This window comes from Coregonus lavaretus (assembly GCF_964263955.1).
Source record: "Coregonus lavaretus genome assembly, chromosome: 31".
Taxonomy (NCBI): Eukaryota; Metazoa; Chordata; class Actinopteri; order Salmoniformes; family Salmonidae; genus Coregonus; species Coregonus lavaretus.
This window is the reverse complement of record NC_140018.1, coordinates 6577079-6631345: the sequence shown is the minus strand read 5'-3', so window position 1 is coordinate 6631345 and position 54267 is coordinate 6577079. Positions and strand designations below refer to the sequence as shown.

Here is a 54267-nt window from a genome sequence, read left to right as displayed (position 1 = left end):
AGTTTCTGGATAAGTTGCAAAACAACTAGACACCTGGCAACAGTGGAGCGCCAAGGGGCTGGGACCAGCCTGTGCGCCAACGGATTGGCTGAGTAAGTCTAAACCACGCTCAGTCTCTACTCTGATTGGCCAGCAGGGAGCGGGAACTATCTCTGTCAGAGTATTTTAAGAAGAACTCATAACAATGGCTTAGTTCTCTGTCTGCCCTGCGTGGTATTTCAGTGAGCCCGTATACGAACCATCATACTTATCATACATACATTTTGCATATAATAAATTTAGCTTGGATTAAATATCTCTTGATTTTCTCTTATTCCAATACGAGATTTGAATTACGCAATTTCTAACAGTGAGATCGGTGACACATTGCTCTAGTCTAGTTTGAGATTCAGTTCGCTGACTAAACTAAATCCCATACTCTATCTTGCAGTATCATCGACTAAGCTGAACAAGCTCATGAAGTGGCTAATAACGTGTGAGTTGAGAGAATGAAGCAATGCATGTCAGGAAATGTAGGCCTACTGTTCTATTTCTGCGGTAAAGAAGGAGACGGAGTTGGACGACAAAAGAACGACACAAGCCAACTTTGATTTTAATTCCATGTCTGGCCTTCAATGGTTTGTTTTACCCTGTCATCAGTGGTCAGTCTGGTACAGAACAGGGCTGGCAGCAGTAGTTGCAAGTGCTAGTCCAGGGCCCTATTCATTAGGGCACACTAGCAAACAGCTTTAGTGTTGTTGTTTTTCAACAAAATGGAAACAAGCCTTTCTTATTGGACTAAATCCAGGTTGGGTGGGTGGGGGACAGTCCCAGGAGCACAGTTTCAGAACACTTAAACACCTAGCTAAAGGAATGAGTGGCAACTTTTTCCTGGTCCTCTTTCCTTGCTTGTTGCCACGGGAAAACCTTGTGCAACTGGCCCTGAAGAAAACTGAAAGGGGAGGGATGGAGGTGGGACTTCCAAAGCCCCGTGTGAGACGTCATCCGACCCGACCCCTCCCTCCCTGCCCCAGGAAATGTTAGGAGTCTGTCTGCCAGGTAATTATGCAGGCAACATCTGGAGCTCAAACTGAAGCTACTGGCATGTAGGAGTGCACCTTATTGCAAATCGATTGACCCAGAGTCAGTCATAAAACAGGTTTAGTTGAGTTTGAGCACATACCCAGACTGTTGTCGTCTCAAAGTCCTGATCTCAGATCAGTTTTGCTTTTCACCTGTGAAAGGTTCCGGGTTAAGATTGGCGCAGGCTAGAGCTGATCCCAGATCTGCGTTTTAGGGAGAGTTTTACGTAGAGCAGTCAATGCCACATAGAGCTACCGCTTTCAAGGAGCGGGACACTAATCCGGACACTTACAAGAAATCCCACTACGACCTCCAACGAGCCATCAACAAGGCAAAGCCTCAATACAGGACTAAAATCGAATCCTACTACACCGGCTCTGATGCTCGGATGTGGCAGAGCTTGCAAACGATCATGGATTACAAAGGGAAACAAAGCCGCGAGCTGCCCAGTGATGCGAGCCTACCAGACGAGCAAAATGCCTTCTATGCTCGCTTCGAGGAAAGCAACACTGAACCATGCATGAGAGCACCAGCTGTTCCGGACGACTGTTTGATCTCGCTTGCATAGCCGATGTAAGACCTTTAAACAGATTAACATTCACAAGGCTGCGGGGGCAGATGGATTTCCAGGACAAGTACACAGAGCATGCGCTGATCAGCTGGCAAGTGTCTTCACTGACATTTTCAACCTCTCCATGATCCAGTATATAATACCTGCATGTTTCAAGCAGACCACCATAGTCCCTGTGCCCAAGAATGCCAAGGAATCTCGTCGAAATCACTATAGCTCCGTAGCACTCGGCTGTAGTGGAGCGGGTTGAGAGCTTCAAGTTCCTCGGCATCCACATCACTAAGGAATTAACATGGTCCACACACACCAACACAGTCGTGATGGCACAACGCAAGGCGCTACAGCGGGAAGTGCGTACGTCCCAGTACATCACTGGGGCCGAACTCCCTGACATCCAGGACCTCAATACCAGGCGGTGTCAGAGGAAGGCCCTAAATCAGGGTTCTTCAATTCCGGTCCTGGAGGTCCGAAACACCTCTGTTTTTCATCCTCTCCTTCTAATCAGGGGCTAATTCAGACCTGGGACACCAGGTGAGTGCAATTAACTACCAGGTAGAAATAAAAAACAGAAGTGTTTCGGCCCTCCAGGACCGGAATTGAAGAACCCTGCCCTAAATATTGTCAAAGACTCCAGCCACCCAAGTCATAGACTGTTCACTCTGGTACTGCACGACAAGCGGTACTGATGCACCAAGTCTGGAATCAACAGGACCCTGAACAGCTTCTACCCCCTAACCTTAAGACTGCTAAATAGTTAACCAAATAGCTACCTGGACTATCTGCACTGACCATTTGCATAAACTCTTTTTACTCATCACATACGCTGCTGCTACTGCTTATTATCTGTCCTGTTGCCAAGTCACTTCACCCCTACATATATGTACATACAGTGGGGAAAAAAAGTAATTAGTCAGCCACCAATTGTGCAAGTTCTCCCACTTAAAAAGATGAGAGAGGCCTGTAATTTTCATCATAGGTACACGTCAACTATGACAGACAAAATGAGAATTTTTTTCTCCAGAAAATCACATTGTAGGATTTTTAATGAATTTATTTGCAAATTATGGTGGAAAATAAGTATTTGGTCAATAACAAAAGTTTCTCAATACTTTGTTATATACCCTTTGTTGGCAACGACACAGGTCAAACGTTTTCTGTAAGTCTTCACAAGGTTTTCACACACTGTTGCTGGTATTTTGGCCCAGTCCTCCATGCAGATCTCCTCTAGAGCAGTGATGTTTTGGGGCTGTCGCTGGGCAACACAGAGTTTCAACTCCCTCCAAAGATTTTCTATGGGGTTGAGATCTGGAGACTGGCTAGGCCACTCCAGGACCTTGAAATGCTTCTTACGAAGCCACTCCTTCGTTGCCCGGGCGGTGTGTTTGGGATCATTGTCATGCTGAAAGACCCAGCCACATTTCATCTTCAATGCCCTTGCTGATGGAAGGAGGTTTTCACTCAAAATCTCACGATACATGGCCCCATTCATTCTTTCCTTTACACGGATCAGTCGTCCTGGTCCCTTTGCAGAAAAACAGCCCCAAAGCATGATGTTTCCACCCCCATGCTTCACAGTAGGTATGGTGTTCTTTGGATGCAACTCAGCATTCTTTGTCCTCCAAACACGACGAGTTGAGTTTTTACCAAAAAGTTCTATTTTGGTTTCATCTGACCATATGACATTCTCCCAATCCTCTTCTGGATCATCCAAATGCACTCTAGCAAACTTCAGACGGGCCTGGACATGTACTGGCTTAAGTAGGGGGACACGTCTGCACTGCAGGATTTGAGTCCCTGGCGGCGTAGTGTGTTACTGATGGTAGGCTTTGTTACTTTGGTCCCAGCTCTCTGCAGGTCATTCACTAGGTACCCCCATGTGATTCTGGGATTTTTGCTCACCATTCTTGTGATCATTTTGACCCCACGGGGTGAGATCTTGCGTGGAGCCCCAGATCGAGGGAGATTATCAGTGGTCTTGTATGTCTTCCATTTCCTAATAATTGCTCCCACAGTTGATTTATTCAAACCAAGCTGCTTACCTATTGCAGATTCAGTCTTCCCAGCCTGGTGCAGGTCTACAATTTTGTTTCTGGTGTCCTTTGACAGCTCTTTGGTCTTGGCCATAGTGGAGTTTGGAGTGTGACTGTTTGAGGTTGTGGACAGGTGTCTTTTATACTGATAACAAGTTCAAACAGGTGCCATTAATACAGGTAACGAGTGGAGGACAGAGGAGCCTCTTAAAGAAGAAGTTACAGGTCTGTGAGAGCCAGAAATCTTGCTTGTTTGTAGGTGACCAAATACTTATTTTCCACCATAATTTGCAAATAAATTCGTTAAAAATCCTACAATGTGATTTTCTGGATTTATTTTTCCTCAATTTGTCTGTCATAGTTAACGTGTACCTATGATTAAAATTACAGGCCTCTCTCATCTTTTTAAGTGGGAGAACTTGCACAATTTGTGGCTGACTAAATACTTTTTTCCCCCACTGTATCTACCTCAATTACCTCATACCCCTGCACATCGACTCGGTACTGGTACCCTGTGTATATACAGTTGAAGTCGGAATTTACATACACTTAGGTTGGAGTCATTAAACCTCATTTTTCAACCACTCCACAAATTTCTTGTTAACAAACTATAGTTTTGGCAAGTCAGTTAGGACATCTACTTTGTGCATGACACAAGTAATTTTTCCAACAATTGTTTACAGACAGATTATTTCACTTATAATTCACTGTATCACAATTCCAGTGGGTCAGAAGTTTACATACACTAAGTTGACTGTGCCTTTAAACAGCTTGGAAAATTCCTATAAAATGATGTCAGCTTCTGATTGGCTAATTTACATCATTTGAGTCAATTGGAGGTGTACCTGTGGATGTATTTCAAGGCCTACCTTCAAACTCAGTGCCTCTTTGCTTGATATCATGGGAAAATCAAAAGAAATCAGCCAAGACCTCAGAAAAACAATTGTAGACCTCCACAAGTCCGGTTCATCCTTGGGAGCAATTTCCAAATGCCTGAAAGTACCATGTTCATCTGTACAAACAATAGTACGCAAGTATAAACACCATGGGACCACACAGCAGTCATACCGCTCAGGAAGGAGACGTGTTCTGTCTCCCAGAGATTAACGTACATTGGTGCGAAAAGTGCAAATCAATCCCAGAACAACAGCAAAGGACCTTGTGAAGATGCTGAAGGAAACAGGTACAAAAGTATCTACAGTGGGGTAAAAAAGTATTTAGTCAGCCACCAATTGTGCAAGTTCTCCCACTTAAAAAGATGAGAGAGGCCTGTAATTTTCATCATAGGTACACGTCAACTATGACAGACTAATTGAGAAAAAAAATTCCAGAAAATCACATTGTAGGATTTGTAATGAATTTATTTGCAAATTATGGTGGAAAATAAGTATTTGGTCACCTACAAACAAGCAAGATTTCTGGCTCTCACTGACCTGTAACTTCTTCTTTAAGAGGCTCCTATGTCCTCCACTCGTTACCTGTATTAATGGCACCTGTTTGAACTTGTTATCAGTATAAAAGACACCTGTCCACAACCTCAAACAGTCACACTCCAAACTCCACTATGGCCAAGACCAAAGAGCTGTCAAAGGACACCAGAAACAAAATTGTAGACCTGCACCAGGCTGGGAAGACTGAATCTGCAATAGGTAAGCAGCTTGGTTTGAAGAAATCAACTGTGGGAGCAATTATTAGGAAATGGAAGACATACAAGACCACTGATAATCTCCCTCGATCTGGGGCTCCACGCAAGATCTCACCCCGTGGGGTCAAAATGATCACAAGAACGGTGAGCAAAAATCCCAGAACCACACGGGGGGACTTAGTGAATGACCTGCAGAGAGCTGGGACCAAAGTAACAAAGCCTACCATCAGTAACACACTACGCCGCCAGGGACTCAAATCCTGCAGTGCGAGACGTGTCCCCCTGCTTAAGCCAGTACATGTCCAGGCCCGTCTGAAGTTTGCTAGAGTGCATTTGGATGATCCAGAAGAGGATTGGGAGAATGTCATATGGTCAGATGAAACCAAAATAGAACTTTTTGGTAAAAACTCAACTCGTCGTGTTTGGAGGACAAAGAATGCTGAGTTGCATCCAAAGAACACCATACCTACTGTGAAGCATGGGGGTGGAAACATCATGCTTTGGGGCTGTTTTCCTGCAAAGGGACCAGGACGACTGATCCGTGTAAAGGAAAGAATGAATGGGGCCATGTATCGTGAGATTTTGAGTGAAAACCTCCTTCCATCAGCAAGGGCATTGAAGATGAAAGGTCTTTCAGCATGACAATGATCCCAAACACACCGCCCGGGCAACGAAGGAGTGGCTTCGTAAGAAGCATTTCAAGGTCCTGGAGTGGCCTAGCCAGTCTCCAGATCTCAACCCCATAGAAAATCTTTGGAGGGAGTTGAAAGTCCGTGTTGCCCAGCGACAGCCCCAAAACATCACTAGTCTAGAGGAGATCTGCATGGAGGAATGGGCCAAAATACCAGCAACAGTGTGTGAAAACCTTGTGAAGACTTACAGAAAACGTTTGACCTGTGTCATTGCCAACAAAGGGTATATAACAAAGTATTGAGAAACTTTTGTTATTGACCAAATACTTATTTTCCACCATGATTTGCAAATAAATACATTAAAAATCCTACAATGTGATTTTCTGGAATTTTTTTTCTCATTTTGTCTGGCATAGTTGACGTGTACCTATGATGAAAATTACAGGCCTCTCTCAATTTTTTAAGTGGGAGAACTTGCACAATTGGTGGCTGACTAAATACTTTTTTTCCCCACTGTATATCCACAGTAAAACGAGTCCTATATCGACATAACCTGAAAGGCCGCTCAGCAAGGAAGAAGACACTGCTCCAAAACCGCCATAAAAAATCCAGACTACGGTTTGCAACTGCACATGGGGACAAAGATCGTACTTTTTGGAGAAATGTCCTCTGGTCTGATGAAACAAAAATATAACTGTTTGGCCATAATGACCATCGTTATGTTTGGAGGAAAAAGGGGGTTGCTTGCAAGCCGAAGAACACCATCCCAACCGTGAAGCACGGGGGTGGCAGCATCATCCAAATGGACAATGACCCCAAGCATGCTTCCAAAGTTGTGGCAAAATGGCTTAAGGACAACAAAGTCAAGGTATTGGAGTGGCCATCACAAAGCCCTGACCTCAATCCTATTGAAAAAGTGTGTGCGAGCAAGGAGGCCTACAAACCTGACTCAGTTACACCAGCTCTGTCAGGAGGAATGGGCCAAAATTCACCCAACATATTATATGAAGCTTGTGGAAGGCTACCCGAAACGTTTGACCCAAGTTAAACAATTTAAAGGCAATGCTACCAAATACTAATTGAGTGTATGTAAACTTCTAACCCATTGGGAATGTGATGAAATAAATAAAAGCTGAAAGAAATCATTCTCTCTACGTTTATTTTGACATTTCACATTCTTAAAATAAAGTGGTGATCCTAACTGACCTAAGACAGGGAATTTTTACTAGGATTAAATGTCAGGAATTGTGAAAAACTGAGTTGAAATGTATTTGGCTAAGGTGTATGTAAACTTCCGACTTATCATTGTTCTATTTTTCTCTCTGCATTGTTGGGAAGGGTAAGTAAGCATTTCACTGTCAGTCTACACCAGTTGTTTACCAAGCATGTGACAAATAACATTTGATGAGGCCCACTGATGCATAGTCAGTCAGGGGAGCAGGTTCCATTGTCTGAGAGCTAATGACCAAGATCACATTCCATTTTATTGCAGTCATTTCTATTCACAAACCCTTTTAGAAGCAAGCCTTAGTAGATCCATTTAATATATTCAATTAAATAAATATACAGAAACTATGGGGCCGATAATGTTGAGTTCTATAAAAGCAGCCTCCCAGAGTAAGACCGATGATATTTTCTGATCAACAGTGTTGTCTCCTGAATCATCTCAAATAAAGGATATATTGTTACAGTTTAGATCATCCAGTCAAATCAATGGAATGAAGCCAGAAAAGGTCAAAGTATGTTAATTAATAAGGGCTGGTGCTGCCATTTTAATAGGTGAGGGACAACTTTTGGGGGGATGGGGGTGGAAGAGTACCGTCTAAAAGGGGGGGGGGCAGACTGCATCCCTTTAATAAGCATTCACATTGTGCACTTTACAAAACATTGTGCTGTTTTTCAGCATATAACATCGTACCTATTTGGCAAAGAAAACATTCATCGAGCATCAAATCGTTACGAAATGAGGGAACGACATGGACACGCTGTACAGAGAAGAAGCTCCTTTTGAAGGTTTGTACTGAATGGAACTGTGACCTTTGACATGATTGGACCATGATGAGGGACAGAAACACCAAAACGTCTTCAGTGTCAAAATAAGCTTATTTTTTCACTTCCTTGTACAATTGCCCAATTCACATCATTTATCGAACGCTCCGGCGGGAAGTTTCCACTAGGTACAGATCTGGCATCAGCTTCCCCTCCCCAATCCTAACATTAACCATTAGCGGGAGAAGTTCAAAACGGACCCAAGATCAGCATCTAGGGGCAACGTCACCCTACTCCATAACTGAACACTTAATTAGGACTACTCAGTCATTTAACAATAACCATTGGTAGCCCAATACCACTAACATCCAAAAAGTCACAAAAAAGCCAAGGTCTGACTTTACGCCATTGTAGTCTGCTGTAGGCTTAACGAATGTGTTAGGTAAATGGCATTCCAATTAATACATTTTCCTATGAATATTTTAAATATTTTTCTGGTAAACTTGTAGAGCTTGTGGCATAATGGTCCTGTAGTCTCCATCTGTAGTCATTGAAAGGCAGAATGACAGGGTTAGCTCTAGGGTTTAGGTCTGCCCATAGAAATATAATCTACTGTGAAATTGACATGGTCTGAGGGGCTTTGCCCGTTCTAGTGATTATATTTCTATGGGTATGCCAATGAGGAGGTTCTGGTGACGACTGATCATCCCACTTCAAGATTTACACTATTAAACACCACGTACATAAAAAAAAATGTTTTTACTTCTGCAACCATCAGTGCTTCTCTCACGGTTTCAATAACAAGAGTAGAGTAAATACATGTAAAATGAGTTTTTAAAAAAATGTGTAAAACAACAAAACAAAAGTATTTGTGCGATGACAAACGGTATACCTTTGCCCCTTTGTTTCTCTCCCAAAAGGTGAACTTCAGGAGCTCAGGGCTGGCCCACATGACCGTCCACTGTCTCTCCTTCTCTCCCTGTGTCAGCTTAAAACCAGTCTGTTTACAATGCCAGTTTGAGTTTGGCTCGCAAGCTAAGTCAAGTTAAGTCGCTGTCCTTGGGTAGGCAGTGTTACCTGCAGGCCCATAAAAAATGGTGCAAAATGAAATCTGTAGTAGCTGCTGATGGAACACACATGAACGACATGAGGAAGAAAAAAGGGAGTTCAGCCTATTCACTGGAGAGGCTTCTTATTGTACATCCTAGATCCATTCCCCAAACCTCCCTCCATCTCAAAACCAGTCCTATCTTCCTCATTTCTTCCGTCCTGCCCGAGTTCCTCCCTCTCTCGCTCCGTTCTGCCCAACGCTCTTAGCTGGGCCTAGCCCTGGGCTAGATGAACTTGAAGCACTTAGTCTTGTCATGGGGTAGGCGCGTCTTGAAGAGCACAGAGTCCACGCGGAACTGCGTGTAGAGTAAGGGCATGTAGCCGTACACCTTGACAAAGAAGTTGATGCACTTGTGGCGCTCGTGGAAGTGCGAGTCGTCGTGCGACAGGGCCTGCGGGCAGCCGGGGCAGCGGAAGGTCCAACGAGACGTCACCTGAGATGGGGAGAGAGAGGGAATGTGTGTCTGTGTGTGTGAGACAAGGTGTGAGTCTGTATACATATCTAATTACAATGCTACAACCATTTTAATTGCTTTGTCGATACTGTGAACATGCGGTCGTAACATATGGTCGTACACAGAGTATACCAAATATTAGGAACACCCTCCTAATATTGTGTTGCACATAAAGCTTATCCAGAATTGTGTGGGTAGCCTAGCAGTTAAGAGCGTTGGTTAGAATCCCAGAGTCGACTAGGTGAAAAATCTGTCAATGTGCCCTTGAGAGAGGCACTTCAAATCTAATTGAAAGTCGCTCTGGATAAGAGTGTCTGCAAAATGACAAATGTCAAATGTAATTGTCCGCGACACATAAAAGAGGGCATGAGGCTTACTGCATCTCTTAAGGCCGATTTTCCAGAAAAATTAAAGTCACTTAGTTACAGGAGTTTACTTCCACTACATGCACTATTCACCAGCCTTATTCCTACCAGGGAATTCCTGTCAAGACACACACTCCATCAAAGCAGGTCCTTAATTCCCAAACGAATTCTAAGAAACACCTCCGAATCAAGCCTCTGTATATCAAACGGGCTAAAACCGAGGGTCCCAACAACTTCCCCTGGCTTGGTTGGTATAATTACTCCGCTAGCCATAAATCTGTAAATACTAGTCATACATGTCTTGCAAATAGATTTAGAGGGAAACGCAAGCTTAGGGCAACAATTCAATCTCGCTGTATTCTGATTATAATTCACGACAGTATATTGAACATGTCAGGTTGAGTAATGGTCGGGCTAAGTGAGCAGAAATATAAATAGGCAGTGCCCGGGGTGTGTGTGTTTTTGAGAGTACCTGTGTGTGTTCCGTATGTGTTTGTTCAAAATGTGTACGTTCGGTGTGTGTGTGTGTGCGTGGCCCACTGACCTTGATAGGGGGCTTGCGCGTGATGTGCGACACCAGGAAGTTCATGGCGATGTCCTCACAGTTGATGTACTCATCCACCATGTCGCGGATGGCCTGGGGCATCACGTACGAGTACAGGTACGCATAGTACTGCAGCAGAGACACAACATGAAGCAGAGGATCAACCAGGGTCATGTTCATTAGGGCACACAACGTTTTGAAACATTGGATGAGTAATCCCTCCCTGTTTCAGTCCGTTTTCCTATGTTTGGTGCCTACCGAACACGGTCCAGGTGCATTGAGAAGAGGGGGTCAGAGAAAACGAAGTGAAGAGGAAGGTGATGTATCTTCTAGAAGACAGGCGAGTTGGCAGCAAACAGAGTTATGTGTAGCATAGAGGTCAGGGGTCACAGGGTTGAATGGTGTCATGACAGTGAGGGAAGGAGAGGGGGAGGGGCTGTACCTTGTGAAAGAAGGCGGCGCCCGTCAGTACCATCGACAGTTCACAGGAGTAGTTAGAGTTATAGAGCCACGACTGGTGGTTGACGTCCCAGGCATGGAACCTCCCAGGGAAGCCCACAATGCGGTCCCTGGCCTCCCTCCATACTCTGATAAACACGAGACAGAGAGAAACAAGAGTTACTAACCATACTATAAAACCCACAACCAGACTGAGAGGCAAGAGTTACTAACCATACTCTGATAGACAGTTATACAGTTTGATTCAATGATGGAAAGGAAAAGTCAGCATTATACAGGGCAGAATGAGTGGAGGAGAATTCCACCACAATGTGACCACAATATATATACACATATTGTATTGTACATGAAGGCCTATAATGAAAATAATTTAGCTGACAACAAGGAGAAGAGCTGTATAGAGGTATGTGTTGTGCATTCATTTCTCTCCCACACACTCCACCCGCCCTCATCTCTGAGGGGGTGTCCTCTCTGCATGCACACACCTCTTCTGGAGTTATCTACATTTCTACTTCTGGTAGTGTGAACACAGGAATTCTCCAAAAGCGCACACACATCAAGTATAAACTTCTATCAAACATCAGACCTTTTCCTTGGCGATCTAGCACATTCCCATTACATGCATGCTATATCAATCCACTGATATATACATGCATGCTATATCAGTGGAGCTGTTGTTCTAGGTGAGGAGAAACATTACAGGATAGTTCCAGGAGAGTTATAGGTGAGGAGAAACATTCCAGGAGAGTTCTAGGTGAGGAGAAACATTCCAGGATAGGTGCAAGGGAGTTCTAGGTGAGGAGAAATATTCCAGGATAGGTGCAAGGGAGTTCTAGGTGAGAATAAACATGACAGGATTGTTCCAGGGGAGTTCTAGGTTAGGTGAAACATTCCAGGATAGTTCCAGGAGAGTTCTAGGAGAGGAGAAACATTCCAGGATAGTTCCAGGAGAGTTCTAGGTGAGGAGAAACATTCCAGGAGAGTTCTAGGTGAGGAGAAACATTCCAGGATAGTTCCAGGAGAGTTCTAGGTGAGGAGAAACATTCCAGGAGAGGAGAAACACTCCAGGATAGTTCAGGATAATTCATGACAAATGACACCATTCATACAGTGCAGCATTCTGCCTGCCCGTACATGCTGCAGTGGCTAACCTTTAGATGATACACAGAGTGCTGTACACAGAATCACAAACCACCACTTAGGCTTTAAACTGTAATTAAAGCTACAGTCTGGGATTTAAAGCTCTTCGATGGTCAATTAAATTATTGATATTTACCCATTTATTCTTGAAGAATGTAACTTATAAATGCCTCATGGACTTAGCATAACAGTCTGTCTTTACCATAACCCAAAATATAGGCTAAGGTTTTATTTCTCCATTGTTTACAAACAGCAAGAATGTAAACAATGTATAGCTTCAAAATATGGTTAAGATTTTGTAAAAATATGTTCAGTCATTGCATCTAGAGAGCCGTCTATGGATTTGAGAGGGGCTACATTTCCCTAGCTCGGCCATTTTGTTATTTATTTTTATCCCAGAATATAGCTTTACATATGGCACTTACAGTGCATTCAGAAAGTATTTAGACAACTTGACCTTTTCCACATTTTGTTACGTTACAGCCTTATTCTAAAATTGTTTAAATTAATTGGTTTTACTCATCTACACACAATACCCCATAATGACAAAGCGAAAACAGGTTTTTAGAACATTTTACAAATGTATTAAAAATAAACAGAAATACCTTATTTACATAAGCATTCAGACTCTTTGCTATGAGACTCAAAATTGAGCTCAGGTGCATCCTGTTTCCATTGATCATCCTTGAGATGTTTCTACAACTTGATTGGAATCCACCTGTGGTAAATTCAATTGATTGGACATGATTTGGAAAGGCACACACGTCTATATAAAGGTCCCATAGTTGACAGTGCATGTCAGAGCAAAAAACAAGCCATGAGGTTGAAGGAACTGTCTGTAGAGCTCAGAGACAGGATTGTGTCGAGGCACAGATCTGGGGAAGCGTACCAAAAAAATTCTGCAGCATTGAAGGTCCACAAGAACACAGTGGCCTCCATCATTCTTAAATAGAAGAAGTTTGGAACCACCAAGACTCTTCCTAGAGCTGGCCGCCCGGCCAAACTTCGCAATCGGGGGAGAAGGGCCTTGGTCACGGAGCGAAGAACCCAATGGTCACTCTGACAGAGCTCCAGAGTTCCTCTGTGGAGATGAGAGAAACTTCCAGAAGGACAACCATCTCTGTAGCAATCCACCAATCAGGCCTTTATGGTAGAGTGGCCAGACGGCAGCCACTCCTCAGTAAAAGGCACATGACAGCCCGCTTGGAGTTTGCCAAAAGGCACCTAAAGGACTCTCAGACCAAGAGAAACAAGATTCTCTGGTCTGATGAAGGAAACGTCTGGAGGAAACCTGGCACCATCCCTACGGTGAAGCATGGTGGTGGCAGCATCATGCTGTGGGGATGTTTTTCAGCGGCAGGGAGACTAGTCAGGGTCGAGGGAAAGATGAACGGAACAAAGTATAGAGAGATCCTTGATGAAAACCCGCTCCAGAGCGCTCAGGACCTCAGACAACGACCCAAAGCACACAGCCGATACAACGCAGGAGTGGCTTCGGGACATTTTTACATTTTATCATTTAGCAGACGCTCTTATCCAGAGCGACTTACAGTTAGTGCATACATTTTCATACTGAATGTCCTTGAGTGGCCCAGCCAGAGCCAGGACTTGAACCCTATCAAACATTTCTGGAGAGACCTGAAAATAGCTGTGCTGTGACGCTCCCCATCCATCCTGACAGAGCTTGAGAGGATCTGCAGAGAAGAATGGGAGAAATTCCCCAAATACATTTACATTTTAGTCATTTAGCAGACGCTCTTATCCAGAGCGACTTACAGTTAAGTGAGTGCATACATTATTATTATTTTTATTTATTTTTTCATACTGGCCCCCTGTGGGAATCGAACCCACAACCCTGGCGTTGCAAACGAGCTACATCCCTGCCGGCCATTCCCTCCCCTACCCTGGACGACGCTGGGCCACTTGTGCAAATACAGGTGTGCCAAGCTTGTAGCGTCATACCCAAGAAGACTCAAGGCTGTAATCGCTGCCAAAGGTGCTTCAACAAAGTACTGAGTAAAGAGTCTGAATACGTAGGTAAATGTAATATTTCAGTTTTTATTTTGTATACATTTTCTTAAAAAAAATAAAAAAAATCTGTCATTATGGGGTATTATGTGTAGATTGATGAGAGAAAAAAACTATTTAATCCATTTTAGAATAAGGCTGTAACGTAACAAAATGTGGAAAAGGTCAAGGGGTCTGAATACTTTCCGAATGCACTGTATATATTCAAGGTGAGGCAAGTCTAGCTTGGGTGGTGATTGAAAAGTCAACATGGTCAATTTTTCTCTTGTTGATCTGTCAGGGTCAGTTAGATCTGTGTTTGTTTTGTGTGGTATATTCTGTGCTACTGTGCTGCAAATGCTTTTCAATGTCAGTGTGGGTTGACTGTAAGTCGCTTTGGATAAAAGCGTCTGCTAAATGGCATATTATTATTATTATTATTATTATTGGTATTTGGTATTTTATTAGGATCCCCATTAGCTGTTGCGATAACAGCAGCTACTCTTCCTGGGGTCCACACAAAACATGAAACATTAAATAATACAGAACATTAATAGATAAGAACAGCTCAAGGACAGAACTACATCAATTTAAAACGTCACACACAACCTACATATCAGTACATACACACAATATCTACTGTAGGTCAAATAGGGGAGAGGCGTTCTGCAGTGAGGTCGGTGTTGCTTTATCTGTTTTATGAAACCAGGTTTGCTGTTCACTTGAGCAATCTTTGATGGAAGGGAGTTCCACGCAATCCTGGCTCAACATAATACTGCATGTTTTCTTGAATTTTGGGACTGTGAAAAGACCCCTGGTGGCATGTCTGGTGGGGTAAGTGTGTGTGTCAGTGCTGTATGTAAGTATGCAAACAATTTTGAATTTAACACAATGTTTCTTATAAAAACAAGAAGTGATGCAGTCAGTCTCTCCTCTACATTTAGCCAAGAGAGACTGGCACGCATAGTATTGATATTAGCCCTCTGAATTGATATTAGCCCTCTGAACGTTAGATATTTTTAAAATATTTTGGAATAAGTGTCGAATCACACGTTTGTCATTATGTGTAGACAGATAATCTGTCTGCCGAGTTCCAAAGAAAAACGGATCTCTGAAAATCAATTAAACACAAAACAAAAGGCTTTGGATCCAATGGCTGGTCCCGACCCAGACTCCCCACTCACTGACCTGAACCCAAACATGATCTCGTCGTGGCGGAGGTGGGCGTCATCGTCGATGGACAAGATGGCCTCCGTCTCCACGACATCCCAGGGCAGGAACCGGTTGTTGAGGCTGTTCTTCTCCGTGCGCACCACCTGCAGGACAGGATAAATGTTAAAGGGATAGTGCAACATCTTGGCAATGCCCTTCTGTCTACTTCCCCAGAGTCAGATGAAGTCATTGATACCATTTCTATGTCTCTGCGTGCAGTTTGAAGGAAGTTTAAGGTATTTTCTGGAGCCATTGCTAACTAGTGTTAGTGCAAAGACTGGAAGTCCACAGGAATCTTCACTGAAAAACTTTTAGTATTTTGTTCATTAGTTCACTGGTAATACAATCCCAATAAATGTGTGCATGTCAGCAATCAAGTTTTCAAAATAGAGAACTTTCAGTACAGAGCAAAAACGGTGTGTTGTGCATCATTTGAGTGAACTATGTGGAATTTCATTAAAGTAGGCCTACAGCACAGGGTAGACCATGGGCCAAACGACACAGCCCCTCTTTCTCAACAACATTCTTAGACTAACCCCTCTTTAAAAACATGAAAGTATGGAATGATCTATTAGCAATCAATAGTTAAGAGGATTTTAAAATGTGTCAACCAATTAGGCTATTCATTCAAGAAGATCATTAAACTACCCTCCCGTCATATCCCCCTGCAGAGAGGGAATCTGTAATTTGGGGTTCTTGAATATTCTGTTTCACTTCTCATCTACTATAAAATATAAAAGCCAGACCTTTTCTGTGGACTTCACATTTTCTATTTCCGTTCATTTCAGCAGGTGTAATTTGACTGGCTGGCCTGCAGAGTTGTAAGGAAAGCTTCAAAGCGAAGCAGGGAGAGCAGATGAAATGAGCTCCAGGAGCTAGCCTGATGTACTAAAGTGCGCTCTAAGACAACACAGCCTCAGACTGCTGCACCACATCACAGGTTGAGGTTACACTGTTTGCATTTCAGAGTGGGCGGGGCCTTTCAGATATTCTCTCTCATTCAATAATATTGTTCATTCTGAGTACTATGCAGGAGGGGCATGTTTGGTATTCAGGGGCTGTGAAAGGTACTCACCACAATGGGCAGTTTGGTATTCAGCGACGGGGGAAGGTACTCACCACGATGGGCAGGCCGATGTCTGGCCACAGCAGGTCGTCTGAAGGAGGCTTGGGGGAGTTCCACACCACCACCACCTTGTTGAGGTAGGGCAGCCCGTTGAGCCTCTCCAGGGAGTTCATCAGCACCTCCTCCCTCTCGTAGGTCAGCATGACCACGGTGAACTGCTCCCGGGGCACGTTCCCTCCCAGCGCTGCTTGAAACTCCTTCCCCGAGCCCCCCGTGCCACCGCTGATGGGGCGGAAGCCCGTACCCGAGCCCAGGAACTTGGCCTCAGAGGGCAGCACGGGGTCCAGCGGCGTGTGAGGGAAAAGGTGGAAAGGCCCCGGGGCTCGGTTCCAGGTCTGGTAGGTGTCGGACGCTGTGTAGGTGAAGTTGCGAAGGAAGCGTGGCGAGGCGTAGGGTGGCTCCGTCTCCACTGGACCCAGGTCCAGGTCGCCGTTGTCGGCCAGGTTGGCGTCCGTGCCCGCCATCTTGCCCACCTTGTGGGGGATCTCCTGGGCGGGCTCCTCGCGGATGGGCGTGGGGGGTACCTGGATGCGGGTCCGGACGCTAGCCAGGATAGTTCCCAGGACGTTCTCTGAGGTAGAGAAGTAGGTTTCCCACAGGAAGCGGCCCTGCCGCCGCATGGCCAGCAGGTCATTGTCTGATAGGCTGCGTAGCAGGAAGTGCAGCTCGGTGATACGGGGCTTAGGCACCATAATGGCCGCCTCGCTCCATTGGATCAGCTGATGGTAGGGCAGCCTGGCGTGGTCCCCCAGTACCACAGGGATGGCCCCCACCTCCAGGGCCTCAAACAGCCTCATGCCGTTGCCCGCTGAGGCCATTATTTGACCGTCCCCGGGAGAGATGACCAGGGCAAAGGTGGAGGCCTTGAGGACCTCCAGCCGCTCCTCCCTCTCCCCACACATGGCCCACTCTGTGGGCAGGCTGGGCCGCGGGCTCTTACAGGTGAACTCCACCAGCACCTGGTCCAGGTTGCTGTCCTGCACTGCCTTAAGCGTGCCGATGATGCGATCATCGTAGTCGGCTGGCGGGTCTCCCTCCATCTCCTCCTCAAAGGACTGGGGTGGCTCCTTCTGCAGGCTGCTCCTCAGAGACTCCACCCTCTCGCCCTGGAAGGTGAACAGATACTTCCTCTTGACAGGCACCTGGGGTGGCACCTCTAGGAAATTGGGCTCAGAGAGGGCGTGTACCAGCGGGGACACCACCAGGTCGAAGCCCTCGCGGTACTGCTGCTCAAGAAAGGTGGACTGGGCCACCGCCGCCCGGCCCGTGCTCACATTGTACAGGAAGTTCTGCGTCATGGACTTCCTGGAAAGGTGGACCAGGAGGTGGTTGTGTCCGTCAGACCTCCAGTAGGGCAGAGCCTTCAGCTGCTTCTCCAGCGCTGAGGGGGCCGGGAGGGGGGAGGAGGGAGACTCCAGCAGCTCCCCCACCAGCACCACATACAGACAGGCGATCCTGGGGTTATCCGTCACGTAGATGCTGCTCTTCACTGAGGTGGCGAAGGCCTGCCTGACCAGCGGGTCCAGGGACTCACCCCAGGGGTATGAGGCCGTGTCATAGACGTACACGGGGAAGCCCGAGGTCAACGGGCAGCGGGCGTAGTCGAAGCAGGAGCGCAGGCGGCAGACGTGGGCAGACTTGGGTGGGGGTAGCCCCGGGTCGTCCTTGTCGGGTAATAACCTCACGGGAAGCGAGAGCTTGGGCTGGTTCTGGGCCATCAGCTCCTTGTATGAGTGCTCCGTCTGGCTGATGACGTTCTTCAACTGCAGCAGGTCCTGCTTGGCGCTGTCGATGCTCCGCTTGCACGCCTCGATGCGCAGGTTGAGCCGGACGATCTCCCCGTTCAGCTCCTGCCGCTTGGCCTCCAGCTGTAGCAGCTCCTCGCTGACCGACTCGCGGATGCGGCACAGGTCTTGCACGTGCTTGGCTTCGCACAGCTCACCGCCGGGCCGCGGCCCGAAGATGCGCTTGTCGGGGCCGCCCGCCTCGTCGATGGTGGTGAGGTAGTAGTGGGCGATGAGCGGGAAGAAGACCAGGATGAAGAAGAGCATGAAGCTGAGCCAGGTGAGGCGTACGCGCCGCAGCACCCACGGCTGGCCACCAGCCCCCACCCCGCCACCGTTACGCTGCATCATGGGTTAGGGTCACTGGGCTCAGAGCCGCACTGGATAGTCTACTAGTCTACAGGTGCAACCTCGTCAACATGGTGAAAGTGTGGCCGCTAAACCATCAGTTGTTCATTGACTTGTTTTGACCTTATAAAATGTGGATCTACTTGATCTTGGTTTTCCTTTTGGTATCAGATGTAGGGGGACCTCACCTTTATCCTGCAGGTGTGCCATAGTTCAGACAAGTCCATGCCATTATTCCTTTTGTATGATGTAGTTGTATTCCTGACCTATGTAAGCACAGTGTCGGGGGAGGGGAGCCCCTTCTGGGAAACGCTGTGGACGAGAGCATGGCTGGTCAAAGTGCTGCAGAGTGGCATCATGGGTCGGCTGGTCAAAGTGCTGCAGAGTGGCATCATGGGTCGGCTGGTCAAAGTGCTGCAGAGTGGCATCATGGGTCGGCTGGTCAAAGTGCTGCAGAGTGGCATCATGGGTCGGCTGGTCAAAGTGCTCCAGAGTGGCATCTTCGGTCGGCCGCTCCTGCCCTGGTTGTGCCCATTATCTGGGTCCGAGTGGGTCTGCCGAAGAGCGAAAGGCCTCCAAATGTCAAAACCTAAAACAGATACAGAGAAACTATGTCAAAATGAGAATATGTAAGGTCCCTAAAGGCCCGCACATACTGTACGATTTCTCAGACAATTTCTAAGTTGTTGGCAAATTCTTCGGATGTAAACTATTGTCGGACGTATTCACTCGTTCAGTGTGACGGGGTCTAGCTCTGCTGATTAAGTACCACTATGTGCTTAACCCTAATTTCTCCTGTAAGTCGCTCTGGATAAGAGCGTCTGCTAAATGACTAAAATGTAAAATGTAAAATGTAATGTGAGGTTGTAGGCTCCAACAGTGTCAGTAATGTTGAACCTTTATCTGTAATGTGGCTAGTGTTATGAGCCGATCCCGGTGACTGACCAATAGGAACACGACCGGCACTGAGTGAGTATGCACACAATATGATTATTGTGAATGGTGCGATTAATATAATAGTTTGATTTAAACGCTTTACAAGAAGAACGATTTCCTTAATAAATCTTGATTACATGGATAAATCGTCAATCCAAATAAACATTCTACCACAGTGACCACATTAATTCTGGTAAGCCTATTTGATTATGAGTTCAGACATATAAAGTTTGTATGTGAAAACAATTTCTAAGATGCATACTTTCAGTTTTTCCAAACTCACTTCATTCTTGCATAAGCATAGAGGGAGGCTTGCGCTGCTGGTACATGCGCAGATCAAACACACCTCTGCAGTTGACGTAGCCTACCAATCGCAGAATGTGACGACAGAACGGAAGCAAATCATACAATCTGGCCAGGTTGATAACAAGATTTTAATTTGGTAACATCGCACAGTGTGACGTAATAATCGTAAAAAACTGAATCCGACGTACAGTGTGGGAAGGCCTTTAGCTGGCATTCTTAGAATATCAGATGAATAAACTCACGGAAAGTCTAGACTTCATGTCATAGTCCAAATAGGCATCAAACCAGAATATTACACTCACTGATGATATCACTAGGATAAATAACATTCTGAACAATGCAAGCGTGTGCTTTTGTGTGTGTGTTAATTTAAAAAGTGCCCTGCTTACTGCATAATTTTAACACGAATACAAACATGACTCATCATGACAACACATAGCCTCGTTTTTCATTTCTCTCCACAGGCCTGATACAGAGATCAGTAACTTATCTGAAAAGCAGCACTGGGTGTACTGTATCAAAACTGCTGACACAAGGTAAGGTTCTAGCAAGGTAAGGTTCTACATCGTTATTAGGAACAAGGGCTTTCTCCTCCTCACTGGCTTTCACATCACAGGCTACATCACTTACCAGACAGGTCTTCCTCCTGAACAGCTCTAAAGAGAGGCTGCAGAATCACAATAACGGACTATGTTTCTCTGTGTTGGGGAAACAGCAACAAAGGTTTGGCTTTGCTATCAGCAGATAGATCATAGTGCTGATAAGAGAGACAGACTGATTCAGCGTAAAGGGCAGTCGTGGATGGGAGGAGACCTAAAATAACATTTTGGGTATTAGTCCTCAGACAACAGCCCTAATGCATCATTGAGGAATGACGATAGCCTACTCTCTGGCAGACCAAAAGAAAAAAAAATGCATGGAACACAAACTAATCAATGCTGGTTCCAGTCTCTGAGAAGGCCACAGCACACAATCTACTGGACAGAACTAGACTATTTTTCTGAATGTCATAGTGTAGTATCTTCACTGCTACACCTGCAGATGTTGGTGGCTAGGCCTTCAGCCAAACAAGCATTTTCAAATAGGCCTAAACACTAAACCCACAACACTGTGTGCCCTGATAGGGTTAACATTACAGAATGGAAATCAGATTGAGAGTTCACACTGACATATAATATCACAAAAGACGAAGTGTGATCGAGTACGTGTTCACCTTGGCAACAGAAAAGGTTCAGTTGTTGATGAGCCAGAAACTCCCAGTCCTGACAAATAGGCTGCACCAGTCATTGGGCTAGTCTGCAGAAGTGTCACTTTCACTACCAAGTCCTAGCAGGACACAAACAGATCTTGATGCCAAATAAAAGCCATCTTTCCCTGGGTTCGGTGCCAGGAAAAACAGGAACTCCTCCCCGCTGACTCCATCTGACTGGGTTTCTGACACAAACACACACAGTACGTACAGATAACTGAAAGCCTTGTGGCGATTTGGAGGATGAGTGGGCATATGCATTTTTCTCCCCTAATGGAGCATCTTACAATATGGCCTTGTGCACCTGCTCTCCTGCTGGGAGGTTGGGCGATGGAGACAAAGCGTACTGTGCACTTTGTGTAACATAGCCCATTACACACACACACACACACACACACACACACACACACCGGTAATACTCACTGCATCAGACCACACAGGTCTGCTCCTATTTTCCACACTGTAGTAGCCATCAGGGGCTAGCCTTGTCAACACAGTACGTGTCATTACAGCAAGTCAGCAGCACAGCTCCCAGCAGGTCAGCTGACTGACACGCTCCAAGGAGCCCGTGTCACATGATTTAATCTCTGCCTCCGGACCCTTGACCCCCCCCAGATGCCTGGCGTTGGGCCTGAGGTACCACTGGGAGACTAAAGCGGTCTACAGACAATACGCAAACATGGCTGACGGAGCGTAGTGCAGTGTTGCAATGTCTTGTTTCATCATAAAAGGGGCGGCCTCTTGTAATACCCTCAGTCATTCAACAGTTTTGTTCTACCTGGAAATTGAGACCTGACGTATCATTCCCTCCGAAGACTAAGGGGCAGTATTGAGTGAGTTTTGCAACGGAAGTCCTGCCCGTGTCTACATCACATCTTTTCCGGTATCCCTTCAGGTATAAACACAGACGAGATGGATGTTCTGCTACTTCGTATCTACTACTTTCAAGCTTCCTTTCTTGTGCTTTTTATTTTGAGATTTGCTAAGCTCAATTATCTCTATGTCCAGTTTTGAGGAGCATCTGTGCGAGCTGGTGAGATAATACAAGAACCTTAACAACCCTTCAATGCGGTTGTATTCAGACAAGCAAACAAAAGACAACAGCTGGAGGGAGATATCACGAAATTTGAACACCGATACTGATAAAGAAACATGGGAAAAGATTTGGGACTGGTATGTTCGCAATCTGATAGGGTGAAGGAGACGAGGAGGGGAGCTGGTGTGTGTCCCACCGATTGTCAGACAACTGGATTGGCTTCGTGTTCACGTGAAACATCGTCAGACAGACACCAATATGCCAGATACGGTATGTATTTGTCATGCAGCCGAGTCCTTTTGTACAGTGTGTGTGCTTGTGATCTTAGGTTTGGTAGACCTAGTTAGAACATGTGAAATCAGCTCTATTCTGAATGGGAGAAATTGTGAGTGGGAAATATTCAGTGCCTGTGTTGTTAGTATAATGATGAGCAGGGCTAGTACAAACATCTGAAAACAGACAGTGTTTTGTGTCTGTCTTAATTAGATTGAGATGTTCATGAAATCAGTTATTTTGGGTAAACATTTTTAACTCAAAAAGGAGCCCATGGAGATGTTTTAAGATTGCTTACAGTGTATTCTAATGTATTCACCATCTGCTTGTAGGTGTTGGAGGGGGGTGGTGTTTTGGACAGTCCAGAGACAGAGCTGAGCCCTAAGAGCCCATCTACAGGTGGTTCATTGCCCCTTGATTCATCATCTCCCTGGCCTGGTTCATCGCCTCCCTGGCACCTCTCCCAAATTCCCAGGCCCTTCTCACCAACACCCAACCCACCGTCCAGGCGCACCCTTGCTCTCTGCCCTGCAACTCCATCAACCTCCACCCCATCTCCCCGACTGAGCTCCAATGGCCGGAAGAGGAAGACAGCTGAGGCTCCGTCTACGACGTCATGGTACCATGGAAGATGTCTATTCCTGCTGATCAACGTCTTCCACTTGTCTCGCCCCAAAAACGGTGTGCTTTTTTTTCTTATTCATACATTAGGGTGGTGGGTAATTTACTGCAGGTTTTTGTATACTTATTTCCTCATTCACGTTACTAGTGTTAACTTTTTTTTTGTCTTATTTCCCCTTTCATCACACTTTTCACCTGTGGATTACATTGTTTTACATTGCACTATTTACCTCTTGTGATCGTAAATGAATATCTAAAAAGGTCTGCAAATGTCTTTGTCTGGTTATTTGTCCTGTTTTGAATCAGTCACTTAGTAAATTCTACTGCTTTGTACATGCGCTATGTAGATGAGATTAATGTCTTGGGGGTCTGTCCTTATCTACAGCTGGACACTCACCCATGTACCAAAGCTGGAAGGTCTCCATTGAAAGGTCACTACACATGACCATGTACAACCTTGTGTTATGTAGATGAGGTTAATGTCTCAAGGGTCTAGCCTTATTCTCTACAGCTGGACAGACATTTTCATCAATTTACCATAGCAGGAAAGTCCTCATTGAAAGGCCACTACACAAGAAAAGGTAAATGTATTTAAGGTCTAGACTCCAAAACATATATGAAAATCTAAAACACAAGGATGAAGTGACTGTCATTATAGTACTCTTTACTGTGGTTAGTCACTAACTGGAAGTCGCTCTGGATAAGAGCGTCTGCTAAATGACGTAAATACAAACAGAAAAACCAAGTGTGTAGCTCACAACATTAAATATAAACAAACAGTCATCAACCTGAAGAAGAGAACGTGTGTGTGCACCTTTTCCAAACCACACTCAAACATTTACTGTAGGGGGCAACCTCAAGGGCTGGTCCCATCTAGCAACCCTCAAGTCTGGCAACCGACATCTGAAAGTATTGAAAATGTCTTTCCTCGTCAATGTTTCGCATAGGTTACACAAGAGACATGCATTCTCCATCGTCCCCTCTTGTAGCGTTCAGAGGACAAGCTGTCTTTTTGTCTTCTTCTTCTCACCATTAATAGCAGTTCAAAAATAATAATAATAATAATATGCCATTTAGCAGACGCTTTTATCCAAAGCGACTTACAGTCATGTGTGCATAAATTTTTGTGTATGGGTGGTCCCAGGGATCGAACCCACTACCCTGGCGTTACAAGCGCCGTGCTCTACCAGCTGAGCTACAGAGGACCACATGTTCTAAAAGAGACATGTTTGCTTCTGTGGCTAAAAAGTAGTGTCGTAAAGCATAGAACACTAGACTAGCCTGACATGTAGCTAGCATTTGTAAACGGGCATATAACACCGGATTCTGAAGTTCAAACGTTGTGACTAGCTAGTGTAAAAAGAGTGCCTTGGCCTCTCTTGCTTGGTAAACTACTCTGGCTCCCCAAGCCCCCTAGTGGATTTACACTACACATGGAGTACCTCCTCTCTGGGTGGAACGCAATGAAAAGAGTCCGCTGACCCCCCAAAAACGACTCCACCCATCTGCACGCATGCACGTAGATCAACGGAGTGGAGCTCATAGCCGCCTTAAGAGAGGGCCTATCAGGAGCCTCAGATTAATCTCTGCAGGGCTGTGATGCAGATCTCCAGAGGAAATGGGGGACAGATGCTGCAGCCTCTCAGGGCCAAACCAATGCCACCTCTAATCTGGGGCCATGAACACACAGATTTAGAGCCAGTGTTCATGTTAGCCCTGGGATGAAACACACACGTAGTCTCATCTACAACGGCAGGACTTGGCTAATCCTCAGAGTGCATAGTCTTTACTCTCTACTACCGAGTTCAATTTCATCTGTAGGGTATGGATGTGGAACACACATCCACAGTATCGATCAAGCCAGACAGTTTATGAGAGAATCAATGATAATCTAATCATCGGGATAGGCTCGTGTTGCGAGGCAGTTTTACGTTAAGCTCCTAATAGATGGCAGTGCCGCGGTGGTGTCTGCTTGCACTTGCACTCTGGGAGAAAGACCAGTACAAGGAGGAATAGACAGAGGCTGCCCGGAACACATTGCATTACAGCAGCATGCATTAAAGATGTGGTGTCCTTGCCTTCACCTTCAAGCGGCTACATCAACAGGAATATGTAATGCTGTCGGCCGATAACGTGTGAGAACTTGGGCCAGCTCTATTTCAGGGGGCCAGAATTCTGCAACATTATCAATTCAGGAGGCCAGGGCGGAAGGGGGGGAGAGGCAGAAGCACAGTCTGTTTGAAGACCCAGATAAAGGATATTTTCACTCCACCGCTGAGCAGCCAGTCGATGGGTTAGTAGTCAGCACATCGGTGCTCAGAGCTGGGGAACAGAGCAGTCTATGTATAGGCGATTTCAAAATTTAATTTCATTTCGGCCGTAGAGAAAGGCTTTAATGTTGGCTAGCTTTGTTAAGTGATAGAATGTGTGTCAGGGGACAGTGACGAGGCAACATGACGACGTTAGTATGATAAAAAGGGAGTGAAAAGGGATCATTGAGCCTAGAATGATAAAAAGGGTGAATGTAGGCCTAGTGAGCATGGAAGGCTTTAGGCTTATATATTTATGGTGAAAACCAGGCAGGTCTAGACTAGTAGGACAAGCGTCAGTGGCTCTAGTTTCAGAGGTCGAGAGTTGAGCCACCACTGGCTAACCCTCCAGACAAAGTTTAAAAGGGAAACTGCGAGATTCTTGCAATTAAGACGTTTTTCTACTTAACCAGAGCATACGCTACCGTACCTGTTGACTTCCAGTCATTGCGCAAACGCTAGTTAGCATTGGCTCGCGAAACTACAACAAACTTCCTTCATACTGAATGCAGAAAAATGGTATCCACCAGGGACCGTATCCAAAAAGCATCCTAGGAAGCCTGTTAAAACCTGTTTTAAGACAAAAAATCCCAGCTCTTAGTAGGTTTTTCTATTATTTTATTTATTTTTATTTTATTTCACTTCACCTTTATTTAACCAGGTAAGCCAGTTGAGAACAAGTTCTCATTTACAACTGCGAACTGGCCAAGATAAAGCAAAGCAGTGCGATAAAAACAACACCACAGAGTTACATATGGGGTAAACAAAACATAAAGTCAAAAATACAACAGAAAATATATATACAGTGTGTGCAAATGTAGTAAGTTATGGAGGTAAGGCAATAAATAGGCCATAGTGCAAAATAGTTACAATTTCGTATTAACACTGGAATGATAGATGTGCAAAAGATGATGTGCAAATAGAGATACTAGGGTGAAAATGAGCAAAATAAATAACAATATGGGGATGAGGTAGTTGGGTGGGCTAATTTCAGATGGGCTGTGTACAGATGCAGTGATCGGTAAGTTGCTCTGACAACTGACGCTTAAAGTTAGTGAGGGAGATAAGAGTCTCCAGCTTCAGAGATTTTTGCAGTTCGTTCCAGTCATTGGCAGCAGAGAACTGGAAGGAATGGCGGCCAAAGGAGGTGTTGGCTTTGGGGATGACCAGTGAGATATACCTGTTAAGACAATGCTCAGACAAACTCTGAGGCAAGAGTAAAATCAACTCATAAAAGTTTCTCAGCTGGTAACCACGACAGTTTGAGGTACCGCAATGGAAATATACCCCTAGACCTTTCCCAGATTTTGTTGTGTTACAAAGTGGGATTAAAATGTATTTCTTAGGGCCTCCTGAGTGGCGCAGCGGTCTGTGGCGCAGCGGACTAAAGCACAGCATCACAGTGCTTAAGGCGTCACTACAGACCCGGGTTCGATCCCGGGCTGTGTCAAAGCCAGCCGTGACCGTGAGACCCATGAACTTTCCACACCTGGATTGTGCAACATTTGCCGATTATTCTAGTTCAAAATTCTTCAAGCTCGGTCAAATTGGTTGTTGATCTTTGCTAGACAACCATGCTAGACAACATTCAACTCCAGAGTAGATTTGGCCTTGTGTTTTAGGTTATTGTTCTGCTGAAAGGTGAATACATCTCCCAGTGTCTGGTGGAAAGCAGATCAGACCCTACACCCAAACGAGGGCACTACGTTCATCCACCTCTGGCCTGCTGGCCCCCCTACCTCTACGGAAGCACAGTTCCCGCTCAGCACAGTCAAAGCTATTCGCTGCTCTGGCACCCCAATGGTGGAACAAGCTCCCCCACGCCGCCAGGACAGCGGAGTCACTGACCACCTTCCGGAGACACTTGAAACCCTACCTCTTTAAGGAATACCTGGAATAGTAATCAGAGAGGAAACAGAGACCAAAGATAACCCTGAAGGAGTCTGCTAAATGACTAAAAATGTTTTTTTTTTATGTACATTTACATTTTAGTCATTTAGCAGACGCTCTTATCCAGAGCGACTTACAGAGCAATTAGGGTTAAGTGCCTTGCTCAAGGGCACAGACAGATTTTTCACCTAGTCGGCTCGGGGATTAGAACCAGCGACCTTTCGGTTACTGGCACAACGCTCTTAACCACTAAGCTACCTTCACACCATCCCCACAGTGAAGCATGGTGGTGGCAGCATCATGCTGTGGGGATGTTTTTACATCGGCAGGGACTGGGGGACTGGGAAACTGGTCAGAATTGAAGGAATGATGGATGGCGCTAAATACAGGGAAATTCTTGAGGGAAACCTGTTTCAGTCTTCCAGAGATTTGAGACTGGGACGGAGGTTTACCTTCCAGCAGGACAATGACCCTAAGCATACTGCTAAAGCAACACTCGAGTGGTTTAAGGGGAAACATTTAAATGTCTTGGAATGGCCTTGTCAAAGCCCAGACCTCAATCCAATTGAGAATCTGTGGTATGACTTAAAGATTGCTGTACACCAGCGGAATCCATCCAACTTGAAGGAGCTGGAGCAGTTTTGCCTTGAAGAATGGGCAAAAATCCCAGTGGCTAGATGTGCCAAGCTTATAGAGACATGATATGATGTAGGTTAATGAAATAATGACAATAAAAATGTGTACTTTTTAGCCTAGTGGTTCTAAGTATTTAGGTACATTATGTAAATTAGACCTCATGTGAAATCATTGAGATACTGATGCATGTAGGTCTAGATTATTTATGGTTGATCATATATAAAACATCAAAGCATTCTTTCGACAACTCCAAAACAATTGCCTGTCTATGGCACAGAAACCACACTTTTCTTATATCAAGAAACCTGCTGGTAAAAAAAAACACTTACATGGTTAGGACAGCTCATGAGGTCTCCTAAATATCTGTCGACTAGGTGGAACTAAAGAGGCTTTAGTATTTTTACCCATAAGAGTAGGAGTAAAATGATGACCAATTTTCTACTCCGAGACGCTTTGTGGATACGGCCCCAGTTCATCTGACTCTGGGGAAGCTTTGTGGATACGGCCCCAGTTCATCTGACTCTGGGGAAGCTTTGTGGATACGGCCCCAGTTCATCTGACTCTGGGGAAGCTTTGTGGATACGGCCCCAGTTCATCTGACTCTGGGGAAGCTTTGTGGATACGGCCCCAGTTCATCTGACTCTGGGGAAGCTTTGTGGATACGGCCCCAGTTCATCTGACTCCGGGGAAGCTTTGTGGATACGGCCCCAGTTCATCTGACTCCGGGGAAGCTTTGTGGATACGGCCCCAGTTCATCTGACTCCGGGGAAGCTTTGTGGATACGGCCCCAGTTCATCTGACTCTGGGGAAGCTTTGTGGATACGGCCCCAGTTCATCTGACTCTGGGGAAGCTTTGTGGATACGGCCCCAGTTCATCTGACTCTGGGGAAGCTTTGTGGATACGGCCCCAGTTCATCTGACTCTGGGGAAGCTTTGTGGATACGGCCCCAGTTCATCTGACTCTGGGGAAGCTTTGTGGATAAGGCCCCAGTTCATCTGACTCTGGGGAAGCTTTGTGGATACGGCCCCAGTTCATCTGACTCTGGGGAAGCTTTGTGGATACGGCCCCAGTTCATCTGACTCTGGGGAAGTAGAACAATTATTTTGCAGTATCCCTTTAAGAAGCACACAGAGTCAGAGGGACAGGTGGTTGAGTGAGAGAGAGGGACTTGGCGCCTCGAATTGTACACTGTGGCTGGGTGAGTGAGAGAGAGGAAGTCTTAAAGGGAAGGAACTAGGAAGCATTAGTTTTTACTCACCAATGTAACAACAGTGTGGTCAAAGACTTAGTAGTAATCACGATCTGGTTACCCATAAGTACAAACAGTTTTTGTATTAACTTATTTCAGATATCTTCTAAACTACTCACAATATACTATTCCTTAACGTCATATGGAGGATCTACTCTGTGCTACCGAGTTCGTATGCTAGCTCAAGCTGGCTAACGTTAGCCACAAGCCATGCGCGAAAAATATAAAAGTGAGGTGTAACTTTGCATTGGGACATTTTATGCGTATTCCATATATTACATTTATGCTACATAACATTTAAGCACTTTTCAGATAGCCAGCGGAATATCGCAGAGTACACCACTTCTCCCTCTAGTCAACGCGGCTAGTGCTTTACACACGAGGACGACAGCCCACAGTCTATGCGACAGCTGGCGGTGACAATAGCATCAAAATAAACAAACATTGCATAAAAACGTATTTACATGCAACAGAAATTATGAATCCAAAAATGTATTAGAAAACAAAGATTTGTATTGTTAAACAGGACTCTGTAAATTGATAGTGTTAGCCAGCTAGCTCCTAGCTAGCTAGCTAGAGTGGGCAAGTTAGCTGGTTCTGCTGTTGGACGTACAGTACGTGCTGACGTATCACCATGCAGGCTACGTTTTCTACTGTGATTGGTCAACAACGACGGTACCGCTTGAAAAATAGAGCAGAATCCTATTTTCTCCACCTAGTCTGAGCAGCTTCAATGGGCACCGCAGAGCACTCCACTTGGATAGATTTACGTCCCCCCCCCCGCCTAGGCTTCATTGAAAATGAATGGGCCCCATCCGCCGTGCACTATCTGTCAGCACCTTTAGTGCCTCTCTAAATGTTTCAACAGTCTCTCTGCACACTGTGGCTGGGTGAGTGAGAGAGAGGGAGGGAGTCTTCAGGCACGTCTTGTGGAGAGAAGGAAGGAAGGCTGAGACAGAACTGTTACATCCAGAGAGAGGGGCACATAAGATTTGAGTGGACTCAAACAGACATTGGGACATTGTCTCAACTAGATATGGGGATGGCAGGAGGAGAGGTTTTGTAGCTTGTCTGCAGTTGCCAGTGTACAGTACGTAATACGGGTACAGGGCGGCAGGTAGCATAGCGGTATACAGGTACAGGGCGGCAGGTAGCATAGCGGTATACAGGTACAGGGCAGCAGGTAGCATAGCGGTATACAGGTACAGGGCAGCAGGTAGCATAGCGGTATACAGGTACAGGGCGGCAGGTAGCATAGCGGTATACAGGTACAGGGCGGCAGGTAGCATAGCGGTATACAGGTACAGGGCAGCAGGTAGCATAGCGGTATACAGGTACAGGGCGGCAGGTAGCATAGCGGTATACAGGTACAGGGCAGCAGGTAGCATAGCGGTATACAGGTACAGGGCAGCAGGTAGCATAGCGGTATACAGGTACAGGGCGGCAGGTAGCATAGCGGTATACAGGTACAGGGCAGCAGGTAGCATAGCGGTATACAGGTACAGGGCAGCAGGTAGCCTAGCGGTATACAGGTACAGGGCGGCAGGTAGCATAGCGGTATACAGGTACAGGGCAGCAGGTAGCATAGCGGTATACAGGTACAGGGCGGCAGGTAGCATAGCGGTATACAGGTACAGGGCGGCAGGTAGCATAGCGGTATACAGGTACAGGGCGGCAGGTAGCATAGCGGTATACAGGTACAGGGCGGCAGGTAGCATAGCGGTATACAGGTACAGGGCGGCAGGTAGCATAGCGGTATACAGGTACAGGGCGGCAGGTAGCATAGCGGTATACAGGTACAGGGCAGCAGGTAGCATAGCGGTATACAGGTACAGGGCGGCAGGTAGCATAGCGGTATACAGGTACAGGGCGGCAGGTAGCATAGCGGTATACAGGTACAGGGCGGCAGGTAGCATAGCGGTATACAGGTACAGGGCGGCAGGTAGCATAGCGGTATACAGGTACAGGGCGGCAGGTAGCATAGCGGTATACAGGTACAGGGCGGCAGGTAGCATAGCGGTATACAGGTACAGGGCAGCAGGTAGCATAGCGGTATACAGGTACAGGGCAGCAGGTAGCATAGCGGTATACAGGTACAGGGCAGCAGGTAGCATAGCGGTATACAGGTACAGGGCAGCATAGCGGTATACAGGTACAGGGCAGCAGGTAGCCTAGCGGTTAGAGCGTTGGGCCGGTAACCGAAAGGTCGCTGGTTTGAATACGAGTCAACATGGTGAGAAATCGGTCGATGTGTCCTTGAGCAAGGCACTTAACCCTAATTTGCTCTAGGGGCGCCATACTAATATGGCTGACCCTGTAAAACAACACATTACACTGCACCTATCCGGTGTATGCGACAATAAAACGTTTATGCAACACTATTGCAGAAAGGCTGAACAGAGTTTGAGGCCTGCCTACAAAGTTATTTAGAATGTTAATTTGACAGAGTGAGACAGACAGACCGTGAGAGAGATCCGGGGGCAGATAGTAAAAATACACTCTGTGTGATTTCTCCCCTAAGGCCCAGTGTACTGAGTGTGCACTCCTCCAGAAGGGTACCAAGGAACGCACTCTAAACTATTCAGAGGGTGGCTCTTTGATTTCTCGGTCATTCTTCAGTTCTTGCATCTGTGTTGTAAAATAGCAGCTCTGCAACACGCAACAACTTGTTATATAAGGCTACATTTGTAACAGGCTGACTTAATAGTACAGGGCAAAGCGTGCTGACCGCTTGGGACAGGGGGCATCGTTGAGCCCATATATACGGCCGTCATAAACAGTGAACAGCACGAGGGACTTAGCGATCCAGAATTTCTGAGTTTGCTGAGGCAGCAACTGGCACAGGCCTCTGGAGGTGGTCTGCGGATGAACAGATGATCCCAGCAGATGACACTGTATGCGTCCCAAATGGCACCCTATCCCCTACTGTTTGCGTCCCAAATGGCACCCTATCCCCTAGATCGTGCACTACTTTTAAATCAGATCCCCAATGGGCCCTGGTCAAAATGACTGCACTATATAGGTAATAAAGGTGCCTTTGTGTGAGTACTGAGTTAGAACTGTATTTTTGGAGAACTGCTCTACATGGGCCTGCGCACGTCTAATTTCCTAATAGCGTCCCTCCCTGTGTGTTTCAGTAAACTACCAACTGAATTCACTGGGATGTTGCAGCAACCTTGGAGAGTATTCTCTGAGGACAAGAAGAACGAGGAAGAGGAGGAAGGCAGCTGTGGAGCAGGGCACAGGGCTGTACAGGGAGGGGTGTGGAGGAGGAAGGCAGCTGTGGAGCAGGGCACAGGGCTGTACAGGGCTGTGGAAGGTGAGAATAGGAGAGCAGCAGCTGTTTCAGCCATGGCTCATGCCTCATCTGCAGCCAGCTGACTGGGAGCCACCTTGAGGGCCTCTCTCTTGCTGAGTTACAGTGGAACGACAACGAGGGACATGGCTAGATGAGATACATCTTATGTCAAAAGGTTGAATGTCAGAGAGAATTTTTGCATTTTATCTAACTCAAAGTTTTCATTACCTTAACCTCATTCTCCTTACCTGCTACTTTAAATACACCTAAACTGCTGCGAAAAGTATATTCTGATGGTAGCTGTATACCATCTAGTCAAGAGCCACAGAGGGAGGCGGAGAAACACAGATAACCTTCCTCTTCTAATAGCGGTCAGATAATTCAGCACCAATAAATAACAATTAGCTGGTTTGTGATCAGACAGTCTCTGTGGTGGTGCGTTGGAGTCTTGCATACATTAGTAATTAGAGTGCTCTCCTTGTGTACCACCTCCTACTGCCCACAGTGTGTGTGTTCTACGTGTGGTGCGTACAGTGTGTACCACTGACAGATGGGCCTGGGGCTCTCTAAATATGACTGAGATTAGTTTCAGTGTCCTACAGGGAAAGGCGGACAAGAATAGAAGCAGAAGCGCTTCAGTTAGCATGTTGAGAAAGACTATAGGAAATATTGAATATGGTGCAACCTGCAGTGGTCTTATCAAATGTATGCAAAAACTAGGGTGGTACAACTATACTTAACAAAAATATAGAACACAACATGCAACAATTTAAACGATTTTACAGTTCACAGAAATCAGTCAATTGAAATAAATTCATTAGGCCCTAATCTATGGCTTTCACATGACTGGGCAGGGGTGCAGCCATGGGTGAGCCTGGGAGGGCATAGGCCCACCTACTTGGGAGCCAGGCCCAGCCAATCAGAATTCGTTTTTCCCCACAAAAGTGCTTTATTACAGACATAAATACTCCTCAGTTTCATCAGCTCTCCGGGCGGCTGGTCTCAGACGATCCCGCAGGTGAAGAAGCCGGATGTGGAGGTCCTGGGCTGGAATGGTTACAAGTGGTCTGCGGTTGTGTGGCCGGTTGGACGTACTGCAGAATTCTCTAAAATCACATTGGATGTGGCTTATGGTAGAGAAATGAATTTGAAATTATCTGGCAACAGCTCTGGTGGACATTCCTGCAGTCAGCATGCCAATTGCATGTTCCTTCAAAACTTGAGACATCTGTGGCATTGTGTTGATTGACAAAACTGCACATTTTAGAGTGGCCTTTGATTGTCCCCAACACCAGGTGCACCTGTGTAATGAACATGCTATTTAATCAGCTTCTTGATATGCCATACCTGTCAGGTGGATGGATTATCTTGGCAAAGGAGAAATGTTCACTAACAGGGATGTCATATCAAGAAGCTTTTGAGAGAAATAAGCTTTTTGTGCGTATGGAAAATGTCTGGGATATTTTATTTCAGCTCATAAAACACGGGACCAACACTTTACATGACTTTGATATTTTTGTTCAGTGTAGTTTAATTCCACAATGGCTGCAGTGGTGGTGGAGAGGCACGTTCTAGAAACCCAAGCCTGAAGAAAATTATAAACAAAAGTAGTTAATAATCAACTAATCATCCAGCTTTAATAATAATAATTTGAATCAGCTGTGTAGTGTTAGGGCAAACACCAAAATGTGCACCCCTTGAGGTCCCGATGGCCGTGTTTGGGAAACGCGGAGTTAGTCTGACAACCGTTTGAAAGACTGAGCTCAATGCCTAGTGGGGAACAAAATAAATAGGACTTAACAACGTGTTTGGGAAGTAGAGTCCATCAACATGGCATGAAAACTAGCGTGAAAGGCTGTTGAATGGATAGCAAAGAATCAATGAAGGTTTTCTGCTGTAAAACTGCTGTTAGCACAAACACCCTCTCAGTCAGGAGTGGCGCATCGATAGAGACACGCGTCTCTGACACGTGTTTTTTGGGGGGGAGACAGTGAGAGGGAGACAGACGGGGTTCTCCCGTTTTCCAGAGCAGAACAGCTCTTACACACTTGTCTAATAAGCTCGAACAGACAAGTTCGAACACTATAGGCAATAAATGCATGATCTGTGTGATGCATTGATGCATTGCCAGGCTGAGCATCCATCTTAACAAGGGGACTCACAAACTAAAGGGCTGTGACTGATTGGCATTTGACCCTTTCATAACCACAATCAAATTACAGACAAAGGCCTCATGGTCCTCGTTAAATGATGTCACCGCCTAATTAGGCAAAAACATTTATTTTTTTGAGCGTTTGTCTTTTTGGTCTCGACTCCTTCGCTCCTTCTGTGCTGTGTGCACCTTCCCCTGTCACTCACAACAACAAACACTAAAGATCCCTTCTTCCTCTCTGAAAACAAGCAGTTTCAACTCTTTGCATTTTGGGTTTGGTCCAACAGAATCAGCCATATGGACACCGAAACACATAGACATTATTTTACTGTAATAGAGGATACCTTAGCCTTTCTAACGATACCCTTTTTGTCTCAATTACCAACATTTAAAACAAACCATACTAAAACGGGAGTATCAAATGAACATGATTGTGGAAAATGAATGCTCCGTTTCTGTTGAGTGTGGACTTGCAGTTCAACATACGGCTAGCAGCATTTTTGCCACAGACATTTGTGCTACCTGTCCATTCTGTTTAATAAATGTGACAGACCACCGGTCTTATGCTGCAAAATTTTAAAAATATATATACAGTGAGGGGGAAAAAGTATCCCCTGTTAATTTTGTACGTTTGCCCACTGACAAAGAAATGATCAGTCTATAATTTTAATGGTAGGTTTATTTGAACAGTGAGAGACAGAAGAACAACAAAAAAAAATCCAGAAAAACGCACGCCAAAAATGTTATAAATTGATTTGCATTTTAATGAGGGAAATAAGTATTTGACCCCCTCTCAATCAGAAAGATTTCTGGCTCCCAGGTGTCTTTTATACAGGTAACGAGCTGAGATTAGGAGCACACTCTTAAAGGGAGTGCTCCTAATCTCAGTTTGTTACCTGTATAAGAGACACCTGTCCACAGAAGCAATCAATCAATCAGATTCCAAACTCTCCACCATGGCCAAGACCAAGAAGCTCTCCAAGGATGTCAGGGACAAGATTGTAGACCTACACAAGGCTGGAATGGGCTACAAGACCATCGGCAAGCAGATTGGTGAGAAGGTGACAACAGTTGGTGTGATTATTCGCAAATGGAAGAAACACAAAAGACTGTCAATCTCCCTCGGCCTGGGGCTCCATGCAAGAGCTCACCTTGTGGCGTTGCAATGATCATGAGAACGGTGAGGAATCAGCCCAGAACTACACGGTAGGATCTTGTCAATGATCTCAAGGCAGCTGGGACCAGTCACCAAGAAAACAATTGGTAACACACTACGCCGTGAAGGACTGAAATCCTGCAGCGCCCGCAAGGTCCCTCTGCTCAAGAAAGCACATATACAGGCCCGTCTGAAGTTTGCCAATGAACATCTGAATGATTCATAGGAGAACTGGGTGAAAGTGTTGTGGTCAGATGAGACCAAAATGGAGCTCTTTGGCATCAACTCAACTCGCCATGTTTGGAGGAGGAGGAATGCTGCCTATGACCCCAAGAACACCATCCCCACCGTCAAACATGGAGGTGGAAACATTATGCTTTGGGGGTGTTTTTCTGCTAAGGGGACAGGACAACTTCACCGCATCAAAGGGACGATGGACGGGGCCATGTATCGTCAAATCTTGGGTGAGAACCTCCTACCCTCAGCCAGGGCATTGAAAATGGGTCGTGGATGGGTATTCCAGCATGACAATGACCCAAAACACACGGCCAAGGCAACAAAGGAGTGGCTCAAGAAGAAGCACATTAAAGTCCTGGAGTGGCCTAGCCAGTCTCCAGACCTTAATCCCATAGAAAATCTGTGGAGGGAGCTGAAGGTTCGAGTTGCCAAACGTCAGCCTCAAACCCTTAATGACTTGGAGAAGATCTGCAAAGAGGAGTGGGACAAAATCCCTCCTGAGATGTGTGCAAACCTGGTGGCCAACTACAAGAAACGTCTGACCTCTGTGATTGCCAACAAGGGTTTTGCCACCAAGTACTAAGTCATGTTTTGCAGAGGGGTCAAATACTTATTTCCCTCATTAAAATGCAAATCAATTTATAACATTTTTGACATGAGTTTCTCTGGATTTTTTTGTTGTTATTCTGTCTCTCACTGTTCAAATAAACCTACCATTAAAATTATAGACTGATCATTTCTTTGTCAGTGGGCAAACGTACAAAATCAGCAGGGGATCAAATACGTTTTTCCCCTCACTGTATATTTTTTACATTGGATAAAATAGAGAGACTCAGAGCTACAAAATGGTATATCAGATAAACAATGAACCATAATCCCAACCCATACAGTACTACTAGCAATACAAACTGATTGCCATAGCTAGCCACCATGCATGAAACGCTGTAGTATGAATCTGCAGGTAGCTAAAGCTAACCAACTAGGTCCAATGTTAGCTATACATAGCAATGCAAATGGAATTCTGAGATACTAATAATATTACTACATAGATCATACGTGTAGCGTTAGCTAGCGACCCAGCAAGGTAACTTTCTCTAGCTAGCTAACAGTACGCTTTAACTTGCAATGAAAACAACTTTCTGATAAAATTGAAAAAGTATAATATCTGAAAATATAGCTAGACTCTTACCTGTATACATGGATGAACGCTTTACGGCAGAATGGAACCCCTTTAACTAAGTAAGACATCCTTCGTCGTTTTCGTTTTGTTTGTACAGCTTGTTTGGCCAACGTTGTGTCAAGTCACTCCGGTTCACACTGACCGTGAAAGAAGTCCATCACAACTTTGTTGATAGCGCCTGCTAAATTCAGGGCAGCAATGTTGTTGAGAGCAGTAGCAACACTTTTGCAGTTCGCCATTGGCTAACGTTAGAGCGCATTCAGAAAGTATTCAGACCCATTGACTTTTTCCACATTGTTACGTTACAGCCTTATTCTAAAATTGATTAAATTGTTTTTTTCCCTCAATCTACACACAATACCCCATAATGACAAAGCAGAAAATTGAAAAATCACATTTACATAAGTATTCAGACCCTTTACTCAGTACTTTGTTGAAGCACCTTTGGCAGCGATTACAGCCTCGAGTCTTCTTGAGTTTGACGCTACAAGCTTGGCACACCTGTATTTGGGGAGTTTCTCCCATTCTTCTCTGCAGATCCTCTCAAGTTTTGTCAGGTTGGATGGGGAGCGTCGCTGCACAGCTATTTTCAGGTCTCTCCAGAGATGGTCGATCGGGTTCAAGTCCGGGCCATGGCTGGGCCACTTAAGGACATTCAAAGACTTGTCCTGAAGCCACTCCTGCATTGTCTTGGCTGTGTGCTTAGGGTCGTTGTCCTGTTGGAAAGTGAACCTTCGCCGCAGTCTGAGATCCTGAGTGCTCTGGAGCAGGTTTTCATCAAGGATCTCTCTGTACTTTGCGCCGTTCATCTTTCCCTTGATCCTGACTAGTCTACTAGTCCCTGGCGCTGAAAAACATGTTGTAGAAACATCTCAAGGATGATTAATGGAAACAGGATGCACCTGAGCTCAATCTAGAATCTCATAGCAAAAGGGTCTGAATATTTATGTAAATAATGTTTTTATTTGTAATAAATTTGCAAAAATGTCTAAAAAACGGTTCTTACTTTGTCATTATGGGGTATTGTGTGTAGATTGATGAGGGGAAAACATTATTTAATCCATTTTAGAATAAGGCTGTAATGTAACAAAATGTGGAAAAAGTGAAGGGGTCTGAATACTTTCCGAATGCACTGTAAAGTGGAACACACACACATCTCTCGTCAGGATTGACATCCGCAGCGGTGCGAGTTGCAGCCATCCGAGGCGAGGCTCTGCAGTGAAGTGCCCCAGGGCAGAGGGCCCAACAGGAGACCCTGGCTGTCTGTGCTAATGTTGAAACACAGCACTGAGAGCAGCACAGGCCAGCTTTATCTACGCACACAGACAGCACAGAGGCCAGTTTAACCCACAGACAGGATCGGTCAAGGAGAGCAATAACGAAAAAGCAACCAACACAGAAAAAAACAGGTGCTCTGAATGTGAAGGCCACAACATATTAAGCCTACCTGCCAAACAATGTCAGTGTAATGACCTTGAGCTTAGTCAACATAAATGTACAGTGGCCATCTACTCCACTCTGGTATACCTGAGCTGAACGGAGACCCACATGCCCTGTGAATCCCTGGCAAGTCTGCCCACATCCGAGCAAGATTGGAAACTGTTATGTAAATCAATCAGCTGAATTAACACACACACACACACACACACCACAACGAGCTCTAAAAAAAAAATATCCTCCCTCTTGTTATCTGGCCACAGCAGCCCTGGTTTCCAGGGCCTCTCTATCCCAGCCCAGGCTGCTAGCCCATCACAGACGGAGGCAGGTCCTGACAACAGCTGCCAGCCCCAGCAATCCTGCAGCCACCCCATTCTCCAGACACTGATAGATTGTGGGAGAGGAGCCAGGGTGATAATGCCCTACCATGGGGGAATTACTGTGGTATACCTGATGGAGATGCCACCCAAGTCTTAAAGTTAAAATCCACCCAAAACCACTAATTTCTTTAAATTTACAGTGTTAAATAACACTACTATATGTGAGAACAATATTTTTTTTGTGACCAAATGTTTCATTTTGCCGTTATAATAAGACTGGTAGCAACATTGAACATCGTTGTGGAAATCTGTTGCAGCTCAAGTTGACTACAAAATCCACAATGCAATGCTCTCTCTATGGGCTGGCTGGCTGGCTAGCTAGCAAATGTAGCTACACACAATAATACCAAAAACAATATCAGCATGTAACGTAGCTAGTTAGCTGTAAAATCGCATTAACAAACTGCACTATCAATTTAGGAGTCTACAATCTCACCATGTTCAACAGGCATATTGATGTGCCTCATTGAGTGGAGGATAACATTCGCAATGGCAGATACACTTACATTTACATTTTAGTCATTTAGCAGACGCTCTTATCCAGAGCGACTTACAGTTAGCACATACATTATTTTATCGAACCCACAACCCTGGCGTTGCAAACCACCACTTATGATGAGAAACGTTGCCAATGCTACGTCAATGGGCACACGGTGCATTCTGGGCAATTCTGGGACAAGGAGTGAATGGGAGTCTATTAGGCGCTAGCAAAAAAAAAAAATTAACATTAGCATGAATTTCGTCAACAAGACGTACATTAATACAAATATTTTCAGAGATGTGAGATAATGAACTTGCTATCTGTAGTATCGTATAACTTTGGAATCATGACATTACGTACTTCCGAGGAAAATAGGCACGTTTCTCAACATAAACACTGACTTTGAGAAGGGATTGCGTGACGAATAGCTTAGCAACCGCGTGACACAGCATGACAACATGAACGCGATTGGTTCGACAGTATGCTGGGTGGGCGTTATACGTTCCTTAATTAATTGGATTCCTATCTCCTTTCTATAATATCTCTGGCAACTGCACAATGCAATGCACCCTGGACTAGAGGCAGACAAATAGGAAAAATGTGCTAGACCCTCCGTTAAACTACACATTTTTCGAGGTAGGAATATCACAAAACTATGATCAATGGCTCATTCGAGAGAAGACATCCTCCCGAGTTATGACATCGGCCAGTATTGAAATCTGACATTTGTGATAAATGTTTTGGCGATCTAAAAGTCATATTCCTAATAACTTCCAGTGTAGTGAGAGCGACTTTATTTACATTTACATTTTAGTCATTTAGCAGACGCTCTTATCCAGAGCGACTTACAGTTAAGTGAGTGCATACATTAATTTTGTTCATACAGTCCCCGTGTGGGAATCGAACACACAACCCCGGCGTTGCAAACGCCATGCTCTACCAACTGAGCTACATCCCTGCTACATCCCTTTATCACGGTGCTACGTAATACCGGATGGATTTCTGCCTGCTTGAACGCCAATTACTCAAAGATACACATGAAAACAAGCAAATCACCCAGGGAATCAATAGAACATTACTCGGAGATGCACAAAAACAATATAACATTCAAAATGGGTGAACCTTTCCTTTAACAGATACAGTTGAAGTCGGAAGTTTACGTACACTTTAGCCAAATACATTTAAAAACTCAGTTTTTCACAATTCCTGACATTTAATCCTAGTAAAGAATCCCTGTCTTAGGTCAGTTAGGATCACCACTTTATTTTAAGAATGTGAAATGTGAGGAGAGAATGATTTATTTCAGCTTTTATTTCTTTCATCACATTCCCAGTGGGTCAGAAGTTCACATACACTCAATTAGTATTTGGTAGCATTGCCTTTAAAATTGTTTAACTTGGGTCAAACGTTTCGGGTAGCCTTCCACAAGCTTCCCACAATAAGAGCTGGTGTAACTGAGTCAGGTTTGTAGGCCTCCTTGCTCGCACACGCTTTTTCAGTTTTGCCTACAAATGTTCTATAGGATTGAGGTCAGGGCTTTGTGATGGCCACTCCAATACCTTGACTTTGTTGTCCTTAAGCCATTTTGCCAAAACTTTGGAAGTATGCTTGGGGTCATTGTCCCATTTGAAAGACCCATTTGTGACCAAGCTTTAACTTCCTGACTGATGTCTTGAGATGTTGCTTCAATATATCCACATAATTTTCCTTCCTCATGATGCCATCTATTTTGTGAAGTGCACCAGTCCCTCCTGCAGCAAAGCACCCCCACAGCATGATGCTGCCACCCCCGTGCTTCACGGTTGGGATGGTGTTCTTCGGCTTGCAAGCTACCCCCTTTTTCCTCCAAACATAACAATGGTCATTATGGCCAAACAGTTCTATTTTTGTTTCATCAGACCAGAGGACATTTCTCCAAAAAGTACAATCTTTGTCCCCATGTGCAGTTGCAAACCGTAGTCTGGCTTTTTTATGGCGGTTTTGGAGCAGTGGCTTCTTCCTTGCTGAGCGGCCTTTCAGGTTATGTCGATATAGGACTCGTTTTACTGTGGATATAGATACTTTTGTACCGGTTTCCTCCAGCATCTTCACAAGGTCCTTTGCTGTTGTTCTGAGATTTACTTGCACTTTTCGCACCAAAGTACGTTCATCTCTAGGAGACAGAACGTGTCTCCTTCCTGAGCGGTATGATGGCTGCGTGGTCCCATGGTGTTTATACTTGCGTACTATTGTTTGTACAGATGAACATGGTACTTTCAGGCGTTTGGAAATTGCTCCCAAGGATGAACCAGACTTGTGGAGGTCTACAATTTTTTTCCTGAGGTCTTGGCTGATTTCTTTTGATTTTCCCATGATGTCAAGCAAAGAGCCACTGAGTTTGAAGGTAGGCCTTGAAATACATCCACGGGTACACCTCCAATTGACTCATATGATGTCAATTAGCCTATCAGAAGCTTCTAAAGCCATGACATCATTTTCTGGAATTTTCCAAGCTGTTTAAAGGCACAGTCAACTTAGTGTATGTAAACTTCTGACCCACTGGAATTGTGATCCAGTGAATTATAAGTGAAAAAATCTGTCTGTAAACAATTGTTAGAAAAATTACTTGTGTCATGCACAAAGTAGATGTCCTAACCGACTTGCCAAAACTATAGTTTGTTAACAAGAAATTTGTGGAGTGGTTGAAAAACGAGTTTTAATGACTCCAACCTAAGTGTATGTAAACTTCCGACTTCAAAAAGAAGGAAAATGTGTCTTAGAAAACATCAGAAAAAGTCTTAAAAAGGTATTATGAAATAGCCCTACATCAAAACACAATAATGTTGAAGTAAAGACCCCTGTCAACTAATATCAACATATATATTTCGTTTTGGATACATTTTTCTGCCTTCTGTAAGTTTAAGAAACATTGCCTTGTGCCTTGAAATTCTGTTACCAAAAACCTACATATCTTTAAGATATTTTCTAAATTCTCTCCCTCACTAGGGAGGATAATGAAAGTTCACAGAAGTAACAAGTAAAGGTAGACCTATCAATTAGTTCGTGTTTTTTACTTATATCAATTTTGTTTATGAATTATTACGTGATTAAAACTCTAAATTCCGTTAACTGAATACAATTTTAATTGTAAATAAAAAAATGTTTTAAGTAGGTAAGGGAATATCTGCAATTGAATTGGCTACAATGGGAAATCATAGTAGTCACAAACCACAGTTCGGTTCACAAGTTTGGACAGCACAGTACAGTAAAGAAAAGTAGAGTATGGTTCAGCACAGTACAGTAAACACAAGTAGAGTATAGTTTGGGCTTGGGCGGTATACCGTATATACCGGGCTATTTGGAAATTGCCACGGGATGGTTTTTTAATACCGTTAACTATTTCTTTGAAGTATTTACAAATAAAAAACATATTTGTAGCTACTTTAAGTAAATACCTACAGTCAACATGCGTTGGAGATAAAGCAGATCACGTCCTTCATTTCACGGGTCACATTATGACGCTTACCCTAGTTCCCCAGAACAGTTGAGCCAGTCATATGTTTGTTTGTAAATAGCACAAATGGGAGAAATCGAGTCCAGCTGTGTACTGACAAGGGTTGCGTTTTATATTGAAAGTCAACAGTGTTTTTCAGCTTCAATAGAGTGATCAGGGGCGTGCAACTATAGTTTTCCTTCACAGAAAATATATTAGTGCAACACATTCGGCAGAAATTAGCTTCCTTTTTATCAGTTGAAACGCTATTTGGCTGGCAGACACACAAGTAAATGAGCGCACAATGAAAAAGCAAGGTCTTTTTTGCAAAAACGATGCATGGCCATCATATTTCTAATGTTTATCATAGAAAGAATGTAGAGCAAGCTACATTTCCTAATGCTTTACTTAAAGTTATGCTACACCGAAAGGTATTGGAGAAAAGTAGCTCCACATCAGTCAGAGAGCTGTCTGCTGATAGATGCCCCTTCGTGAATTCTCATCCATGTGGAGAAGTGTAACTGAAGCACAACATTAGTCTGTGCAGAGCAGAAATTACAATACGAATCATTTTAGATTTGCGTTTACAAAATGCAGCAAGATATTTCTTATGCCAATGTACATTTTTTGTTGTTGTGAAAAACGTAGAATGCTGCATCAACGCAACCGCTAAGTTTAACTTAAGTGGCTGAATTAATAAGCAGATGGGGCATCATATTGTGTTAGCTTTCTGCCACGTTTGGGAAATCTGTACAGCTGCCAATGCCATCTTTTTTCTCCTCTCCATTCTCGGCCTGTCTGCTCTTACCCCATCTTCTCAGAGCAGAGCAGGCAGGCCTGTTTCCCTAGCGACTCCAGACTCCACACAGACACATGCTGTCCACATGCTGCTCCTTCAGACAAGCATGCGTCAACATTTTGTTGATTGGCACATTTCCAAACTCACCAAAAATTACATTTCGATAGCTTCTACCAATATATGTATAACTTTATGAGCTGGATTGCCTGTCATTGCAATTCGTTTATTTTCGTTTGTGCTTGTTACAATATTTAGTTAGCAGCCTCCATGGAAATGCATTATCAGTTGTGCTAATTTTGTTAGCATTCTGGTAATAGACGTCCGATGGGCTTTTTTGCCGCCCCCTTGTACACTAAGCCGGTAATACCATAAATCCCGGGATAAGAGAAGGACGGTTTGACAATATGAAAATCTGGATACTGCCAAACCATAGTATACAGTGAGGAAAAAAAGGATTTAGTCAGCCACCAATTGTGCAAGTTCTCCCACTTAAAAAGATGAGAGAGGCCTGTAATTTTCATCATAGGTACACGTCAACTATGACAGACAAAATGAGAAAAAAAAATTCAGAAAATCACATTCTAGGATTTTTAATGAATTTATTTGCAAATGATGGTGGAAAATAAGTATTTGGTCACCTACAAACAAGCAAGATTTCTGGCTCTCACAGACCTGTAACTTCTTCTTTAAGAGGCTCCTCTGTCCTCCACTCGTTACCTGTATTAATGGCACCTGTTTGAACTTGTTATCAGTATAAAAGACACCTGTCCACAACCTCAAACAGTCACACTCCAAACTCCACTATGGCCAAGACCAAAGAGCTGTCAAAGGGACACCAGAAACAAAATTGTAGACCTGCACCAGGCTGGGAAGACTGAATCTGCAATAGGTAAGCAGCTTGGTTTGAAGAAATCAACTGTGGGAGCAATTATTAGGAAATGGAAGACATACAAGACCACTGATAATCTCCCTCGATCTGGGGCTCCACGCAAGATCTCACCCCGTGGGGTCAAAATGATCACAAGAACGGTGAGCAAAAATCCCAGAACCACACGGGGGGACCTAGTAAATGACCTGCAGAGAGCTGGGACCAAAGTAACAAAGCCTACCATCAGTAACACACTACGCCGCCAGGGACTCAAATCCTGCAGTGCCAGACGTGTCCCCCTGCTTAAGCCAGTACATGTCCAGGCCCGTCTGAAGTTTGCTAGAGTGCATTTGGATGATCCAGAAGAGGATTGGGAGAATGTCATATGGTCAGATGAAACCAAAATAGAACTTTTTGGTAAAAACTCAACTCGTCGTGGTTGGAGGACAAACAATGCTGAGTTGCATCCAAAGAACACCATACCTACTGTGAAGCATGGGGGTGGAAACATCATGCTTTGGGGCTGTTTTTCTGCAAAGGGACCAGGACGACTGATCCGTGTAAAGGAAAGAATGAATGGGGCCATGTATCGTGAGATTTTGAGTGAAAACCTCCTTCCATCAGCAAGGGCATTGAAGATGAAACGTGGCTGGGTCTTTCAGCATGACAATGATCCCAAACACACCGCCCGGGCAACGAAGGAGTGGCTTCGTAAGAAGCATTTCAAGGTCCTGGAGTGGCCTAGCCAGTCTCCAGATCTCAACCCCATAGAAAATCTTTGGAGGGAGTTGAAAGACCGTGTTGCCCAGCGACAGCCCCAAAACATCACTGCTCTAGAGGAGATCTGCATGGAGGAATGGGCCAAAATACCAGCAACAGTGTGTGAAAACCTTGTGAAGACTTACAGAAAACGTTTGACCTGTGTCATTGCCAACAAAGGGTATACAACAAAGTATTGAGAAACTTTTGTTATTGACCAAATACTTATTTTCCACCATAATTTGCAAATAAATTCATTAAAAATCCTACAATGTGATTTTCTGGAAAAAAAATTCTCATTTTGTCTGTCATAGTTGACGTGTACCTATGATGAAAATTACAGGCCTCTCTCATCTTTTTAAGTGGGAGAACTTGCACAATTGGTGGCTGACTAAATACTTTTTTCCCCCACTGTAGTTCAGTACAATACATTACAAAGTAGAGCACACTAGAGTGGAGTACACTATAATGTGCTGAAATCTACTGTACTATACTCTACTGAGCTGTACTTTGGTGTCCAAACTTGTGAAACATAAGACGTCAATGATCGGTTCAGATTTGGTCCGGTTCGGACTGTTGAAGAATAATACCCAAATATGCGAAGGAGGATATAGCATATTTATACCTTTGTTTACCAATTTATAGCCATAATTATATATTTCTGTGTAGTACATATCAGGGACCCATGATGAAATTCAGTTACCGGGTGTAAATCCACTTCACTTACTGTAGTTCAATAACCAAAATAGATTTTTTCAAAATCAATGTATCATGTCATAGCTGACATCCCATTATTTTCTGCAGACATCATTGAATCTTAATTCAGAGCAGATTTTTATCAGAGTTTTTGGAAAACGTGGACATAAACTGAGGGAGATTTTATCAAAATTCTGTTATAAAACTTTTCATCTGCACAGTTATTCCAGTAAATGTGTTTTTGCAAAATGTTGTGTAAATTGTTACAAGTAATGCATAGAGGTGTATGGTTTGTTAAACTTTGAAATCAATGTTTTTTGATTGACATACATTTTTAGTGAAAAGTCTTAGTCCCAGCGAAATTCCGATACCGTGGAATTCCCCTTAACGCAAACATTCACGACATACTATTTCTTTCGTATGATATTTTATAATAAGGCAGATCTATTACCGTAAGCATGCGACAGCAAACAAAAAAAAAAGCATGTTGAAAAACAATGGCAATACTTGGTGTTGGAGACTGTCATTGATCCATTCCAGTAACACGCAATCAACCTTGGTAATATTTGATGTTGTGGACATTGATCCACAAACCATTCCAGTAGTATCTAGCCAAATGCTTTCAGGAGCCAGAGCCCAGAAAACTGGCACTATAGATTTATTGTGACCCGGGAAGACCATGTCCTGCTCATTACGTGCCTTTTCACAGGACATTATGTTCTGCCACCCCACTAACACAACACACTGACAGGACTGCCATTAAAATATTTACTCTTGGCCCATGCTAGGCTGGCTAGCTATTTCTCTTGAACTGCTTTCATCTTAACAACACATACTGTATGTTTACCATGTGTGGGGGTGAGATTGCCATCAGGGTCCTCTAAAAAAAAAAGAAAAAGAGGGCAAACAGAGCTCTGGAAAAATGTTGTTCGGGAGATAATGGATTAGCTAAGTAGTCCCGGTAGTGAAGCAGGCCACGATTTAACAATGCGTGTGCCTCTGCTATCCACCGTCAAGAGACACATGAATTCTGCGGTCTCTCTCGCATACCAACATTCTCTTACAATAAAGTGAGTGGCTTGGCCCTGTATAAATACATTTCCCCCTGTCTCAGAGAGCGAGAGAAAATAAAACAGATGTTGATGAGTACGGCTTTAGAGCCCGCCCGGCAACACGAACATTCATGGCCAAACACAGCCAAAATTCTGCACTCTCTCAGCGTCGCCAGCGAGAAGGTCGAGCAGACACTGCAAAAGGCAACACCTCTGGATTATTTGCTCATTTATTGTCATTAAACTGGCTCCAGTACACACAACTTACACATTAACAATGAAGTAATTCCCCACACAATTTTGCTGCATAAGGAAAGTGTTAACCCTTTGCACTCGTGGGAATCGGCCAATATGGGTAGGGCTGAATTAAAATGTTTTTTACAGAAGAAATATGAAATGCATAACCATGGTATCAATTGAAAGGGAACCGTTTGGAGATCATGGGAAAATGATTAGACCAAAGTTGAGGACACAACAGTTCACCTGACACGACTGAATCCAAACATTACAATGTTGATTTTATGTGCATTTTACATTTACTGTACTTTTCGCTGCATTTGTTAATAACGAAATCTGAAAATACTCTGGATACATTCAGTAACATGATAATAATATTTCCTGGAAAATGTGGTGTAGGTGCAAAATAAGACAAAAGAAATGACAACGGTTTGAGTGAGAGGACTAACTGGTGTCTCCATGTGGCCACACACCTCTCTTAAGTGTGCACTGTTCCTATGTAATTTCAATGCACTTTTATGATTCAAAGAAGTCTTCAACTATAAGGTGCTTTTTTGAGCTCTCCTAGCTGTGCTGTTGAGGAACTAGAGCAAGCACAGTTGTAGTTTAGTTTGGAACAGAACCCTGCAATCACACAATAATGTAGTTTAGTTTGGAACAGAACCCTGCAATTCAAAGAAACAGATCGTCATTTTGGTGTACATAAAAAGAGTCATGAGTGTCAGGTACGCGTTCCGCAGCGGATTTTCTTCACAATAGACAAACATAGGCTATTCTGTTCAGAACAACCCAGGGTATAACGCCATTTCATCTTGTAACTGTAAATCAAATATAGTGACCATAAACGATGACACTGAATATGACATGAGTTTGATGATATGGAAATGTGAAGTGCACATTTGGACTCACGGGTGTTTGGCTGACTTGTATGACATCAAAGCGGTATCTATTATAATCGTCAACGTCTCATCTTTCTAAATACATTGAGTCCTCTTAATTTACAGCATTTTCCTCTCTCAGACAACAAAAACGTTAGAGAATTAGCGAGAGGGATGGGGGGGCAACTTCTTGTCGCGTGCGGTGCTCAAGTTCATAACGTCTGTCAGTCAAAACCCATAACGTCTGTCAGTCAAAACCCATAACGTCTGTCAGTCAAAACCCATAACGTCTGTCAGTCAAAACCCATAACGTCTGTCAGTCAAAACCCATAACGTCTGTCAGTCAAAACCCATAACGTCTGTCAGTCAAAACCCATAACGTCTGTCAGTCAAAACCCATAACGTCTGTCAGTCAAAACCCATAACGTCTGTCAGTCAAAACCCATAAAGAGCTGTGAAGCACAGCGCCTGAGCTCTGACCTCATTTATAGCATGTTACTGTAGCCACAGCGTTCCAATTTAGGTGCTTATCAGTGTCCAAATTAGCCATTTTCAACCTGTGTACAAGTGTAAAGGGTTAAAATGCTTAAACAAGAGCCCATGTCACAGTACAGTAATGGAATGCTGATTGTGTCAATATCACAACTCGCAGCGATTGTTGATTAGTTGGTGACCACAAGAGAAGATCGTTCGGCGACACAGCAATCAAGCCCCTATGAGAGGGATCAATAACCTTGTCCACTGTTAAAAGCTGTTATCCCATGTGGTACATATTGATTTCAACTCTTGCTGGGGTCCATGGAAACAATTACATCACTGGTCTGTCACTACTGGGCAGCAGGTAGCCTAGTGGTTAGAGCGTTAGGGCCAATAACAGAAAGGTCGCTAGTTCGAATCCCTGCGCCGATAAGATGCAAAATATGTCGACGTGCCCTTGAGCAAGGCACTTGCCCTAATTGCTTCATGGTCGCTGTTGATAATGGCAGTGTGAAAAAGGAGCACCCACAGCAAACTTCCATTAACTAAATCTGATGATGCTGCTGACCAGGTGGAACATTATTGAACCAATCAAACTATCTACAGACCTCAGCTTGTTGTGAGTGACCATCATGCCCCCCCCCCCCCCCCAGACATACTAGCCTATATGGCTGATGTTACGTCACTAGCCTATATATGCTCAGGTTGTCTTTCCCACGGAATTGCCCTCATATCTTCTACGTGCTGTATCATCTGTAACAATGTGGCACCGGACATTTGACCGGCAACATTTTAATTTGAAAGATTTGCCGGATCCATCTGCATTGGGTGCATAACCGGATTAGGGCGTCCACCAACGATGCTCAGAATGACAGAAATCACATTTAGAATATGGTAATTCATATCAACAGAACATGCAAGTGGAGGATGCAACGATGTGCGGTCCTTCTTACCGAATTCCGATGTGCACTTGGAACATGTTAGAATAACTGCCCACATTTACTTTTCCTCAGCCAACAAGAAGAGTAACGAACAGCAAAATCACTATCCTATGTCAATCTACTAAAGTAGAGAAGTTTAGGCTACCCATTCTATTGGTCAGCTTGTCGAGAAAGAAATAGCCTATTCCAAACAGACTCTGGGACAGTTGTGGGACGATAGATCCTAAATCCATCCAACCAGTAGGCCTAGGCTATATATATATATATATATATTAATTTTTTTAAGCAATGAGTCTGATGCAACAGATCAGAACTAATAGCTTAAAATGTTGATAAACTTTTGTTTTTTCACATTTTAAGCGCAACAATGTGCACAAGGCAGTAGGATACGCGCAAATGTTGGTTCCATAATGCAATTAGCAGGAAAACACCATTGTCAAAAGGGCACTACACATGCGAGCGGTTTCATGTGACAGAGAAGGAAATATCCGTTAGAAATGTTGAAAGAGAGATCTAATAGGCTACTTTGATGCAAGGTAAGACATGCCTCATAATATGTATTCAAACGTTCAGGTTTCAAACAACAAGTATATGTTTTCAAAATGCATACTGCCTCCAGCTCATTGCAAAGTCGTGTGTGACACGCTTTTAAGCCCAAATATTGATATAACAACCATCATATCGAAGTAAATTGGAGTCAGGCGATGATATTGTGTGGTTCTCCCACTACGACTCTGGAAAGCATGCAGTTTATAGGCTAAAAATGAAATAAGTTTTATGAACTTCACAGGGTGGTGAAAGTACACAGTGATGAACTTGATTCTTGTACTCCTGAGTGGCGCAGTGGTCTAAGGCACTGCATCGCAGTGCTAACTGTGCCACTAGAGATCCTGGTTCGAATCCAGGCTCTGTCGCAGCCGGCCGCGACCGGGAGACTCATGGGCGGCGCACAATTGGCCCAGCGTCGTCCAGGGTAGGGGAGGGAATGGCCGGTAGGGATGCAGCTCAGTTGATAGAGCATGGCGTTTGCAACGCCATGGTTGTGGGTTCGATTCCCACGGGGGGCCAGTATAAAAAATATATATATAAAAAATATATGTATTCACTAACTGTAAGTCGCTCTGGATAAGAGCGTCTGCTAAATGACTAAAATGTAAATGTAAATGTAAATTCTCATTCCCAATAAATATCAAGGGTCTTATTCTGGTGACATGATTGATGCTTGGCTGCCGTTTGACAAATAAAACTAATCTCATTATTTTGTCCATAATAATCTCATCATGTAGGCTATCTGCGAGTGCGAGCTGTTGGCTAGACCACACGTGCCAAGACCAGAGTGGACACATTCACTAAAACGCAACATTTTTAGTGACAAAACCATCAGTAGAGTTGAAAATGCGATGGAAACCCATTTAACGTATTTATTTATTTTTTGGTACATGGGAATTTAACCTCAAAAGGTATTTTTATGTGCACTATGTCATCACACACAGCCTTTTATCCACAACAAGTTAATTTTATGAAAACACAGCTCTGTTTTCATGCAGATTTGAGAATATTCGCATGAAAATCTGTCGCCAATTGGATGGAAACCTTGGGACAAAGACGGAACGAATCAGAATGACTCATTTAGGTGCAGAAATAATTTGGACATTACCATTGAACCACTGTTTAGCCTATACCAAGACCAGTGGAGGCTGCTGAGGGGAGGACGGCTCATAATAATGGCTGGAACAGAGCGAATGGAATGGCCTCAAACACATGGAAACCATGTGTTTGATGTATTTGATACCATTCCACTGATTCCGCTCCAGCCATTACCACGAGCCCCTCCGCCCCAATTAAGGTGCCACCAACCTCCTGTGATCAAGATATGTATGAAACCTTTTTTTATGTAAGTCGCTCTGGATAAGAGCGTCTGCTAAATGACTAAAATGTAAATGTAGCTAGCTAGGCCTTAGCGCTTGAAAACTCTAGGCGGCATTCTACCTTTCTCCCTATAGTTTTCAGCCATTAGCTTCGCCCACGACTACCTAATGTGAACTACAATCCCGACGCTGTGTTTTAACGTTTAGAAATGTCAATAATCATCGCTTGCGATACGGCTTTCGAAACAATTGGCCCTTATCTTTCATCGGTGAGAAAGAATCCTTCAAAAGAAAATATAGACTTACTGTAGCAGTTACAGATCCATACGGCTATGGGTGCCTCCATCCGACGAAACTACACTTCCGCTACACTTCTCGAGTTACGCTTACACACAGCTGTTCGGAGCATGCTAGATAGGTAATTAGCACAGGTGGTCGCCTCTTGTCTTCCATAACCAAGTGCTGTAACATGAAGATATGGTTGTGTGAGAACACTAACCTTGACCCTATCAAGGCCTGTATCAATTTAACATTTACATTTTACATTTACGTCATTTAGCAGACGCTCTTATCCAGAGCGACTTACAAATAGGTGCATTCACCTTATAGCCAGTGGGATAACCAATTTACAATGTTTTTTTTGTTTTTTTGGGGGGGGGGGGGTGTGTTGAAAGATATGAAAGATAAGGTACTTATGCTTCCAAAACCGTACCGCAAGCGACACGTGTTAATGTTCAAATTGAGCATCGGGGCTCTTAACAAAACTCCCTGGTATGGAAGATGCCTTCTTCCAATTACTCTAATGGAACAGTTATGATCAAGGGCTAGCTAGGCCTATTACTGTTGATAATGCAACTATGGAGGAGTATGCAAATCCTAACTTGTTTTCAAAAAGGTATCCATACTCTATCAGTCACAAGATACATTTTAAAACATAATATGAAATTCAAATACACCACTAGTGGTAAGGCAACCTGAGATTAGTCTTCTTAGTAACGTCACCTTGGTTACGTTACCACAATTAGTAAGGGGTAGCTTCATTTGGGACCTCTTCTGAAGCTTAATGTAACAGAACAGGGCTGGGTTTCCCAAAAGCATCATAGCACTAAGATCGTCATATTCCACTGAAACTAAATGAACGAAAGATGATCTTAGTGCTACGATGCTTTATGGAAACCCAGCCCAGAACAATATTACAAAATGGTAAGCTACAATGCATTGGTTCTAAATCCTTGTTGTTGGTTTCACCCTTCATTGTACTGTACCATAATACACTCTTCAAATGGTACACTCATCTTCAATTGGCTATCTACTGTGCCGGCTAGCCGACTACATTGCAGCATGCACATCAAATGGGGAAAAGGACAAACTACTTTTGGGTTGCATTGACTAGCTAGCTAACTATCTAAGTAACTTGCTACAATAAACATGTTGGTTGCTTGTAACGCAAACATCAAGTGATGTTTTGTAATTTCAAGTTGATTCATGTTTTGCCATCAAACTAACGCTGACTGGCTGCTCGGTTGACGTGTGTGTCGGTAAGAGGGAGAGATCAAAACAGACACGCTTGCGAGGGTACCAATAACGACACGACACGACACACACACAGTGTTAACGAGCTGGAGATACGGTTTTTCAGAGCACAATACTCGAGGCGAAATAAGTTAATTACGGAATAGCTACTAAAAGGAATAGACGTCTCCGCACAACAAGAAAAATACAATATAATGTGGTTGAGAAAAGGCAAAGGGGGGCTATGTGTCTCATCTGGCCAATTAGCCAGCTAGCCACAATAGGCATTTGCTTGCTAGCAGACGAACGTTAGTTTAGTTAGCTTGCTACTCACCCGGTATGAGGCTCCAAAATGTCAACAACAAAAAAACTTAAATCAGCTTCAAAATATATTCCGCGTTATGAAAGTTGATAACAAAATGTCATGCTCGGTGTTATGTTTTATTTTTGTAAGCATGTCCATGCCAATCGCGCGCTGTACGAGTAGCTAGATACCCCTGTGTGCACGATCAAGGCTGCATTGTTGAAGGCTAGGCAAACACGTATACTGAAGCATTCTGGGAGTAGGAGTTGATTAACCTTGGACAAACTGTAGGCGATGTGCTACACCTGGTGGCCATAAAACGTAGACTGCGTACTGAGTACTTGTCCTGTTGTATACGGTCTCTGGTACTTATGTAGGGCAAGCCAACATGATGTGGGGAATGTAGCATGGTCATCATTTTTATTTGTCAAACGTCATCCAAGCATCTATCATCATTTCACCAGTATACCATCGATATTTATTGGAAAGGAGCATCAAGCTCATCACCTTGCATTTTCACCACCCTGTGAAGTTCATCATAACTTATTTCATCTATAACCTAATAAACTGCATGGTTTCCCGAGTCGTAGAGGGAGGACCACACGATATCGCGCAACTCCCAAGTTTACTTTCCTATGACGGCTATTATATCAATATTTGCCCCATAAAGGCGTTTCCCTGCCATTTATTGCATAATACATTTTACCTAAACGAAAAGAACCTACCGTGTTCAACGAACAAATCATCTGTCGGCAATTATACAATTGTAACGAAACTTCCTGTTTCCACCACAGCTGCCAACAGAAATTGTATTTGAATTTGATCATTTTCAATTTGTATTAGGATGTTGAATTTGAATGTAAAAAATGTTTTGTAATGTTTAATGTACACATTGAATAATTGAATTCATAAATTGAATTTGTATTTCATGATTTGAAACTAAATTAAATGTTATATACTACTGCACTGTTGGAGCTAGGAACACAAGCATTTTGCTACATCCGCAATAACATCTGCTAAATATGTGTACGTGACCAATACCATTGGATTTGATTTGATTTGAATGAATATTGCATTACGTTTTCAAATACAATTTCA

General features: G+C 44.1%; 1 protein-coding gene across 2 annotated transcripts; it reads right to left on the bottom strand.

Moving 5' to 3' along the window:
* Nucleotides 1-7082: 7082 nt before the first annotated feature.
* LOC311106605 (exostosin-like 3) lies at nucleotides 7083-53496 on the bottom strand. 2 transcript variants are annotated; one of them, XM_084148985.1, is made up of 7 exons: nucleotides 53200-53495; nucleotides 51660-51815; nucleotides 16341-19068; nucleotides 15198-15325; nucleotides 10846-10990; nucleotides 10404-10532; nucleotides 7083-9473 (listed from the first exon to the last, which is right to left on the bottom strand). In XM_084148985.1, exons 3-7 carry the CDS (start codon nucleotides 18480-18482, stop codon nucleotides 9264-9266), a joined length of 2754 nt encoding a protein of 917 aa, XP_084005111.1. In that variant the 5' UTR covers nucleotides 18483-19068; nucleotides 51660-51815; nucleotides 53200-53495; the 3' UTR covers nucleotides 7083-9263. The 2 variants fall into 2 exon arrangements, with proteins under 2 accessions (XP_084005111.1, XP_084005112.1); XM_084148986.1 differs by lacking the exon at nucleotides 51660-51815 and having other exon boundaries at nucleotides 53200-53496.
* Between the last annotated feature and the right edge of the window lie 771 nt (nucleotides 53497-54267).

Coding starts and splice junctions, on each gene's coding strand:
- LOC311106605 (XM_084148986.1), bottom strand. CDS start 18,482: ATGATGCAGCGTAACGGTGGCGGGGTGGGGGCTGGTGGCCAGCCGTGG. Junction 15,326..16,340: donor ACATCGGCCTGCCCATCGTG/GTGAGTACCTTC, acceptor CCTGTCCTGCAG/GTGGTGCGCACGGAGAAGAA. Junction 10,533..10,845: donor GCGCCGCCTTCTTTCACAAG/GTACAGCCCCTC, acceptor TCTCTGCTGCAG/TACTATGCGTACCTGTACTC.